The 60,591-nt window shown below is 40.4% G+C and overlaps 4 protein-coding genes, 1 long non-coding RNA gene and 1 pseudogene across 5 annotated transcripts; 3 read left to right on the plus strand and 3 right to left on the minus strand.

The window, feature by feature from the left end:
* Positions 1–12,109: 12,109 nt before the first annotated feature.
* Positions 12,110–12,966, minus strand: LOC134638255 (GTPase IMAP family member 7-like; annotated as a pseudogene).
* LOC134638256 (uncharacterized) lies at positions 12,965–14,559 on the plus strand. The gene is made up of 2 exons (XM_063488776.1): positions 12,965–12,995; positions 13,973–14,559. Exons 1-2 carry the CDS (start codon positions 12,965–12,967, stop codon positions 14,557–14,559), a joined length of 618 nt encoding a protein of 205 aa, XP_063344846.1.
* Positions 14,560–21,790: 7,231 nt separating this feature from the next.
* Positions 21,791–22,714, minus strand: LOC134638257 (GTPase IMAP family member 8-like). The gene is made up of 3 exons (XM_063488777.1): positions 22,702–22,714; positions 22,537–22,587; positions 21,791–22,362 (listed from the first exon to the last, which is right to left on the minus strand). Exons 1-3 carry the CDS (start codon positions 22,712–22,714, stop codon positions 21,791–21,793), a joined length of 636 nt encoding a protein of 211 aa, XP_063344847.1.
* Positions 22,715–26,028: 3,314 nt separating this feature from the next.
* On the plus strand, positions 26,029–27,322 carry LOC134638932 (uncharacterized). Its single transcript, XR_010095301.1, has 3 exons — positions 26,029–26,220; positions 27,042–27,090; positions 27,259–27,322. It is a non-coding gene; the product is annotated as an uncharacterized LOC134638932 (long non-coding RNA).
* Positions 27,323–41,479: 14,157 nt separating this feature from the next.
* LOC134638258 (GTPase IMAP family member 7-like) lies at positions 41,480–42,329 on the minus strand. Its single transcript, XM_063488778.1, has 2 exons — positions 42,311–42,329; positions 41,480–42,177 (listed from the first exon to the last, which is right to left on the minus strand). Exons 1-2 carry the CDS (start codon positions 42,327–42,329, stop codon positions 41,480–41,482), a joined length of 717 nt encoding a protein of 238 aa, XP_063344848.1.
* Positions 42,330–45,539: 3,210 nt separating this feature from the next.
* LOC134638260 (NACHT, LRR and PYD domains-containing protein 1-like) lies at positions 45,540–47,057 on the plus strand. Its single transcript, XM_063488779.1, has one exon. The coding sequence runs from the start codon at positions 45,540–45,542 to the stop codon at positions 47,055–47,057; it is 1,518 nt and encodes a 505-aa protein (XP_063344849.1).
* The last annotated feature ends 13,534 nt before the right edge of the window (positions 47,058–60,591 follow it).

Genomic DNA, 60,591 nt, shown 5'->3' on the forward strand with positions numbered 1-60,591 from the left:
GGAAATTAAGGTTGAAGAAGTTCAATGATATAAAGGGGGGCGTGTCTTGTCTTTGTTTATCTGATTATGTTTAGTTTCCCTTTTAGTTTTGTATATCTGCTCATGTCTAGTTTCTTGATGAGTCATTAAAGGGCTCGCCTTCAGTTAAACCTCCTGCTGCCTCTGTGTCTGCAGTTGTGGGTCCTCCTTCACCACACCCTGGCAGATGCAGTCTATAATGAATGCTCAGTAGTGTTGTCATTTTCAGTTATTGTGTGCTACCTGACAGCACTGATGTTGTTTTGAAGTTTTTTGAAATTCATTTGAAAATTTGGTTTGGTTTGGAAATTTGAGAAAATGATGATGAAGTATTTCAAGAATTCCTGAAAAGAGAAAACTACAGACCAACTTCATGACAAAGGTATTAAAACAAATCTTTCTTGATAGTCTTTAACATTACATGAAAACTACTGACAAAAATAAAAAAGAAAGATATCTGCACATATATTCTGAGGGGTCTTGTTCACGAGTGATGGGAGAAGGGAGCGGGAGATCGACAGACGGATTGGTGCAGCAGCTGCAGTAATGTGGATGCTGTACCGGTCTGTTCTGGTGAAGAGAGAGCTGAGTGTAAAAGCAAAGCTCTCAATTTACCAGTCGATCTACGCCCCTACCCTCACCTATGGTCACGAGCTGTGGGTAGTGACCGAAAGAAAGAGATCGCAAATACAAATGGCGGAAATGGGCTTCCTCTGAAGGGTGGCTGGCCTCTCCCTTAGAGATAGGGTGAAACGTTCGGCCATTCGGGAGGTGCTCAGAGTAGAGCTGCTGCTTCTCCACATCGAAAGGAGCCAGTTGAGGTGGTTCGGGCATCTGACAAGGATGCCCCCTGGCCGCCTTCTGGGCATGTCCCACTGGGAGGAGGCCCCGGGGCAGACCCAGGACACACTGGAGAGATTATATCTCTCGGCTGGCCTGGGAACGCCTTGGTGTTCCACCGGATAAACTGAAGTAGGTGACTGGGGAGAGGGAGGTCTGGGAAGAAAATGATGGATGGATGGATGGATGGATGGATGGAGGGATCAACTTAAAGTGACACAAGATATAGTCCTGTTCAAAAGTTTAAGACCATTTAAAAACTGGGGGAAACTCATATTTTGCACAGTTTTGTAAGGTTACAAGTAGAGCAATAAGAAGAAATGCGAGTGAGACAAAACATTTGAGCGTGCAATTTATTGAAAACAATGCTGAAACTGAAACAGGCTATTTTACATCTGATCAAGTTTAGGACCACATGCCTTTAAAAAGCCAAATCTGTACAAAAATGCAGATTCATCGACATTTTCTGTGAGGTAGCAAAGTCCTTTCACTGAATCAGAGATTCTCCTCACAGGAGTGGGTGAAACATGTTTAAAGTAAATGAAAACCCCACAAAACTGAAACAGTGGCAGTAACACTGAATTCTGGAACAAAGGACAACATGAACATCGGCTGAAATCAAACAATTAGTTTTGCTGATTAAAACATTCACATAAAACTTTGTGCTTTTCTCCATCACAACATTTGACTGACAAAAATATTTCTTCATAACAAACCTTCAGTACATGTGGTTCATTGTTAGCTCATTAACACGAGTGAATGAAAACATTTAAGGTGTAACCCACAGGTGTTACAGGTATTTTCACATCACTGTCCAACTTTCTGTTATATTTGTTTGAGTCTCATGCAGGCATGTTTGTTTCAATCTAAGAAACGTGAAGACTCACGAGATATTTTTATGATGTGGTGATAGGAGAGCAGGGCTGGGTCAAATGTTTAAATATCAGAGCACTTTTGACTAAGCCATTTAGTAACAGGGTTTTTATATTCGCCATCAGTGCCTCATAAGCCTATACTGGTGTTTTTAAAAGTTATGTTTGACTTTATGACTGTCTGTGTCGTTTCTGGGATGCTTAGAACTCAAATTGCACTGCTGGAAATAGTTTGTTTTGATGCACATGCTGTTTTTTTGTTTTTTTTGCAAATTTGCATTGTAATATTTATTTTCATTATTCCTGTAGTATATAAAAATTGGTGTATTTCAAAAATAAAACTATGAAGACACTCAAAATAAATTTCCTGTGGTGGGAAACTATTTTGTGCAACTTTTTTGTATTTACAGTTTTGAGGGATAAGCCCCTTAAATTTCTCTAACTAGAAATATATGTTAAAAAAAAACAAAAAACAATTTTCTATTTTTTTGTAGTTTATTGCACTTTTTTGCAATTTATGTAATTACTATGCACTTAATGCATACATCTTATAAAAATTTGGGCTTTAATGGTTGTATTGATGTATAGCAACTTGAAATGCTCCCAAAAATGGCACTACAGCATGTAAAAATATAATATAAGCTCTGGCGGACTTGGTTCAAAGGTAGGTCTTAAAGGGTTAACAGGATGACACCTCCAGCTGAACGAGCCTCAGTGAGAGGCGGTCATCTGCCACGACTGGCTGGGGTGAATGCAGAAAGGGTATTAACACACAGTCAGTGAAAAATGTGACTGAAAAAGATTGTGGGAGTCCCTCAGCAGACTACACCTATTGCAGAATAACTAGGGGAGGATTCAGGGTCATCTGATCCAGCCGCAACTATATGCTTTAGCAAAAAGGAAAGTTTTAAGCCTAATCTTAAAAGTAGAGATAGTGTCTGTCTACTGAATCCAAACTGGAAGCTGGTTCCATAGAAGAGGGGCCTGCAAACTCAAGGCTCTGCCTCTTATTGTCTGTGAAGGTTCTCAGTCATCCAGGTCATCGTAGTCTAAGGAGCTTGAAAAGAAAAGTGTCTGGAATTCTTTAAGTTACTTGAAGATGTTTCACCTCTCACCCAAGATGCTTCTTCAGGTCTATGGTCAAATGGTGGAGAGTCCCAGAGGGACATGGACCTCCTATTGATCCTCTACCTAATCACATGAGCCAAGGTATGAAAACGACCAGCCAAGGTTTCCGGTGAACCCATTGTGAGACCAAGCCCCACCCTATCATGTGATTTCCTGAGGTCAAAAGGCCCAGGATGTGAGTGGGTGTTAAGGCGTCTGGGAAGGGATCTCAAAACTGGTGTGTGTGACCTTTGGCCTTTAGATGCAGGTGGACAGCCGGGTCTTGTCCCATCGAGGTGGCTCTTCTATGTTGTGCCATGTGTTTATGAAGTGCCTGTTTGGTCTCTCCAATGTAAAGGCCTGAACATTCCTCGATACAATGTACAGCATACACTAGAGTTGTTCAGTTTGTGTTTAGGAGTTTTGTCTTTGGGATGAACCCACTGGGATATCATGCTTGGAGAAGACTCTTCTGAGTTTTTCTGATAAACCGGCTACATAGGGGATGACAATATTGTTGCGTTTGTCTTTCTGATCCTCCCTAGTTGTTGACTGATCTTCTTTTCTGTGACTCTTTGCTGACTTGATGAAAGCCCAGTTAGAATAACCACATGTGTGTGTTCCCTCTTTTTCCCTTTAGGCTTAGAGGGAACATTTAAGCACAGTGAGATATAGAATATGCTAAAGCGTGGCGTCGGTGGCGTGGTGATGAGGTCGTGGGTCTAGAAGGGGGAAAAGGGCTGAACAGGAGCACCTGGAGCATGGCAGACACGTCTGAGGGGTGAACTGAAAAAAGAGGAAAACAGTGTTAGGATGGTGGAGCGGACAGGGGTGCTTGGAGATGGTGAGTGTAACTGGTATTTTGATTACTTAGCTGGAGTAGAGTTTGGCTTTCAGGGACAAGCGGTGAGTATCCAGGTAAGTTAATGGTATGAGCTGGCTGACCTGAGTTCCGCTTTGTCCGAGAGAGTGAGAGATGGCTGGAGGGCAGGCAGGTAAGGATCCGAGAGGTTTCCAGATTGGAGAGATTGTCCGAGAGAAGCTGGAGCTTAAGTTAAGTGACATGGAGAGTCCAGGTGAGTTGAGGTAGTTGAAAAACCGGCAGTGAAGGAGAGTCAATGTGGAGCTTAAATCCTCAACCTGATTACCCAGAATCAGCTACAGGTGTGTTGGACTGCAGGAGAGAAAATGGCCCCAGTGTTGGACCGAGGGCACAGCCAACTCGGCTTCTTTGGCTGGAAACAACAGGGGTTGGTAGCGTAGAGAAATTTCAAACGGAGATAAACCAGTTGAAGCAGAGACATAGTAATTGTGTGAATATTCAACCCATGGTAGGTGTGTAGACCAGGAAGCTGGATTATGATTAATGACACAACGAAGGGTTGTCTCTAATTCTTGATTGATTCTTTTTTTTTTTTTTTTTTTACCTGTCCCGTTTGGTTCTTTTGCCATCAGAATTATTGTCTAAAGGCGAAGAAAGATGCCCAACGGATTTACTTTACCAAATTGACCATCCCAGCCTTGCCGTAATGGTCCATTTGATTCACCTTTTATTGTTTATTTTATTTTCACTTGCTGAATACGGGACAGACTTAACTGGGGGAAAGAAAGGGGAGAAAGAAAGAGGGAAAGAAAAACAGCGGGGAAGAGGGACGGGGAAAAAGGGCAAAAAACCAAAAACCAACAAAATAAGCAGACAAAAAAAAATACATATATCGATCATCTGGATCACCTGTTGAGAAAGAAAGAGAAAGCAAGCAGAAGAAAACGAGAGTAATAAACAACATCACAATGATCTATGGGAATATGACAGTAAATACTAAATGTTAGACATTATTGTGCAGCACGTAAGATCGACAGCGCACAGTGTGCTTTGAGGTAAGAGCCAAAAAGGGTGTAGTTTGTGTGTGATCACCCGTGTGTACACCTGTGAGCATGAACGCGCTTGTTTTTAAAAGGTTCCTTCATGTAATGATCTGCTAGAGGGTGTGGGGGGCCACTGCCCCGTCCTCCAGGGCATGAAGCAGGTATGGAGGAGATCAAAACTCCAGACATCCAGAGGCCCCCAGAACACAAGAGACCAAGGAAGACCAACAGAGGGGCAGCCGCGTCACTATCCCAGAAAGAGCTGAGGAGAGTCCCAGATGAGGGGTCACTCAGCAGCCGCGGAGCAGAAGCCAGGGGGGGCTGCAGTGACGTGCCCGTGAGCTCCGCCGGCAGCCAGCTGTGCCTGAGTGACCGAGCCCCGGGCCGAGAGGCCGAGGGCACCCCGCCTCCGAAGTGGCCCGAGCGAGCCCCAGGCTCCAGGCCCCGATAAGCAGCCGCCAAGGAGTGAGCTGGTGTGTACCTGGGCGCCCACCCCCGGACACAGAGAACCACCAACGCACCGATGTCTGAGGGCGTCCACCACCGGCAGGGGAAGTGGTGGGGGGAGATAGGCCTCCAAACCTTGGAGGGCCTGAGATGTCCCCAGAGAGGTGGCGTCTGATACCCAACCTGACATATAGACACAGACATACAGGCACACACAGATACAAACATCCATTCCCACCCTCATGCTCTCATAGGCAATTATTCCACACTCAACCAACGCGGAGACAGACATAAAGAGACGCTGTACACACAATCACTCTCCCCAAGCGTACTCTAAGAACCGGGTCCGGGTACCCTTGCCCCTGGAGGGGGAAACTGCACCCAGACCCAGGTGGTGTTACCCTTTTCCCTGCGGTGGGGAGAAGCAGACCGCCCCGACTCCGCAGCAGCAGGGAGGCCCCACATTCCAGACCCCAGTCGGACGGCCAACTCCTCCTCCTAGCCCCCCCGCTCCAGCAGGCCGCAGAGAACGGGGGTGTGTGAAGACTCCAAACCTCCCTCCACCCGCTCATATGTAGTGTTGATGTATGTGTGTTCTAAGGTGCATTTAAAACCCAGGAGGGCATGGAGCTACCTGCCAGAGCAGCAGGTAGGCGCATAGCCCCTCCTGCTAGCCCTCAATGTCTACGTGTATTTAAAATTGAGAGGTGGGCAACGACGCCAGGGGTGAGGTGTACACCCTGATGGTAATTTGGGATTCTGTGTGGCGTGCCCACCCCCAAGATCCTATATGTATGTGTAATGAGAGTGTGAGTAATGTGAATGTCTAAGTTGTGGGATAAAATTGAGGCAGAGGCAGCCAGAAGGGGACAGAGGGGGGGGATGCCTCCCCTGCACCCTGGTGACACACCCCTACCCCAAGGCCCTGCATGTGTGGGTGACTGTGGTGGAGCGAGAAGAGGGAGGCAGCTGGAGATGGGGAGGGAAGGAAGGGAGGGGCAAGTGACCCCTCCCTGGGGCCAGCTCCCCCGCTGACCCCAGTAGGCACCTCCATACTCTGCAACCCGCCAGGGAAAGGGGGGCCCAGGCCCATCCGGACCGGGGCCCAGTGCAGCAGCGCCGCCCAGCCCCACAGAGCCCGGGACAGTCCACCCGACCCCACCACAGAGAAAACTACACCCACCCCATCATCCACTCATCTTCCAGACTACACAAGACAATAGACGCCCAGGCTGAGAGCTTCCTCCACCTCTCCTGTATCTCCCGCTCCTGCAGAGAGAGTTCCTGAAGAGAGGAAAGCTCCTGCAAGATGTGACAACCTCCCCCACCAGTTGAAGAGCCCCCCAGGTGGCTCGATGCACCGGCGGCACCCTGCGCCAGGGCCGGGCCCCCATACACCCACCCGCCCACAACCCCGGCAACACACCAACCAGGACCCAGGCCCCTGAGGCCCGGCCAGGGCCCCAGCCCAGAGACGGAACGCCCCCAGAACCTCACGCCCATCCCGGACCCACCCAGGGGCAGCCAGGCTACCAGGTCAGTAACCCACGTCCGTCAGCACAGACCCTCCCCTAACCCCGCTGCACGCAGCCACGAGGAAACCGTCACCCAAGAGCCAACAGAGCCCCTAATTGGCCATGACCGCTACCCCGGGTTGAGCCCCCCAAGGAAGATGCTCCTGGGGAACCCCCCGATGCCCTAAGCCTGTCCCTACCCCCATACCTATCACAACAGTGAAGGCGGGACCAAACTATGACCCCCCACCCCCACTAGGTGATGGAGCTGATCAAAGGAGCCCAGAGCAATTGATCTGATGTGGTGGCAGAGGCTGTATCAAGACTAATGTGATCTAATAGATAATTTCTATATTGGTTAAAATTAAGATTATTTTTATTTTTCCAGTTCATGAGGACTGTTTTCTTGGCTATGCATAGTGCAGTGAAAACCATATGGGCTATATTCTTTTCCGTAGTGACATTATCTAAGCTGCCCAACAAACACACTAAAGGCGAAGTTGGAATGTTACATTTCAGACACTTTGATAAGTCTTCACATATCTCGCGCCAAAACTTCTGAACTGGTGGACAGAACCAAAGAGCGTGGATATAATTGTCCGGTGAATTGGTTTGGCAGTGTGAGCAGTTGTTGGTAGATGTAAAGCCCATCTTGAACATCCGATGACCTGTATAGTGCACTCTATGTAGTATTTTGTATTGAATTAATTGAAGACTGGGATTTCTAATTAGATGAAAGGTTTTAGAGCAAATCTGAGACCAGAAGTTTTGGTCTAAGTTAACTGATAAATCCGCTTCCCATTTTGCAATAGGAAGTGATATTGATTCATCTATTTTAGAAAGCATTCTGTATATTTTGGACAGTAATTTGGGGGTTTTAAGAGTCAGAAATTGAACCACACTTGGTGGTGTTTGTAGTTCATCTTGACCTGGTTTAAATCTCTTTTTTACTATGGATTTAATTTGCTGATATTCTAAAAATCTTTTCTTGCTGATCCCATATTGTGTAACTAGTCTGTCAAATGAAATAAATTCTGTTCCTTCTAGTATATGTTCTAAATATTTGATTCCTTTACCACTCCAATCTGAAAAGTTTATCATATTATTGTTTTGTAATATGTCAGGGTTGTTCCAGATAGGTGTACGTTTGCATGGGATTAATGAAGACTCTGTCAACTTCAGAAACTCCCACCATGCTGTCAGAGAAGAGTTGATGTTGATGCTTTTGAAGCATTCATGTCGTTGGATGTTTGAGCTAATAAATGGTAGATTTGAAATCTCTAGATTATTGCAAAGTGCTTGTTCTACATCTAGCCAAGGTTCATCTAAGAGGGTATGTTTTTGCCATCCTGAGATAAACTGAAGCCTGTTGGCTAAGAAGTAGTGCTGAAAGTTAGGTAGTTCTAATCCTCCTTTATCCTTGGTCTTTTGTAGTGTTTTTAAGCTTATACGTGGGGGCTTATTTTTCCAAAGGAATTTGGACATATATGAATCTAGAGATCTGAACCAATCTTGCGGCGGTTTAGTTGGGATCATTGAGAATAAATAATTTATTTTTGGTAATACCATCATTTTTATAGCGGCAACCCTTCCCATGAGTGATATGGGTAGACATTTCCACCTAGCCAGATCACCTTCTACTTTCTTTAAAAGTGGGATATGGTTTAATTTAGTTAGATCTGCAAGCTTGGGAGAAACATTAATACCTAAATATTTTATATTTCCCGATTGCAGTGGAGTAGAAGAGGAATTATGGAAGGAGCAATTAATCGGAAGGACTGTAGATTTTGACCAGTTAATTGAGTAATCTGATATTCTTGCAAAAGAGTTTATCAGTTCAATCACCCCAGAGATATTGGTTTGTGAATTTTGGAGAAAGAGTAACACATCATCCGCATAAAGGCTGATTTTATGTTCCATGTTCTTGCATTTTATGCCCTTAATTACTGAATTCTGTCTAATTGCTGCTGCTAGTGGTTCGATAAAAATTGCAAACAGTGAAGGGGAGAGTGGGCATCCCTGCCTGGTGCCCCTCAGGAGACAGAAGCTGGAGGATGTCTGGTCATTTGTTCTGACACAAGCTGTTGGGGAATTATATAATATTTTTAACCAGCTGATGAAAGAAGATCCAACACCAAATTTGTTTAAAGTTGTAAATAGAAATTTCCAGTTAACTCTGTCAAACGCTTTTTCTGCATCTAAAGAAAATATTGTAGTTTCAAGGTTTTTACTGTATGAGTAGTCTATCAAATTAAGTAATCTACGTGTATTTGTTGATGAGTGCCTACCTTTTATGAAACCAGTTTGGTCAGGATGAATTAAGAGGGGGGTTATTTTCTCTAGTCTCTTCGAGAGAGCTTTGCAGATAATTTTGAGGTCTACATTTATAAGGGATATTGGACGATAGCTTGAGGGATATACAGGGTCTTTGCCTGGTTTTAGCAGGAGATTAATGTTTGCAGAATTCATATTTGATGGAAGTCTGCCCTTTTCTTTGATTTCCAACAACGTTCTGTAAAAAACTGGTGCTAGAATCGTCCAGAATTCTTTGTAGAATTCTGCAGGAAAGCCGTCTGGACCTGGAGCCTTATTATTGGGCATACTTATCAGGGCTTCCTGGAGTTCACCTAATGTCAGTGGCGAATCCAGTGCAATTACTTGAGAGTCTGATAATTTTGGGAGAGTTACGTTGTCTAAAAACTGATCAATTTCCTTTTTAGATGGGTTTATTTGTGGTGAATACAACGATTTATAGAAATCCCTGAAGATGTTGTTTATTTGTTTCGGGTCATATACTGTGTTCCCAGATGAATCTTGAACAGCACATATAGTTGTTTTTTCTTTATTTATTTTTAGCTGGTTTGCTAGAAATTGACCGGATTTATTACTATGTTCATAATTTTGTAAGCGTAGTCTTTGTACTAAGAATTTGGTTTTTTTATCAATTATCTCATTTAATTCTAGTTTTGTTTTGCGTATTTTGTTCAATGTTTCCTGATCTTGGTGGGACGCGTAGGCTTCTTCTAGTGATTTGATGGTTTTTTCTAATTCCTGAATATTTTTGTTTTCTTTTTTCTTTTTATGTGATGAGAAAGAAATTATTTTACCTCTCATCACAGCTTTCCCTACTTCCCATAAAACAGAAGCTGATGTTCCGGGAATGTCATTAAAGTCTAAATATGAAGTCCACTCTTTTTTAAAATATTTAATAAAGTCTTCATCTTTAAGCAGTGATGTATTAAATCTCCAGTTTTTACTTAGTGTGGTATTATTCTTCTGCATTAGTGTTAAAGATACAGGAGCATGATCATGATTCTTAATTGATTCTTTCTGTTTGACCATTTGTTTGAGGGTCATTACAGGACTAAGATTTACCTGATAGGAGGATAAATGTGCAGCCTACCTGTGGCTGTTGTGTAGCCTGATCAATACCACCTAATTTAACCTGAAGATTTATCAGCACACAGTACTGCTCGCAGGAGACAAAGGAGGCATGAATGGCAGGTGCCACCCTGTAATTAACTTAGCTAGCCATGTAAGAAACAGAGAGAGAGCAGAAAAGAGTGAGGGCAATAGAGAAAGCAAGACAGAAAGGGCAGTGGCGAGTAGCCCATCCGGCTACAGTAGCTAGGCTCAGAAGCAGAACTTTTCAAAAAGTTCAATAGGTTTATTTATTTTCACTAAAACCAAACACAAGACTTAGGGGAATGTACACCTAACAGGAGGGGGCCGGAGGAAATCAAAATCACTTGGGAAACATTTGGATACTCTCTCACACCTAGGATGGAACACCGGGGAAGACCGGCACACAGGGGAAAACAGTAAGTAGCCAGAAACATGAAGGGAATCAAATACCCAAGGGGCTGGGGCTTTACTAACGAGGCAGGTCAACAATCCAGCAAGGAATGACCGACAGCGACTGCCAAGAGGTGGTAGCGATCATTCATTAGTAACAGGTGGGTGATGATCCTTAGGTGTGCTGGGCAGGGAGCTGGAATGAGTCTGGGCCATGATGTAGACACCAAAACAAACAAAGAATGACAGAGAGAGAAAGAGAGAGAGGCACTGAGAGAGTACACAAAGGACTTAGGGATCATTACACTTTGTACCCTGTGTAGATTAGAGATAATCCTAAATAAATTTTAAGTTGTGCATCCAACTCTTAAAGAACTAAAAGGAATGTCTTCCCAGAGTGAGGATTCTTAGAGGGAACACGTGCTCTGTCATGACAGAAAGTTGGATAGTGATGTTGAAATACCTGTAACACCTTAGGTGGGTTTCTACAGAGAATGTTTTCACCTCATTATCGTGATAACCAGAAATATTAAAGATGATTAAAGGTTAAATGTATTAAAACTATTGTGTTTCAGCTGATGTTTTGCATTTTCTTCAAAACATGGTTCAGTAGTTAAGTGTTTGAGTCTGCTATTTTTACTACAGAAGTGTTTAAATATTATTTACATGTTCTTTTAATATGTCTTTAAATATGTTTTCCCAGTCCTGTGAGGACAGACTTTGAAATCCAAAGAAATAGTAATGAAGGAAATCAATTAAATAGCCAAAATAACTTAAAGAAAGTTCACTAAATGTTTGAGAAACTATCAGTAGAACAGTAAAAGAAAAAAGTAATATGAATAATATTAAGCCATTACGATTAATATTAAAAGAAGCTTGATCCTAATGATTGGGAAGCAGTATATTAGAGTGATTTTTATGTACATAGATATACACCTAGAAACCTGCTGATACATGTCATCTAATATTCTCTCATTCAAATAGGCAAAAAAAATAATGCATGAAGAGGTTGAACATTTGGTTCTGACACTGTCAGAAGGATCACAAATAATGGATGAAAGTGGTGTGATTGCTAATTTTTTACCTAAAGCTTTACAAGAAAAATTGTCAAACAATAATGAGCCTAAAGGGAATTTTTTGTTATGTTTTTAATACAAACAGCCAGAGCAGAATAGACCCAAAATAAAGACTTCTCATTAGAAACTGAAGTCCCCATTCTTTAAATCAGAAAACAATTCACAGTTTACATTTGCATAAAATATTTAATTGACTAAATTTATCTTGTGTCTCCCAAATTTACAACTTAATTTAAACACTGTAAACTTCACCATGATGTGATGCTCACATACAAATTAGAATAGATACAACAGAGACAATCAATACTTATAATAGCACCGCTTATATTATGATGATTATTATATAACAATGATGATTATATGATCATTATTTAACTTTCACATACTTTATTCTTCAAATTTAAAAGATAAATTCACTTAATCAATAATATTTTATTTTATTATTTTTTTCATGGGAAATCAACATTAACTATCTACACTGTGTGTGCCATCATGAACAGATTGTATATTTCATGTAGGTAAAAACAAAAGCTGTCCTATTTAGAAAAGAATAATTACAGTTAACCACAATACTTTAATCTTTCCCAAGAATGATGCGAAAAAGTTTGATACGTTTACACAAAGACTCAGTGAACCTATACTGCTGCAGTGTCATTCCCTTTTTGCGTGCTTCCTCCACCTCTTTAAACATGGCGTCTGTGTAGTGCGTGCCCTTATTTACTGACACCATTTTATCGATCTTCTTGACCAGCTCCACCAACTGCTTTCTGTCTCTGCTGGTGTTGTCAAAGACGTGGTACCTGTTTCCACAGCTTTGGATGATGCGCTTTAGCCCTGGCTCAGCGTCACGTACATACTGCTCTATGGTTACGCTTCCAAGATCACCACCTCGGTGAAGAGCACAATCATGTACTTGTTTGCCTCGGGGCCAAACAGCTCCTGCAGGGCTTCCACCGAGTTTTTCTCTTCTCTTGTGAATCGGCCGATTTGGATGACCAACAGGAACACATGAGGACCGGGACAGGAGACTTCAACACATTTGACGATTTCACTTTTGATGAACTCATCTGATTTTGAAGTGTCCAGGATCCCTGGTGTGTCTACAACACTAACTACTCTCTTCCCCCACTGTACCCAAGCTTTTTGACAGAACTCAGTCACTGATACAGATAAAGGACAAGATCTGAAACGCTCATATCCCAGGATGGTGTTCCCAACAGCACTCTTGCCCACACCAGTTTTTCCAATCGTCACAATCCTCAAATCAGGACCTGAAACACAATTCACTACTTTGATTTAACCCATATACACAATTTACAAGAAGTTTTACAAAAACCAAAGTGAAACTGAGAAATTTTGACATTTTTCAAAGGAAAGTAATTAAACAAACAATGATTAATAATAAGTCTTACCTGCTGGAACTAAAGCCATGTTTTCTCTTCACTGTTGTCACTGCACAGGTGAGAGATGAATGCTAAAACTGCTACGCAACAAGTTGCTTTTTATAGCTCAACAGATGACACGCCTCCTCCAGTATTATACAGTCGGAGAACAGCAATCTGCAGACTTTAGACAGTGTCACACAGAGTTATGCTTCAACAGACTGAACAACTTCCACTCACTGTAAGTTGTGCTTGTACATTTATTTGCTTTGTGGCAATGAAAAAACAATTTAAAATCAGTATGTAGAGAAAATTATTCTGATTTTTCTGATTTCAGACAAAAGTTATTTTTACATTTGTGATGATAAATCTCTTAAGAGACCTTTCTTAACAATAGATTTAAGATTTATGTGAATCATCTGAAAACAACTGAGTTGGCATTGACATTTGAACTCACAGGTTATTCGTTCAAATCCTGCATCATGGGAAGCTTTTTCAGCATATTCAGAAGCAACAAGACTAAAGACAGACAACCGGCAGCACTGAGGTAAAGCTAAAAGTCGAGCACTTTTGATTTAGCTTTAGCATGTAAATTAAATTGTGAGCATAGTGTCTTTACATGGGGTACATATATGCTATGAAATAGTTTATAAATGTAGCTTATAGAGATACTCTGAAATGTTTGCATAATATTATAGTAATAATTTTTTATGAAACAACAACCACCTTCCTGATGAAGTTGTATTTATTCTATATAGTTGGGACCGTGGATCACAATGTATAACAAGACCGCACACTAATGAGGCAAAGACAGGTAAACCACAATCGCTTTTAAGTACTATATAAAGCACATATTAGTGGGTTATTCAAGTCATTGTTTAGATGATTTCTGAAACAAAGAGCACTTAATGAAAAACACAGCAATAAAGATTCACTAATGATAACTGCATTATTTTGTATTTTAATAGTACTGTACAAGATTACATTGATTCCTTTTTTTAATTTAGCATAATTAGTTTTTTCACTTACATTATTATTGGTATACATCTATGCAGGACGACACACTGGCACCACAGTGAACCTTGTTCTTTTGGGAATGGCTGGGACTGGAAAGAGTGCCAGTGGGAACACCATCCTTGAACAGAAACACTTCATTTCTAGACCCAGTTCAACGCCGGTCACCACAAATTGCCAGAATGTACAAACCGAGATCAATGGTGTAGACGTAAATGTGATTGATACCCCAGATATGTTTGATGATGACATTGCACCATCAGTTAGAGGCAAACATGTGAAAAGGTGCAAACAACTCTGTCAGTCAGGACCATGTGTGTTTGTACTTGTGATGCATGTGAGCAGATTTACAGATGGTGAGAGAGACATAATGGAAAAGTTAGAAAAAGCTTTTGGGAGGGAAGTTAGAGGACGAACAATCATCCTGTTCACCCGAGGAAACGACTTGCAGCAGGCAGGAATGGGCTTGGAGGATTTTCTTCATTCTTGTCAACCTGATCTGAAGAAAATGGTTGAAAAGTGTGGAAACAGGTGTGTTCTCTTTGAGAACAACAAATCAGGTCCTGATCAGGTTGAAAAACTAATGAAGGTGATAAACACAATACTCAAAGACCAGAATAATGTATAACTTAAAGTGCTTGGAAAAGTTTTTTTTTTACTTAAACTTTTTTCTAAATCCCCCGCCCCCGCCGCCGCCCCAAGCCCTATTTAAAAATAAAAGTAAACTGCAAGAAATTACAGGTTGCAATAAAATAAACTAACTAAATCAACTAAACTGAACTAAACTAAAATAAACCCTTTTTAAATAAAAGAAAAACCAAAACATCTTTTTGGTGTAATTATTTCATGTGTAGTTGTTTTTTTACTGTGTAACAATATTCCACATTGCTATCAATACATTTTTCAAAAAATGCTTCTCTTTCCAAAATGGATTTAACCTCCTAGGACCTGGCGTCCACATATGTGGACATCACATTTTGGGTTACTTTGACCAAAATACTCAGTTTTGCTCTACAGGGGCCTGATATCCACGTACGAGGACATTATTCTGCTACTGTTCTATCGAAATTTTAAAAGAATATCCTCATATTAAAATATCAACATTACCTGATGTTGCTGAAGTGAAGCAGAGCAAAGTTACAGAGGTTTTATTAGAGCAATTTGGCTATTTGGAATAATTAAAAAGTTTAAATTTCCTCAATATTAAACAGCAGAAATGTGGCTTTCTTATCAGAGGTCATTTTTGAAAAAAAAGAAAAAAGAATGTGGCTGACAGCCCAGAACAACATAGACTCATGCTTAATAAGCAAGCGAATAATGCAAAAAACTGATTTTTAGATGGGAAACTGTTCTTAAAGAACTTGTTTGAGTGAGATGGAGAGCTGCAGGAAGTGCGCTTTTTATCATGGTGGAAGCAAAACAGCAAAAGTAAGAGGGAATTAATGACAATGTTTATCAAATGTGAACCATAGTTTTGATCTTCTTTTACTTCTGGTTCAGTGAATTTTGGTTTGAGAGCGACAAAACCTGCAGCATCAGAAGCTGTGAGATATCGTACGGCTCCACTCCATTACATAGTCCATATGTAACGGGGTATGACACCCCCCCCCCCCCCCCCCCCCCCCCCTCTTGGTCATGGTGTGTGAATACTTCTTTAACACACTCCTGCTAGCCCAGCCACACCCCACAGCTTACGCTTAAAACAGCTATGCAAAGGTGATAGTTTGATCGAAACGCATCTCCGAGCGGCCTGAGGGTGGAGAGATAGTCTCTCACTCAGAGAACAGACGGTTACAATATAACCATATGTTTTCTATTATATCGAGACTATCTCTCCAGTCCGTTACATATTCCATATGTACGGGGTAACTCTGTGAGACACCCTGCGAGGAGACAGGACAACAGAACCCAGAGTGAAGGTACCAACTTGTACATATATACACAGACCACCCCGGTCATGGCCTCGCCAGCAACCCGAAGGTCCAGCCCCAGACCCGACCAGGCCACCCTGCACTGCGCTGCAGACAGCGGAGGTGGGTGGCAGCCTAGCCCGACGGAATACCAGAAAGCACGGGGGCGGTCGAAGGGAGGACACGTCCTGAGTGCGGGTGCTGCATCTTCAAAAGGCCTTCAGCTGGGACCCAAGATCCTCAGGGCCCAAATCCGGAATCCCCGGAGCAGAGGAGAAGCGTAGCTCACCGAGCTGCCGATTGGGCACCCCACTGGTCACATAAACCCACAACACACGGGCAAGACTGGAGAACTCTCACTCGTCAGGGGAACACAGGGGGACTGGCGGCCGAGCCCGCTGAAGGCCAAGTGGGACTCAACACGAAGTTCCTCCCCAGGGTCAAGCAGCCACCATGCGCTGTCCACAGACAGCGGAGCAGCAAGAGTGAACTCGAGAACAAGACACTCGTGCACAGCCAGGAACATGGCCCACCGTGATGCTCCAGACAGGAAGCCGGCACTGCAGGCTTGAGAACACTCACTCGCCGACTGACGTATCAGACACAGCAAGGACCGACTGGCGAGTAAACCGGCGAAGCATGGGCTGTACACCAGGGGAACACAACCTGCAGCAGCGTAGCCACTGAAGGTAATGGGCCGAGGTAGGGACGCGACCCAAAGGTCTGTCACCAGGGCCAAGCAGTTACTCTGCACCGCCAGAAAGTTACAGCTCACCGAGTGCACCCCTGCTGGCCGCTTAACCATGCAGCATGCTGGCAAGATGCCAGGGGAACACCCTGCAGCAGCACAGCCACTGAAGTAGAGGGCCAAGACAGGGATGTGAACCCAAGGTCCATCCCCAGCGCCCAGCAGCTGCACCACGCTGTTTGCAGACAGGGGAGCAGCAAGAGTGAACTCGGGAACGAGACAACTGTGGGCAGCCATGGAGTGTCAGCTCACTGAGTGGGCCTCTGCTGGCCACATAAACCCGCAACATGTGGGCAATACGCTAGACAGAGAGCCAGAGCTACAGGCAGGAGAACTCTCTACAGTTATGTGCTGGATTGTCTCAGGGGCATCTTTACACAGCCTGCACCTGGGGTCTTGCCTGGTGTGGTAGACCCCAGCCTCTATGGATCTTTTCCTCAGAGCTCGTTCCTGTGCTGCCATGATTAGTGCCTCTGTGCTGTCTTTCAATCCGGCTTTGTCCAGCCACTGGTAGGATTTCTGGATATCAGCCACCTCTGCTATCCGCTGTAGCAGTCCTCTATGTCTGCATGGTGCCACATTTGTAAAGAAAAGACATTTGTGGGTTGAACAGTTTAAGAATGTGGGTTGTGCCTATGAAAAACTTGTCAAACCTTCTGTGCCAATGCCAAACAGCTTATTCTTCTATTGAATCTCGTTAGGTGTCATTTATTAAATTGGATGATCGAAGTCTGTGTTGGCAGTTTAACAATTTATTCATTTAACAAATAGGGAACTTTGGGGAATGTTCACTAACCATCACCACAACAGCCTGGCACCTTGTCCTCATCCTCACTAGCATAAATGTCCATGTATTTAGTGCTACATTTATATATTGTTGAGTGGTGTTACCTGGAGGAGAGGGAGAAGGAAGGTAACAGTGAATGAAAGAGAGTGGCCAGGTACCTAAGTAATCTGGAAATTTTAAATGAGATTATTCCAGAAGGTTTCCCAAAGTATAAGAACTGTCCCAACCACCTTTTTCCAGTACCTGCAACAAGCGAACTTTTTATATTCTGGTTATAATGAGTGTAAAGTCGGACCCCAACACACGTACACAACAAGTCCACTGTCGTGGTGACAGCACTTTTATGTAATCTCACTATTTACTGTGGTTTCAGCACAACACATGGGAAACAGACACTCGCACTCCGCTGTCACATCCGCTCCTCTCGCCCCGACAGTTACTGTGAACGTAAAAAGAGTCACCAGTCAATCAGTCTTCCCCAGCACACCTGTTCACCCCTCCTCTGCAGCCAGCCAGAGACCACACCCTTTCCACACATCCCCACCACCCGATTGAGGCTGGGGCCTATCCAGCTGAACCTACTCAGCCACGACCATCTGCGCGCCCGGCCTATGGATCACTTTGAACTTATAAGGCAGCAAAGCCAGATACCACTGAGTGATCTGGGCTTTGGCATCCTTCATGCAGAGGGTGAATGGACCTCCCAGGAGGTAGTAGCGAAGGGAGTCGACCGCCCACCGAATTGCCAGGCACTCTTTCTCTACGGTACTGTACTGTGACTCTTGGTCTGTTAGCTTGCGGTTGATATAGTCGACCGGCCGGTCAACTCCCCCTACCTGCTGGGACAAAACGGCCCTCAGCCCTCTGTTCGAAGCATTAGTCTGCAGATAAAAAGGGAGGGAGAAGTAAGGTGTGAACAGCAGCGGCTCTCCACAGAGAGCCCGTTTCACCTACACAAACACTGCCTGGTACTGCTCCGTCCACTGGACCAGATACGGGGCACCCTTCCGGGTGAGTTCGGTTAATAGGCTGGTCAGGTCCGCGAACCCAGGCACGAACCGCCGGTAGTAGCCAGCCAGCCCCAGAAACCGCCTCAACTCCTTTTTTGGCTTAGGGCGCGGGCAGAATGCAATCGCTGCCGTATTCTCCACTTGAGGACGCACCTGCCCGCACCCCAAGTGGTACCACAAATACTGTACCTCCCTCTGTCCAACCACACACTTCTTCGGGTTGGCCGTGAGCCCTTCCTGCCTCAGAGACTCCAGCACTGCAGCCACCCGCCGCACATGCTCCGCCAACATGTCACTATAGATGATTACGTCATCCAGATAGGCGGCAGCATATGCAACATGCGGCCGCAGTACCCTGTCCATGAGACACTGAAAAGTGGCGGGGGCTCCGAACAAGTCGAACGGAAGTGTAAAGAACTGGTAAAAACCGTACGGCATGTAGCAGCACATAAATACATGTGCATCATCCGGTTTGAGCTAATTAGCACAATGTATTTAAGTCTGTCACTTCATCAAGTAATGCAAAAGTCAAATCAGTTAAAATTAGACCACAGTTACCTTTGAGCTTGGCTTTATCGAGAATGATGATGGAAGACCAAAATGTGTTGTGCGTTTTCAAGTGTTAGCAAATGAAGCGATGAAGAATCTCATCACAAAGCACTCGGAGTTTAAAGATAAAACTTTAAAAGATTTTTTGGGGTCAAGATTACCTGCATCAGAAAAAACGAATGGTGAACCTGACAACAACTTCAGAAAGAGCTCAGAGACCTTCGTATCTGGCTCAGCTCGTCACAAAAAGTAAGAAGTCAAAGTTAACTGGACTAGACTTTGTGCTTCCAGCTGCAGTGGACATGTGTGAAGGTCTACTTGGCACAGATGCAACTAATAAGTTGAAAGCTGTACCACTTTCCTTGATGCAATTAGGAGGAGAATAAAAGAATTATCAGTTGACATTCAAGAACAGTAACTGGATAGACTGCATTCGTGTGAGAAATTTTCTATTCAGCTGGACAAATTGACAGACATTTTCAGTGCAGCTCAGTTGATAGCTTTGATGCGCTATCCCTGGAACGGAGACATTTTGGAGGATTTTCTTTTCTACAACGAGGTATCGGGCAGGATAACTGGTGAAGAAATATTAAGACTTGTAGATGCTTTTATGACTGAATCAACACTGAGCTGGGTAAACTGTAACTATTTGTACATATGGCACAGCAGCGATAAAAGGCCGCAGATGTGGCACATGAAACCAGATCATCACTCTGTTTTGAACACAGCTATCACTGCAGTTAATTTGTGACATCCAAAACTCACATTTGTTTGGTCAACTTTGCCGAAATCTGGATGGTGAGCATGACCCACTGCTATATCACTCAGTGGTATAGCAGCGCCACAAGCATGCAGCGGCTGATTGTGCTGCAGCAAAATTCAGTGTTTATATTGTTACTGTTTTAGTTTGGTTTTGTTTCACGACTGGGGTACGATGCGTACCACCTACAATAGACAATTCCTGCTCAGAATGAGGAAAAATAGCACAATTTCCACGACTTATCTGCCAACAGAGAAACTCTGGAGTCTGGGTTTGTTAACCCCCTGATGGGATTTTCAGATTCCCTCCCCGATCCTTTGATTCTGACCTGGTACAAAAAACGACTCGAGACAGAACAATTCAATTCAACAATTCTTTATTTCACCATGTACATGGGAGACATGCACAGCATAACAGCCTAAGCAGATCTGAGGGGCAGTCCCTGGATCCGTTGCATTTATACTTCTTTCAGAGTTCCTCATTCAGCATTTGCCTATCCTGTTTTCTTAGTGCTCTGTGTTGTTGCCCCATTCTTCATGCACAATTTCAATACAAACAGCTCCTTGTATGGTTATCTGCCCCAACTTCTATTTCTATTTCCCTGCACATGCCTTCATTTTCTCTATGTGTGGGTGACTTTTACACGAACTCTCTATGCAACTTAAGCTTCACTACTTAGTTCTACTTTCTAATCTACGCTGATCTATATCTTTGTCTATACTTATCCAGGTGTGTTAGATGTGTTAGACAGCCGTTAGCACTGTTTGTTCTGTACCATTTCCTTTAAATGCTGCTCTCTGTTTGACTACTTTTTCTCCTACAGCTACATAGAAGCCTGTCCTTACACGAAGGCCTGACCCTAAGATAATAATGTCATACTATAATGCAGCAAGACAATACTATTGTTCTATATAACGCAGCAAGCTAACACTACTAATCTATATAATAACTCCATCCCCCCACCCCACCCCCCACCAAGGCAGCGAGGCACAGCTGGCCGAAACGCAAGCACTGCACACCTAAAAAAAAGCGAGTAAAGCGTGCCGGTGCTAGCACTAGGCTAAAGGCTAACCCTTTCCAACCAGCACTCCCATCCATCCTGCTCTCTAACGTTCGATCCCTGGACAGTAAAATAGATTATCTGTGGCTCCAGCACTCGACCCAGAGTGAATTTAAGAATTGTTGTGTTTACATCCTCACGGAAACATGGCTGAATGTGGACATTGCTGACTCAGCTATCCAGCTAACCGGGCTAGCATGCTATCAAGCCGACAGAAAGGCTCCTTATCTGGTAAGAGCCGGGGTGGTGGTTTGTGCATCTACATCAACAAACTATCGTGCATGAACTTAGCTGAGGTGAGTCGCCACTGCTCACCCCAGGTGGATTTTTTAATTGTGGAGTGTCGCCCTTTCTACCTCCGGAGAGAGTTTTCCTTGCTACTTGTAATAGCAGTATATCTTCCACCAAATGCTAATGCTAACTTGGCACTAGCAGAACAGTCTCAAGCTATCAACAAGCTCCAGACTGCGCACCCTGAAGGTTTCTTTGTCGTAGCGACTTCAACCACAAGAATCTCAAGACAGTTCTCCCCAAATTCCATCAGCACGTGAACTTCCCAACAAGAGGAGAGAACTGCCTGGATAAAGCTTACACCAACGTGCACGGGGTGCACGTACTGTTTATAAGGTTGGGAAAACCTGCAGTCGGCTGAGACTGAAGAAGTCACTTGGATGAGTGACGAAACATTTCTCCCACTGAAAACGCTACGTCCAGATGAACAGAATCAACTTTTTCAGATTTCCTTATCTGGATGATTGAGCATGCATCAAGAGGCATTCAACATTAATTTGTCCATTTTTTGTATGAATTTGTTAATTTGTTACATTTTACAGATCCTCACAAAGCGGAAAGCTTTTTTTATTTGACCAATTCAGTAAAACAATTTAAAATGAACATATTTTAACCATACATCTCTGCCTGTATTGTCTACCAGTTGGAGGCCTTAAATATCATTTTATATTCTAACCCATTTGCATTGTTAATGAAAACATCTGCTTTATTGCTCTTATCTGACACCTGAGGTTATATTGCCTGTTATTCTAACAGCCCGATCACCGTGTCAATCAGCTTTTCAACTTCCTGTGAACTTGACCTGCTGTTCTCAAAGAGAACACACCCGTTTCCACACTTTTCAACTATTTCCCTCAGACCAGGTTGGCAGGAATGCAGGAAATCCTTCAAGCTCATTTTTGCCTGCTGCAGGTCGTCTCCCCGTGTGAACAGAATGACTGTTTTTTCTTTAACTTCTCTCCCAAAAGCTTTTTCTAACTTTTCCATGATGTCTCTCTCACAATCTGTAAATCTGCTCACATGCATCACGAGTACATACACGCAGGGTTCTGACTCACAGAGCTGTTTACACTTTTTTACATGTTTGTCCCAAACTGATGCTTCAATGTCATCATCAAATATGTCTGGGCTATCAATCACACGTACACGTAAGTCATTCATCTCAGTTTCTGCCACCTGGAATTCTGTGGTGACCGGCTTTGAACTGGGTTTAGACATGAAGCTCTTCTTTCCGAGGATGGTGTTTCCACTTGCACTCTTTCCAGTTCCAGCCATTCCCAGTAGAACAAGGTTTACTGTGGTACCTGTGTGTTTTCCTGTATTGATGTATAGCAATAATGATTTGAGACAAATCAGTTGTTATGCTATACAATAAATAAATAAATGTGAAGCTGCATTTAATCACAATAACTTGGCTAGCATCAGTAGAATTTTCTTGCAATATTTTGCTTTCTGTAAGTTCAAACACATCAGAAAAGCACTGGTCTTACTTTTTAAACACTTCTTGGGGTCAGTGAAGGGCTCTTTGCCATGACTGCCACCTGAATTAAAAGGTCATATGAAACTTACTACTTCAGTTAAACAATCCACCTTCACTGAACACTTCACCTTTAATATATTAGTAAGATACTGATACTGTGAAAGATGGGGTTTACCTGTTTTTGGCATGTTTGACATAGTTTGTAATCCATGGCCGCTGCTACAATTGAGTAAACAAGTCAGACTCTCCTTATAAAATACATTTCCAAAATATTTCAGGGCAACATTGTAAACAGTTAAAAAGAATGTGCTTTAAATCTGGTTTCCATGAAGTTAACTCTGACAATCAGTCAGTCTCTACTTTCAGTTTTACCTGTTATCTGTTGACTCAGGTCGCCTGTGTTTAGCCAGTTTGTCCAGTTCACTGAAAAGCTGCTGGATGGTGCAGGATTTGAAACAGTAATCTGAGGGTTCATGTGTCAGTGGCAGCACGACTGTGAACTCTTCTCTTGGTTTTCCAGTTTTCTTGCTCAAATCTTCTATTTGCTTTCCCACATTTTCTGGTGAAAACCCATCCTCTACCACCAACAAACACATGTCACTGTGGGAATTCTTAGAAAATAGTTCCTGTATGTCATCACAGAATATGTCAAAGTCAGGTGTACATGTGATCTCATATGTGTAATTCTCATATATCTCAGTGGTTTTCAGAATCTTTCTCGTGGGTAGCACAGACAAATCTTTCCCCAAGATGTTGGTTATTAGAGCTTTCTTCAAAGACTCTGTGTTTCCAAAGATGAAAACTGAAATCTTGGCTGTGAAAATAGTGAATCACAGTTTTATTTTGTTATGCAACACTATACATGAAATGTAAACACTTTATTTGAACAAATATTTCCAAGATAATCCAATAATCTTCCTTTTTGCCAGGACTAAGCTTATATTATGGACACAAATAAAACAAACTATTACAGTATAAACTTACTGTACGACATGCTTCTTTTTGGTGCAGGCAAAGGCTGTGTGGATGTGTGCAGACTGTGTCGCTCTGTCTTTGTAATATATGAACCTGTTGTGCAACTACTGGAGGTGTGTCAGCTATGGTGTTATAAATGCAGTGTGAACTGCACAGGTAAGAGTTTTATCATGTGGATGATGATGACGATAACCTTTTATTTTGGAGATAGAAAACAAACAAACCAGGGTATACATATGAACATAAAGAAAAATACCTGCATGTAAATGTACACATACATGTGCGCAAAAAAGAGACATAAAATAACCACTTTCTTATCAAGTTAGAAATGGTGTAGGAAGAAGTATGTGTCATGGTCCGTGTGCCCAGCTTGGCAACAAATGTTTTTGTTTTGGTTTGTCTCTCTCTCTCTCTTGCTCACTCTTGCTCCTGTCACACTGAGCGAACCTCATGTTGAGCTCCCGCCTTTGGCCCACGCACCTGCAGTTAATCACCTGTGATTCATCACTTTGTTTGCTGGCCTCTTCATAAGGCAAGGGCACTGAGCTACTCGTTGCTGGAATTTTGAGTATCTTACATTAATAAAAGCATGGCTCAACAAATATCTGTTTATCTTTGTGATTGCCTTGAAGTAACATTAGTTTCTGTGTATAGATTCCCCGGACCAGTTTTATATCCTGATCCCTGGACCCCTGAGCGTGTGTATTCACTCTAAAAAATAATTCAGAGGCTTAGTAAATATCACTATGAATATAAGTTAGATGAGCCTGATAAAATCTATGAATATCATTTTAGTAATTATTTGAGTTTGATAAGTTGAAATAAATGTCTAAAATGTTAACGTATGTGTTTTTGTTAAACTAAGGTACATATATCTCAGACAACAAATTCAATTCAATTTCAATTCAATTCAATTCAATTCAATTTTATTTATATAGCGCCAAATCACAACAAAAGTCACCTCAAGGCGCTTCATAGGTACAGAGAAAAACCCAACAATCATATGACCCCCTATGAGCAAGCACTTTGGCGACAGTGGGAAGGAAAAACTCCCTTTTAACAGGAAGAAACCTCCGGCAGAACCAGGCTCAGGGAGGGGTGGGGCCATCTGCTGCGACCGGTTGGGGTGAAAGAAGGAAAACAGGATGAAAGACATGCTGTGGAAGAGAGACAGAGATTAATAACAGATATGATTCGATGCAGAGAGGTCTATTAACACATAGTGAGTGAGAAAGTTGACTGGAAAGGAAAAACCCAATGCATCATGGGAATCCCTGGCAGCCTACGTCTATTGCAGCATAACTAAGGGAGGATTCAGGGTCACCTGGTCCAGCCCTAACTATATGCTTTAGCAAAAAGGAAAGTTTTAAGCCTAATCTTGAAAGTAGAGATAGTGTCTGTCTCCCGAATCCAAACTGGAAGCTGGTTCCACAGAAGAGGGGCCTGAAAACTGAAGGCTCTGCCTCCCATTCTACTTTTAAATACCCTAGGGACAACAAGTAGGCCTGCAGAGCGAGAACGAAGTGCTCTAATAGGGTGATATGGTACTACAAGGTCATTAAGATAAGATGGGGCCTGATTATTTAAGACCTTGTATGTGAGGAGCAGGATTTTGAATTCAATTCTGGATTTAACAGGAAGCCAATGAAGGGAAGCCAAAACAGGAGAAATATGCTCTCTCTTTCTAGTCCCTGTCAGGACTCTTGCTGCAGCATTTTGGATTAACTGAAGACTTTTCAGCGAGTTTTTAGGACATCCTGATAATAATGAATTACAGTAGTCCAGCCTGGAAGTAATAAATGCATGAACTAGTTTTTCAGCGTCACTCTGAGACAGGATATTTCTAATTTTAGAGATGCTGCGCAAATGGAAGAAAGCAGTCTTACATATTTGTTTAATATGTGCGTTGAAGGACATGTCCTGGTCAAAAATGACTCCAAGGTTCCTCACAGTGTTACTGGAGGCCAAGGTAATCCCATCCAGAGGAAGAATCTGGTTAGATACCATATTTCTAAGATTTTCAGGGCCGAGTACAATAACCTCAGTTTGATCTGAATTAAGAAGCAGAAAGTTAGCGGCCATCCAGATGTTTATGTCTTTAAGACAGTCCTGCAGTTTAACTAATTGGTGTGTGTTACCTGGCTTCATGGATAGATAGAGCTGCGTGTCATCTGCATAGCAGTGAAAATTTATGCTATGTCTTCTAATGATGCTGCCTAGGGGAAGCATGTATAATGTAAATAGAATTGGTCCTAGCACTGAACCCTGTGGAACACCATAATTGACCTTAGTGGGTGAAGAGGACTCTCCATTTACTTGAACAAATTGGAGTCTATTAGATAGATATGATACAAACCACTGCAGTGCACACTGTAAAATGTAATATTGTGTTTAATTAAAACTATTAAATAGGCTGAACTCAATTTTTATCAATTTGTTATTAGAACTCAATTTAAATAAGTTACCAGTACTTTTTATGCAAAAATGCTGATAAACTCGATTTATTTGAGTTGTCCTAACTTAGAAAAAATAAGTAAGCTGGAAGTTTTGCTTCTCAGGGCGGAAGGATGAAAGATGTGTTTTGAAAATGCCACGTGACTACCGTCCCCCTCCCTCCCGGATCAGTCCGCATGTTCATGGCACCAGCATTTGTTATGGAATATATTGAGCAAACCTGGAGATATTATTGTTGTCATTGCTGTGGATCTTTACTGACTTGGTGAGTAAATGTTTACTCTTATTCAAACTGATTTTGTGGCTTCTCTTAGTTTAGCACCAGGTTTATAATCTTGCTAGCTAGTTAGTGTTAGCCTAGCGTTGCTGCTGCCGCTGGGCTCATGTTACTTAAAAATTAACACCACAGCCTTAAAAACCTTACACAAAACTATGTCGGTGATTTTTTTTGTTGATTGTTTGAAATAAATAAGTGAGATAAGAGCCCAGACAAAATTCTTTGGGAGGTGCAGCCGTTAGGGGTAGGGTGGGGTGTGGGGGGTGGATAACAGAGCTCTCCGAAAACGTGGAAGCACTTTTGCAAATATGTGATATTTTGATAAATTAAGTAGATATTTGAGCATTACACAGCTACATTCTCGCCTGAAAATATGTTAAAAGGTTATTTTGTGACCCAGAAAGCGTAGTCTGGTGAAAAAGAGGATCGCATTTGTCGGCTGCGGTTGTCGGAGCCTGTGCGCACTTGTAAGCGCGGCAATGGCGGAGGAGCACTGCTGAAAAACGTATTACTTTTTCTGGGTCACAAAATAAACTTTTAAGATATTTTCAGGCGAGAATGTAGCTGTGTGAATTTCAAATATCTGCTCGATCTATCAAGACATCACATATTTGCAAAATGCTCCGACGTTTTCATGCTTTGTGGCAGCTTTAGAACATCTGTGGCATCTATTAATGCCAAATCTAGCCTTTATTTAACATCATAAGCAAACTCTATGTTACAATGATTGCACAGCCATTAAGGATCAAATCAGTTTCTGAAAAATGTTCTGTTTTTTCTCCCTCTGCTTGCTTCTTACTGTCTTTGAGGCTCGGGACCAGCACTCCTGTTGTTGGACAGAAAGACATCAACTCAGTGGTAAGTATTTTGGTTTTCCAATATATTAGCAACTGTCAGTGACATTTATATTAATCAGGCTGAACTTTAATCATACTTTAGATCAGCCTGTTTTACTTATTGTTTTGTTTGTGCTTTGGTTTGGGGAAGTTGTTTCTTTACTGATCTTTTCCTGTCTTCTGTTATTAGACTTGAGATATGACTGCACTATGCTGTTGCTGTGACTCCAGTTAATTCTACAAGACATGCTGTGTAAGTAAACAAACAACAACAGTTTGGTCTGCATTTCTTGAAAGATCACATCCCCCAAACTTAGTTTAGAGGGTCTACACTGTATATAGTGAAGTCTGCAAGTTTTCTAACAACAAAATTTGTTTTGTGCCCAAATCATTTTGCACATCATTAGAATGAAAGTTATTGCCCATGTTTGCATAGACCTTTTTAAAATGATGCTTTCATGACATTATTGTGTGTTGGGTGGTGGTCAGGGCTATCCAGACTGACAATTTGGGACATTGAATGTCACCTCTCCGGCGGGGAGGGAGCCTGAGATTGTCTAAATTGGAGTCTGTTTTATACCAAATGCAGGAAAAAATGTTTAAGAAAGCAATTAAGTTCATGTTCCAAAAAATATGATTGTTTGCTTGCAGGACACCAGGAGAGATGAGTGCCCCGTCACAGATGGTGTGGTCAGTGAAGATGGTCGCCTCCAGGTTCAAGCTCATTGCATCTCCAACCCACATCCACTGCCACTGTACTTAAGGGAAGTTAAAGACTTTCTTCTGCACCTACATTTGAATCACCTCGATCCATGACAGTCATTCAGGCAGTAATGCCTGGACTGGAAACAAGCCATCCTTAAAATATTACAACATTCCAGCTCATGTGTTGGAATGAAAAACAAATGTGTTGTTTAAATTAGAGACTGCACTTGTGACAGAACAATAAATATTTTATTTTGATAATATAAGTAATGTAAGTACAAAACAAACTTGTGGTAGGCCTAAACTTATTTTCAGAATAATTACATCTGAGACTTTGTTTCGTTGTAACAGTGATGGCAATATAATTTTTATTCAGCAGAACAGTGTCCAGTATGTTGGCTGTTGTACTTTGTTGTGTTTGAAAATAAAAGTTGTGCTCATTTTAACATCATTACAAAAATTGTGGTTAATTATTTTTAATCATATTCATGGTACCACAAATTGTTTTTTCATTTAGTTGAACTTGAAATGTTTGTCAGTAGGTAAACAATTAGTATTGTCAGAAAGTCAGAAATATCAAGTTATTCTTAATACTGCAGACTTGCAATGTATAAGTTGTCCTAACAGTCATCCTAAGTAAGCTTTACTTAGTTTTTTTGAGGCAACGAGTTTCCATAATTTTTTTGAGTTCTGGGAACTAACACGGCTGTGTACACTTTGAGTACAGTGTACTCAAAATGAGTAAGTTGCCCTAACTTGGTCATCTTACGTAAACTTGATCCAATTGTTTTGAGTTCTGGGAACAAATGAGCTTGTACAGAGTACTCAAAATAAATACGTTGTCCTAACTTAGTCATTTTTAGCTAAGCTTTACTCAATTTTTTTGAGGCAACGAGTTTCCATAATTTTTTTGAGTTCTGGGAACTAATTAGATTTTACAGTGCAGTACCTGTAATACCTACAGCATGTTCTAATCGCTCTAATGGGATATTTTGGTCAACAGTATCAAACGCTGCACTAAGGTCTAGCAGGACAAGCACAGAGATGAGTCCACTGTCAGAGGCCATAAGAAGATCATTTGTAACCTTCACTAAAGCTGTTTCTGTGCTGTGATGAGCTCTGAAACCTGACTGAAACTCTTCAAATAAGCCATTCCTCTGCAGATGATCTGTTAGCTGTTTGACAACTACTCTTTCAAGGATTTTTGATATGAAAGGAAGGTTGGAGATTGGCCTATAATTAGCTAAGACTGCTGGGTCTAGAGATGCTTTTTGAGTAAAGGTTTAACTACAGCCAGCTTGAAGGCCTGTGGTACATAGCTAATTATTAGAGATAGGTTGATCATATTTAAGATTGAAGCATTAATTAATGGCAGGACTTCTTTGAGCAGTTTTGTAGGAATGGGGTCTAAAAGACACGTTGATGGTTTGGAGGAAGTAATTATTGAAGTTAACTCAGAAAGATCGATGGGAGAAAAAGAGTCTAACTTAACATCAATGGTACTAAAAGTAGCTGTAGATAATATTACATCTGTGGGATGATTATTGGTAATTTTTTCTCTAATGATAAGAATTTTATTTGTGAAGAAGTTCATGAAGTCATTACTAGTTAGCATTAAAGGGATGGTTGGCTCAAAAGAGCTCTGAATTCAGTATGTGGTTCACAGAATACCTTCTTTGCATGTACTTAATATTTTTGTTTAAAATTGAATCAAAATATTTGAGAAATAGGTATCTATACCCATCAGTATCTTGTACTAAAATCATTAATTATTCAAATCAATATTATTTATTGTCAGCAACTACAACTGAAAAGTGTAAGTAAAACATGATAACGTAGAGTAAATGAGTACCATGAGCCTTTTTCATTGTTTTTTTCATTTTGTTTTTTAAATACTCTGAGCTTTTGTGTTTGCTCTCCTGGTTTGCCATTTATCCTTCAAGTATGTAAGGCTTTGAGCTAAAAGGGAAAAAGCTCCTGTCTTTTTAGTGTTTGTTTATTTTGAGTTATTGCCATGTTTATGAAAATTAAATTTTCATTTGGAAAAATGTTTAACATGTGGTCATTTTTCACACATGTATTATGAAACACACAACTGCATATTAGTTTGTTTGGTTTTTTAGACTTAGACTACCAGTTAAATACAATAACATTCATAATTGAATGTTAGGGGGCGATCGTGGCTCAAGAGTTGGCAGTTCGTCTTGTAATCAGAAGGTTGCTGGTTCGAGCCCCAGCACCGACAGTCTCGGTGGCCTACTGGTGATGGTCATATTAGGTAAATGGAAAAAGATTTTGGATTTACTGACCATCTATATTTCAGTTACAATGACCAACCATGTCAGTGTTATTTACTCAATTTCTTCATGTTTGTGTAACAACTACTATTATTCATTTCAACTTTATATGTTTAAGCTTTAGTTATTCAATTGATCAAGTATATTGAACAGATTTGACTGGTTTCCAATCTACTCAATATTTTTAAGTGTAAAAGTGTTGCCTCAAAAATTTTAAGTAAATATCAGTTTTAGTTTTTATATTGTTGGCTGTTTGGCTTGGATGTGTGTGCGAGGAAGGAATTCGCTGTGAGGAGCGAGTGGAGCTGAGCAAGTGAGGAGATCCCGTTTCCCCCTAATCCCATGGTCCCCTGGAATCCTGGAAGTCATTAACATATGCTTCCAAAAGGAGTTTCCAAAATGTTTTTAGACTGAATAATTCCTGAACATTTATGTAGGTTCACTGTAAAACTGTTCAAAAGTTTTACTCCACAAATAAGATAATTTTTTTAACTATTGTTTGTGCATTAACAGTCTTCAGCTTTAACTTTCCCTCTCTATCAAAAACATCCTCTGTACATGTCCTGGTAACATATTATATCTGGCTTTATACATAATTCATGTAGTTTTATATTATAAGAGGTCCATAAACTTCAAGATGTTTTACTTCCCATGTAAAATGTTAGTGTGGTCTCTAAATGAAACTGGATTAATGCTCCTGATTCCTTTTTTCTGAACTGTACTTAATGGTTGAAGCAAAGTTTTCTATGTATTACCACACAGTACTCGATATTGAAAGTGAACACTAAAGTACAAGGAGTGATTTATAATGTAAAAGATGTTTTGCTCTACTTGACTTGACTTGTACTAAGAGGACTTAAAATGAGATTCTTCCTGAATTTTTCTAACAGCACAGCAGCTGCTGTTGGTCCTAACCCCTGTATCTGCTCCCAAACCAACAAAAACAAAAGTCAAATATCGGCAAAAAATCTTTAAATATAAAAAAAAAAAAATCAAAAAGAAAGAACAATATAGTATAGCTCCAAAAAGTTGATTCTGTTCATCTGGACGTAGTGTTTTCAGTGGGAGAAATGTTTAATCACTCATCTAAGTGACTTCTTCAGTCTTAGCCGACTGCTGGTTTCCACAGCCTTATAAACTGTGATTATATTGGCTCAAATGATTAAAAAGAGGTGTCACTCATGCAAATCAGCCAAAAGAAGCCAAAGTTACAGCCCCTCAGAGTTTAAAGCTCCAGAGGCCTTATAAAGGCTCTGTGCGCAGGGCAGAAAGGGCCTGCTGTGGCTAATTCTTATATTCAAAGCTTTTTTAGACATGTTAATGAAATTAAATAATTTCTGCTGTTTAATACCTAAAAAATGCAACTCATATATGGTGCCCAATGTGTGCTGAAATTGTACATGGCTGGACAATGCCTGAATATTTATTTATTAAATGTGCTGGAATTTGACTGTTTGACTTTAGAAACATAAATCTTTGCACAGATGATGTTTATGTGTTGGTTACAGAATTTCCTGATTAAAAGGTGAACTGAAGCATGTTTTTAAAAGGGTTATATGCTAAATGAATAAATAAATAAATATATTAGGCGATGAAAAAAATCTACTTAGTTTTTCTGTGTTCTAGCCTCAGTAACTTTGACACAGTAACATCTGCTGCAATCTTTACACAACTGATGAAATCTTTATTTTGATTTCAGGATTGTTTACACAGAGTTTGTAATTGCAGAGAAACACTCCATTCATTTTGAACATGTCATTTTCAAGCAGGAAGCTCAGAAAGCCATTTGGGGCTTAGCTGGATAAACTAGTTTTTCAGGATGTTTCTAATATTAGAGATATTGTTCAAATAGAGCAACATCTCATATGTGAACTGAAGAACGAACATATTGTGGTCAATAATGACTCCAAGATTCTTCACAGTGTTGCTGGATGTGAATGCCAGCTGTGTGGCAGGCAGAGGTGGACTGAAGAAACAAGAGAGGTAAACTAAAAGCGGTTTTATTTGACTTCTGATTGGAGTTACAAAAATAACTCCAATCAGAAGACAAGGAAAACCAAATCTATGAATCTTCAGGGAGAACACGCTGTTTAGGTTTATTTCTATGTCAGAGAAAATAGTTTTAGACTATAATAACATCAGAATATCACACTTCTTAACCTGGGGCAATAATGACAGCACGGCCTCTCGTCAGAAGAAACTGTTGACTTAAGGAATAAAAAGAAAAATGTCAGCTAAAATGTATCAAGTTCATTCATTTATTTGTCACCTTTAAACCTAAGGTACTGTATAGTGCTGCACTTTCACACTGTTGATTATTATTTATTTATTTTATTTACTTGCAGCAGATGTGTCACTTGCATTCTATATTATGTGTGTTACTGCTGTGTATTTTTCTACATTTTTTCTTTCCCCCTGTAGAAAAAGTCACTCAGGTGTTACAATAATTCAATTCAATTCAATTCAATTCAATTTTATTTATATAGCGCCAAATCACAACAAAAGTCGCCTCAAGGCACTTTATATAATCAGTGTGACTACGACTGTCTGGCTTCCTGGGAGCTGGAGAGCTGTGGTTGCTGTTTTGGAGTGTCTGCATGTCTGCCTCTTGGTGGCAGTGGGGGATTAGGATGGGTGCTTCCTAACAGCCTTTGGATGTGGGGCCTGGGGTGCTTGTGCTGGTGGGAGTGGTGGGGGTGGGTGAAGAGGTGGTGTCCTCCTACACCCTTTTCACGTGGCGATACATTTGTATTTGTGCTCCGTCCTTTTATTATATTTTCTCCTATTTTTCCCCCTTCTCTTTTTTCTATTACATATAATGAAATAACTGAAATAACACAAATAACAATAAATAAATAAACAGAAAAATGAAACAAATAAACAAAAACAACCTATAGTGGATTCATAGAGCTCATCTTGAAAAAGCAGAATGAGTTTGGCACAACAGTGCTTTCACATCATAATTCTGCAAAAGCTGCCAAAGAGGAAAGTTGGAAGTCATTTCATAACAACCATATTAGTGAGTTAAATCTGTGTCTTATTAGGTGGAGGAGCACAATGAGTTTGTAGCACCAATTCCTTAGTTTGAGTTGTATTTCTGTCCACATGGAGGTGGGTAAAAACACATAAACACAGCAATGTAGAACAAACATAACAAACCTGAAAAGAAATAACACAACAAAGGACAACGTGAACATCAACTGAACAGAACTTTTCGCTTTTCTCCATCAAAGCATTTCATTAACAAAAGTGTTTCTTTACAGACCGTCCTAAATATTTGTGGTTCATTGTTAGCCTCTCAACACAAGAGTGAAGGAAAACTTTTTGGGTGGATACCCACAGGTGTTCCAGGTATTTTCACAACACTATCCAACCTTTTGTTATATTTCTTTCAGTCTCATGGCAGCATGAGACGAGATGTTGGTGATAGGAGATCAGGGTTGAGTCAGCTGTAGAAAGATAGGAGCCGACCTGACTGAGATCAAATGCACACAATGAGTTGGTTGTTTGGTAACGTCTTCTGTCCAAACATTAAAATTCTTTTCTAATGAAAAGTGAAAGCTGTGCCCCCCACGTTACTTCCTTTGGGACAGCTATGTTAAGCTCGAAAGACCTAAATTGTCCCTTGCAAACTGTGTTTTGAGTATTCTGATGCAGAGTGTAATAACAGTAATTTAGATTAGAAAAAAAAAACAGCAAAGATTCTTGTATATATGTTTTGAAGGAAGTTTTGAACTGAATTGAATTTGTTGCTTTCAAATATAACAGAAAAAACATGACTTTGATCATATGCGGTTCACAAAAGGTGAGATATTGTCACCTGTTCTGCTTTAATTTATTCATGAATGATCTTTCTCAGTCATTAAACAAGTAGATTACTGGCTATATGATGGACGAGTTGATAATTTGATGTATGCTGACATTTTAGTTATTCAGTCCCGTTATAGTGCTGGCTGACAGCAGCTGTTCAGGGTCTCAAGCTACAGTTTGCAGTAAGATATTGAATTAAAAATAGTGTGACTGCTTTAGCTGAGGATGACTAGAACTTGTTTTTCTTTGTTTTATTTGGTGTTGATTATTTATTGTGTTAATTCATTACTGCAAGTGTTATTGTCCTTGTGCTTCGATTAATTTCACTTTTATATTCGAATATTTATAATATCTATTAAATTCTAATTTCTTAGAATTTAAAAACAACTGTCTTGAACAACCCATTGTGTACTTGGATTAAAGTAATAATTACATAATTGGTTATAAATGTGTTATTATTTTGGAAACATCACATTAAGATGAAGTCCCTTCATTGACTGAGAGATTCTCCTCACAAGAGTGGGTGAGATTTAAAGATCAGACCAGTGGTGGTCATGTCATCCATCAACTACAGAGGTTTCATGGATGGTTCCCCTAAGGTTCTCATGGCTGTGCAGGCAGGCAGGGAAAAGGAGCCAATATGCAGACTCGTGGAGGCAGAACTTTAACTTCAAGATCAAAACTAGGAGGGCTGGAAACTGAACTGGAAACAAAACACACCGGCCAGAATGAGAGTACGCTTAACAGAAGAAAACAAAGACAATAGGGACCGCGACAGAGGTAGTCTGATTAAAGTACTAAATAATTAAATATTAGCTATAGTTTTGTTATCTTTCAAAATAGGGGAAACATCAAACTGATATGTTAGTAAAGTCCCTTCACTGAATCAGAGATTTTGCGCACAAGAGTGGGTGAAACATATTCTAAGTTAAAAAAAACAAACAAACAAAACTTCCACAGCCAACTCTGAAGTGAAACAGTGGCAGTAACACATGTGCATCAGCTGAAATCAAACAATTAGTTTTGCTGATTAAAACATTCACACAGAACTTTGTGCTTTTCTCCATCACAACATTGGTTTGACTGAACATTTGACTGACAAAAATATTTCTTGACAGCAGTACTTGTGGTTCATTGTTAGCTCATTAACACGAGTGAATGAAAACATTTTGGGTGTAACCCACAGGTGTTACAGGTATTTTCACATCACTGTCCAACTTTCTGTTATATTTGTTTCAATCTCATGCCAGCATGTTTGTTTCTCTCTAAGAAGACTCTCACGAGATAATTTTCTCATATGGTGATAGGAGAGCAGGGTGGGTCAACTGTTAAAATAACAGAGCCGATCTGAATAGTAACAGGCTTATTATGTCCAACAAAAACAAAGAAATGCTTTTCTAATGAAAAGTGAAAGTTGTTGTCCCAGGTTACTTCTGTCACAGCCTGGCTGAGGCAGACTGTATGTGTTGCAAAAAAGGACTCGAATGCAGACCAAAAAGAGAATGTGAAACGTGACGTGGATTAACAGAAAACGAGCAGTTTATTAAGGCTGGCAAAATAAATACAAACAAAGGGCATGAGTGAAACTAAACAATAACCTAAACTGGGTGAACTAAACCTTAAACATGGCGAACTGACACAGATACCTGAAGACACGATGTGGAGCAGACAACCAGACAAGGAATGACTGAAAACACACGGACTAAATACACACAGGAGGATAATGAGGGAAGTGGGAACACACGGGGAAATAGCTGATACACATGAACATAATGACATCACAAGGGGAGTCTAAGGCCGTTTCTCAATTCTCAAGTACGCGAGTACGTACTCGCGTTCTTGGCGAGTACGTACTGGCCAAGAACGCACGGGAGTACGGACTCGCCGAGAACGCGAGCACGGACTCGCGATTTGTACAATTGGAACACCAGCGTACGTGATGATGTCACAGGTCCGGAGTTTTTACTGCCGTCCCCTCTTAATTTAACTGTGAGTAACATGTTATGAAGCTTAACTTTAATCACAGCCAAACCGGTTTACTCAGGAACAAATAAAACACTGAAATAAACCAAACATTAACATTTAGAAGTGATCTAAGTGACTTATATATCATTTTTAACCTCAGTAGTGAAACCTCTATTAATAAAAATAGTGTACATGTACATACGTGTACATACCTTAATAAAAACAAGCAGGTGAGATGTTAGAACGCTTTTATTTTTATTGTAGTGGACACTCAAAACTATAGACAGCTGCTGGGGTTTCTTTAACCTGAGTAGTGAGAAGACCGCGGGCGGGGGGGGGTTGAAAACGATGTGCCGGGAGTCCGCTGTTCTCGCCGGCTCTAATAATCCTCAACCTCGCTGTCTGCTATGGAGCTGGCGGGTCACAGACATCTCCGAAAGCGTCGGAGGGCGTTTGGAAATATATGATATCTTCATAAATCGAGCAGATATTTGAAGTTTACACAGCTACATTCCCGCTTGAAAATAACTTAAAAGTTTATTTTGTGACCCAGAAAGAGTAATATTTAAAAGTTTTTAGCCCCGCTCGTCCGCTATTGCCGCGTTTGAGTTTTGGACGAAATGCATTCTGGGATATTTAGCTGTACCAAGTCCACACAAGTCACCACCGATGCATGCTCGATAAAACGGGCGGAGCGAGAACACATCCGGGACTTTTTCGCGTTCTCGGCTTGATGCGTACTTCGAATTGGAACAGTACTTGGTCTCCGACTGATGACGTATCACGAGTACACGAGAACGCAAGTACGCACAAGTACGCATATTGAGAAACGCCCTAAGGCTAAACACAGGAACACAGGACCTCTTCAAAGTAAAACAGGAAACACACTGACTGAACTCAAGACATGTAAACTTAACAGACTGGGGAGACAAAACATAGGGCCCTGAAACATGGGACAGAAAGACACAGTAAACACAACATGGAACATAAGGAAGCATCTCACAAAACATAAGAACTAAACCCTTGACAACCATAACTGAAACCTTGGGAAATGACAATAATCAAAATAGTAAAACCAAGGACTTAGAACATAAACCATAATATAAAAATACAAGAACTCAAAATGCTGGGTCCAAAAGACCCAGAACCGTGACAACTTCCTTTATAGTCATCTAACCGTAGTAGAGTTTTTCTGAATGTCTACAACTTTAACTCACATCATCTGAACCAAATGCAGAGTAAACCAAATCATGAAACAATACTTCCTATGAAATGCACAATACATATAGAAACATTAAGTAGCAGACTGTTGTTGAAATACGGCCATACAAATAATATTAAGTTGAGTTAAACTTGAGAAAAATATGGTTGCTTTCTGGCTTCCTGTTTTGTCATCATCTGAATTTTGAACAACATGACAAAAACACATAGGAGATCAAATATTTTTATTTGAGCAATCCAAATGCTTCAACATTATTTAGATATAAAAAAGACAAACATAACATATATAACGAAAAGAACATATTGTGAAGTTTTCTGTCTTTTCTTTGAGAAAAGAAAAACAGATGTTATATAAGATAAGTCATAAACTTCTTGCCATGCTTATATTATCGAAGTAATGTACACATCATGTTAAAATGGTGAGCTTAACAGTTAAGGTACGGTCCCCCATACAGTCCATTCACACTTTGTCATAGTTGTAAGAAGACTGGAAAAAAGGTGCAATAATAAATAAAACCATAAATGTTAATTGAGTCATTTTATTTTTTCTAAATTCAAAAATTGCTTTCTGTCCACCGTGTGTGACTAACAGTCTCAATACCAGCTGACTGTTGTTGTAATTTGGTGATATATAGATAAAAGTGAATTGAAACTTCTGCTGTACAGTTTACTAAGCTGCGCTGTGATGGGCAGTGTGCAATCACACAAAAGAACAACTTATATTTTACCACAACCAATACTGGAGACAGTTTGGAATTCTAATTGACATTACAACTGGTGCACATTGCTCTAAAATCAGTGCTGTGAGATTGACTTTAAGATCACAACCTGATTTAAAAACTGTATCTAACATTCTTCCCCCTGGAAATAGCTCTAAGATATTAAGAGAATATGGCAAATGAGACCACAAGATGGACAAAAATGTACTTTAAAAAGAGATCTTCTTGTTTCATTGGAACAGTAAAGTACCGTAGCAAAGAATAAGTGCACCTATGTAAGAACAAGTGAGTTTTACATTATTATTGAACTTTGATTTTGCCATTGTTTATCCTTTCTACTCTTTTGGTTTCTTAGAATTCTGTCTTCTGGTTTCTGTCTCTTTGGTTATTCCGTCTCCACTGTCAGCTCTATCCCCTTGTCAAGTCCGCATCTCTGTGTTATGTTTCCTGTTTTACTTTGAAATTCTGTGTCTCATGTTAATGTATCTGGATTTGCTTCCCTTGTCTTGTTAGCCCTGATTTGTGCCAGATATGTTTCCCTCCTGTCTCCCATTCCCTGATTACTCCCTCTGTATATTTAATTTCCTGTGTTTTCCTTTGTCTGTGCTGTGATCTACCCTCATGTTTGCGCTCATCCCACACTGTGTGTTCTGTTTGCCAGCCTGCCTGTTTAGTTTATTGATATTTTCACTTAGTTATTTTATGTTCAGCAATAAAGCTATTTTGAGTTCACGTTTTGCCTCCGAGTGTCTGCACTTTGGTTCCTCCATTCCTGCCTGCACATAACACATGACAGAAGGTCACGACCAGAAGATAGACTCTGCAGACTGCTCCGCTTCGGAGTTTGATGCTGAGATGGAGAGGTTGGTTAAATTGCTGGACGGCATCCCCCAGTCTGATAGCTTGCAGGTTATGTCTGAGGGACTGAGCGCGGTGGAAGCAATGGTGAAAACCAACCCCCAGCTTCAGCAATTTGACACAAACACCATTCTGTTCAGGACCATAGCTGCGTGGGGGGAGCACGTCAGGGCAATTTTACTTGGTTTCTCTCTCTCTCTCTCCACGCCGACGCAACAGAAGCAGCTTAATCAGCGGTCGCTACAACAGGACAGAGTCTCTGTGCCGGTGTCACGAAATTCCTCTCCCTCCACACACCCGCTGGGACCTCGTTCACCTGCCCATTCGCCGGCCTCCTTCCTGACGGCTATGTGATCAGAGGATGAGAAGCAGGTCTCCATTTTTCCACCATTTCCAATTCCTTCATCCAGGAGGAAACGGCACCCTCGCCGCCACCACTCCTCTTCACAGCCCGTTCCCAAGATTACAGAGCAGCACACAGTGGTGAATCACGAGAGCACTTTTCCTGTTCAAATGCTGAGACTGTTGCTCATGCTGTCCAGTCAGCTAACTCCGGGAGAGAATATTATGTTTTGGCACCTCCTGAGTTTGCTGGATTTCCGGTCCTAATGAATGCTGAGTTTAGTAAGCTGCTCCCAAAGACTCATGAGACTTTGTGCACAGAGACTGTTAAGGTTTCTGTGGAGTCTCAATCCCAGACTGTTATCATTTCTGAGCCTATTATTTCCAGCTCTCCAGATTTTAAAGACTGTTTTTCACCTGCTCAGTCATCGAACATTGACGACTGAGCAGCACCATCGAACCTGTTCATTGACCTCAAAGTTTGATCTCAAAAAAGCATCGACCCACTTCAGGAGTTGGCACGGGCCTCTCTCAGTGCAGGATGGTCAGGGTTCTGCTGGTAGCTGTTGAGGTGAAATGTTGGCATTAGATGGAGTTAGAGATTGCTTGAGCATACCTGCAATTTTTAGAACCATGGAGTCCTGTTTGCCAGAGAAGAGGCAGAATAATTGTTCGTGCCTGCTGAGCTGCGCCTCCTGGGTGGAGAGGCATACAGGGTCAGAGCCTGAGTCCTTGATGTGTGGCTGGGTTGTTCTGTCACATCCAATGCAAGCTAGCAAGATTCGGAAGCGGGACATTTCCAAAAGTTCAACAGGTTTATTTAAATTTCCTAACACCAAACACAAGACTTAGGGTAATGTACACCTAACAGGAGGGGGCCTGATTAGGAAATCAGGCCCCCTCCTGGTCCACACATCCACATCACAATATAAACCTGTGGACACACTTTCACCAAACACCTAGGATGGAACACCGGAGAACACCATCACACAGGGAAACATGGTAAGCAGTAAATACCCGAGGGGCTGGGGCTTAACTAACGAGGTAGGTCAACGATCCAGTGAGGAGTGACCGCGAAGAAGTGGTAGCGATCACTCAAGGGAATGATTTGTAGGGAGCTGGAATTAGCCCTGCCTATGAAGTAGACACCAAAACAAACAAAGAACGACAGAGAGAGGGAGAGAGGCGCTGACAGAGCACAGGGCGGACTGGGGAACCCTCACACTTTGAATCCTGTGCAGATTAGAAATAATCCTAAATAAATGTAACCTTGTCCGTCCAACTCTTAAACTCTGGCAGAGCCAGGATTCTCAGAGGAAACACCTCTGCTGTCATGACAGGAAGTTGCATAGTGATGTTGAAATACCGGTAATACCTGTTCCTATAGAGAATATTTTCACCTGCTTGTGCTGATAACCAGAAATATTAAAGATGGTTGAATGTATTAAAGGTATTAAAGCTGTTGTTGTTCAGCTGATGCGTCTGTCTTTCTGCAAAACATGGCTCAGTATTTAAGTGTTTGAGTCTGCTGTTTCACAACAGAAGTGTTTAAATATTATTTACATGTTCTTTTAATATGTCTTTAAACATGTTTTCCCAATCTTGTAAGGATAGACTTGGAAATCTGAAGTCAAACCTGAAGTAATAAAGCAAATCAACTAAATAGTCAAAATAATTTAAAGGAAATTAACTAAATATGTCAGTAGAACAGTAAAAGAAAAAGGTAATATATATAATTGTAAGTCACTATGATTAATATCAAACCAGTTAAATCATAATAAGTGAGAACCAATAATCTCTATGTAAATAGATGTACACCTAGAAACCTGTTGATACATGTCATCTAATTTTCTCTCATTCACACAGGCAAAAAATAGTAATAAATGAAGTGGTGGAACATTTGGCTCTGATGTTGTCATCTTAGAATGACAAATAACTGATGAAAGTGGTGTGATTATTAGCTTTTATTAGGCTAGAAGCTTTACACGAATAATTGTCAAACAATAATGAGCCTAAAGGGAAATTTTCATAATGTGTTTTAATACAAACAGCCAGAGCAGAACAGACCCAACATAAAAACTCCTTATAAACTGAAGTCCACATTCTTTAAAAGACAAAACAATCCACAATTCCCATTTATATAAAATATTTACTTGACTAAATTTAACTATTGTCCCCTAAATTGTTCAAAAGATTAAAACAATGTACAATTAAACGCAGACATAACCACCATAATTTCGTGCACATATACAAATCAGAATAGATGCAACAGAGGAAATAAATGCTTTAATAGACAGCTTACATGATCATTATTTCACTTATAAATACTTTCTTCTTTAACATCAAAAGATAAACTCACATAATGAATAATATTTTATTGTGTTATTTCTTTATGGGAAATCAACGTATATTGATCTTACACAGCTATCTACACTCTGTCTGCCATCATGACAAGATTGTATATTTCATGTGGGTAAACAAAAGTTACAACAGTTTAATCTTTCCCAAGAATGATGCGAAAAAGTTTGATACGTTTACATAAAGACTCAGTGAACCTATACTGCTGCAGTGTTACTCCCTTTTTGCGTGCTTCCTCTACCTCTTTATACATGGCGTCTGTGTAGTGCGTGTTTCTATTTACTTCCATCATTTTGTCGATCTTCTTGATGAGCTCCACCACCTGCTTTCTGTCGCTGCTGGTGTTGTCAAAGACGTGGTACCTGTTTCCACAGCTTTGGATGATGCGCTTTAGCCCTGGCTCAGCGTCACGTACATACTGCTCTATGGATATGCCTCCAAGATCACCACCTCGGGTGAAGAGCACAATCATGTACTTGTTTGCCTCGGGGCCAAACAGCTCCTGCAGGGCTTCCACTGAGTTTTTCTCTTCTCTCGTGAATCGGCCGATTTGGATGACCAACAGGAACACATGAGGACCAGGAGAGGAGATTTCAACACATTTCACAATTTCTCTTTTGATGAACTCATCTGATTTTGAAGTGTCCAGGATCCCTGGTGTGTCTACAACACTAACTAATCTCTTCCCCCACTGTGTCCAAGCTTTTTGACAGAACTCAGTCACTGATGCAGATAAAGGACAAGATCTGAAATGCTCACATCCCAGGATGGTGTTCCCAACAGCACTCTTGCCCACACCAGTTTTTCCAATCATCACAATCCTCAAATCAGGACCTGAAACACATTTCAGTCATTTGATTTAACACATGTACACAAGGGGGTAACAAGAACCGAAGTGAAACTGAGAAGTTTTTACACTTTAGGAAAATAAGTTAAAAAAAAAACAATTATTAATAATAAGTCTTACCTGCTGGAATTAAAGCCATTTTTTTCACTGTTGTCACTGCACAGGTGAGAGATGAATGTTAAAACTGCTCTGCAACAAGTTGCTTTTTATAGCTCAACAGATGACACGCCTCCTCCAGTATTATACAGTCAGAGAACAGCAGTCTGCATACTTTAGACAGTGTCACACAGAGTTAAGCTTCAACAGACTGAACAACTTCCACTCACTGTAAGTTGTGCTTGTACATTTATTTGCTTTGTAGCAATAAAAAAAAATCTAAATAATTAGAAAAAAGGTCTCTGATTTCTCAAAGAGTGTCAAAGAAAGGTTATTCTTACGTTTGTCACAATAAATCTCTTAAGAGACCTTTGTTAACTTTAGATTTAAGATTTATGTGAATCATCTGAAAACAACTGAGATATACTAAATTGTTAAATGAGTTACTTAAACAAAAAAGGAAGAGTTCAGAGTTGTGCTGGCATTGACATTTGGACCCACAGGTTATTCGTTCAAATCCTGCATCATGGGAAGCTTTTTCAGCATATTCAGAAGCAACGAGACTAAAGACAGACAACCGGCGGCACTGAGGTAAAGCTAAAGTCGAGCACTTTTGATTTAGCTTTAGCATGTAAATTACATTATGAACATAGTGTCCTCGTTTCTCCAGAAGTGCTCATTGGCATCGCTGACACTGACAATACAACAGGAAGTTATTGACAGCTTCCTGTTTTAATGACAATGTTTTAATGACAATATGGAAGTTACGGACACTTTCCGTATGCAAGACGATACTGATGACAGACAGGAGTTTATAACGAAGAGAAAAAGTATCAGTGCAGACTTTAGGAAGTAATCTGCATTATCCATATTGTGGTCAATCAAACTTAGTAATTCACTTTAAAAACATAATAAGTTGAAGTCTGAACGTCAGCAGAGAGATCGCACTGGACAAGGAAATAATTGAGCTTCGCATATTTTTGTTATTACTGAAGTTTTATTTTCAGTCTAGTTTCAGTTGGTGAGTTTATTTTCATTTATTATTCGTTTAATATTTATTAGTTTCAGCATTTCTGATTATTTTAATGTGGGTGGTATTTATTGGGACAGATTAAGGAGGCTAAGAAACAACTCATAGTTGATGGAGGCGTCTCAGTTTTGGGTAACATCCCTCCAAAGCGTTTGCATTGTGCTGTGGTGCCTTGACTTATGAGTTTAATTCGTTCCGTGACGGAGCTCATAACTCAAATTATTCGTATGTCAAATTAATTTTCCCAACTGGAGATAATTGAAATGCCACTAATCCGTTCCCTAATAAGCAGCATTTTTGTTCCATGTAGATACGTGCAGAAGTGCTATCCTCATATTCATTGCCAGGTCGACTACAAGCACACTTTCGTCACGTTATTTATTTCTTAAATTCATTGCACATAATCCACTACTTCTTCTCAGCGCTCACTTTCTTTGATGTTTTGCAAAACAACTGCGACCACAACAGCGCGCTCTTACTGCGAGCTGCCCGCTGAAAGAGAACAAGTGAGGCAAGATATGCTGGTCGGATGTTGCGGCCATCGCTGCGGTGTTTGCTGCAACAGCTGGCTCAAAGGTTTGAGAGCAGTCAAGCTTTGGGTTTGGGCTGTAATACTTCTCTGAGTCATCACCCTGAATGTCCAAGTGTTACAAAACTTAATGCTCACTTTTAGAAATACCTGCAGAAAAACAGAAACGTGTAGATTTATGCATGTGGCCTAAAAACACCAAAAAGTAATTTTATTAATATATGAATGATACTGGATTCATATATTGAGTATAAAGTATAAAATTGAGAAGAAAGAGGACAAAAGTAAGTTCTAACCTATAACCCACATGTAACTGAAATTAGAAATAACTACAAGACAACCAAAAATCAAAGCAGAAAGAAAACCTAAGTTAGGCCGTAGAAAGAGGAGGGAGAGATCGACTCAGGGAGCTGAGGTTAATTAAGGAACTAACAAGTGAAGAGAGTGTGTTGAGAAGACAGAAAGAAATCTGAGAAGCAGATAAATGAAGAAAATGAGAATGAGAGGAATAAGAATGAAGAGGATTGTTAAGGGGCAGCACTATCCAGAAACATGATGGCTTTAACATCTGGATTTGCATGGAGAAGGAAAAATAAAAATCAAACAAATCAAAAATGGAATTAAAGTTTACAGTTTTATGTCCTTTATTCTATGCATGATAAAAAAATCTTTGAGTTACTTGGACCTTTTAAACCATAAAGTATAGCTTTTTTTGAAAGTCCATGGAAAAGACAGAAGCATCATCACAGTCAAAAGAACTGTGCAATAAAATTATTACATTTAAAAAAGCACAAAACGTCTTCAAAGTAAAATTTGAAAACAGTGTCTTTTAAAAATGTAAACCTTGTGTTATATCAAGCGATGATGCATCTACTGATCACTGATTACAGTTGTTTCTTGATTTCCAGTCTCAGCTGATGGAGGCCACTGAAGTGCAAATCAAGCAATGAAGGAGACGCATTAAACAACTTCTAACAGTATTACAGTAAAAGATGAAACACGGAAACAAGACAAGAAATGCATTCAAAGAACGCTCAGACTCACCAAAGGACAGAGATGGTTCAGCTGATCTAAAAAGCCAAAAGGAAACAGAAAAGGAGAGAAATGAGACCTTTGACACATCTGCTACTAGAGAGCTCCAGCTTTTCACCACTATCTCTACCTTTTACAGACAGTTTCTCAAGCCAAATATACAAACCATAATCAATTCATTCATAATCAATTCAGTCCATAATCCAAACTTTTGTATGTCAAGGCAGCACAATGCACCGTTTTTATCATCACGTAAAACTGAACAAACTCCAGCTTCCACCTTCATTAACTCTTCACTCTGTACTCGTCCAAAGTTTGATCATTTCCCCCCACAGTCAACCTCAGCAAAACCCAGCAGCACAACTGTGGAACGAGACAGGAAACCTTTACCCTTGTTGTGCCACCGTCTCTGCACCTCACAGGATTCTGCTTGTTCCACGAATGACAGAATTGTTCTAGATCAGCTACAGTTAGCAGAGCTAAAGACTCCAGACTCCACCTCCACTACTTTTTCATCTGTTTCTCCTGTTAGGCATCTTTACACACACTTGTTTTTTTCTTCTGCATCAGTTAAAGACGAACAAACGTCAGACTCCACCTCCGCTACTTTTTCGTCCCCTGATTTTCGTTGCCTTAAAAGGATTTCCTCACAATCCGCCTGGATGAAACCAGGCAGCATAAAGATGCAGCAATACAGTGCTACTTTACTGCTGTATCACAGCCTCTCCAGCTTACAGGACTCTGCTTTGTCCACTAGTGGCAGTAAAAGATATGATTTTTCCACATGTCCTTCTTGCTCCCAGTCCAATATCCCAACTGTTGCTGGTTCAGCTGAATGCAGCCAAGAAGAAATACTAGAAGAAGATACAAGCAGAGTTTCCCTTTCATGGACAGAAGACAAACCAGGAAAAGCAGATCCACCTGTCATAACTGAAGACATCCTACGTACCACAACTCTGCCATATAATTCTGATCTCCAGCTCTCCTCCACAGAGTCCTACAGCGTTCCTTCACTGAACAAAATACCAAAGAACAACTCAACACAAGCAGCAAGCTCAACTGACATGAAGTTAAAGGAGTTTACACCTGCCATCGCTGCTGATGAGTGTGATGATGAAACCTACCTGTTCCAGTGCTCCTGTGCAGGCCTGTACCAGTGCAGTGTGACCGGCCTGGTGTTTGTCATGAAGGGAGAAGGAGACGTGGTTTACAGGACTGTCCCTTGGAACAGGAAGCTGCTGGCACAACACCACAAGAAGCCTGCAGGACCCCTGTTTGACATCAAATGTCAGCAGCAGTCTGTGTGTCAGCTTCATCTCCCACACTGTGAGCTCATCTCCACAGGTGGAGGTCAGTTCTTGCAGGTCGCTCATGTGAAGGATGAGGGCATCGAGTTTATTAGCCCTCACCAGATAACAGAAACTCATGTTGTTATAAACATCACAGGGTTTTCTGGTTACGGTAATGTCAGGGATGAAAACTCTCCCTGTGACCCAGTCCGAGCGTTGGTTCTGCTCTTCTACAAACTCCCAGTTGATCCTGATCTCACATCCTTCCTCAGTGTCCTGTTGTTGCCTAAGAATGTTGCTCTGCGGGATGTGCTGCACACCAGGAAGAAACTAGTTGGAGATGAGAGGTACATAGAGACATCTCCTCACTGTAAACTGCATCCAAAGCAGGTTTACACTCTGTCTGTAGTTCCTGAAGATGACTCTGTTCTAGTTCAGCCAATAGAGGCTGAATTTGATGAAGAGTCCTATGACAACTACTTCCCATCCTTCCAGGTGATTTTGGAAAGAAACATGAACAATATTCAGTTATTTATTAGAGACAGCATCAGCTCCCACAGCATGTGGCAAAGACAAGTTTATCTTTTGCCTTCTAGAGTAAAATCGTTCTGTGGGCAAACACCTCCCAATGAGAGGCTGTTAAATGTACGGAGCTGTTTCATCGATGGGATATCAGCACCTGTTCTTAACAGCCTGCTGGACAAACTGCTGGAGAAAAAGGTGATAACTGATGCTGAGAGGGAGGAAGCAGACGTCATGCAAAACAGAAGCAGCAGAGCTCGTTTTGTTGTCGACACTGTGAGGAAGAAAGGTGAAGCTGCCAGTTCACAGATGATTGAGTTTCTCAGTGAGCTTGACCTCTCACTCTGTGAACATCTTGGGTTGGTCTGAAGCTTCCATGTAAATGTTGCTGCATTTGAGCAGACAGTAAATCACACTTTACTTCAAATTTCATCTGGTTTTCATAGATTTAACGAATGATGGAAACCAATTTAACATAATGAGTTGTTTCAACCCGTCTTCCCATTGTGTGTTGTACTTTACCTGGTTCATGCATTTGTGGATTTTTTGCGAGGTGAAGATGAACGTAACATGTGTAAGTTTAGCTGTTCATAGAGTAAAGTATAATTAGTATATAATTATCTCTTTTAGCTTTACATTTTTACACATATTATATTTTGTAGGTGTCCTCTAGAGTGCAGGCATGTATAATTCAATACAGTTTTATAGCTCCAAATCACAACAGTTGTCTTTGAATTGTAAGGTAAATTCCCTAAAATAATAGAGAAACCTCAATAATTAGATGAGTCCTGTGAGTTAGTACTTGTTAGGAAATAGGAAGGAAAATTCAATTTTATCAGGGAGAAACCAACAGCTGAACCACTCTCTGGGAGGGGCAGCAACCTGCCACGATTAGCTAAAGGTGCAGGAAGCAAAACAAGACAAGGAGGAAGGAAAACCTCACATTTAAAATAATTCAGAGTAAGCCTGATGCTTCTGAAGATATTTATAATTTCCTTAACACTTCAGCCATGTTCAGCGGGACTTTTTGGTGGTAACACAGTAAATACAAACTGTTTATTATTCTGACATAATATGAAATGATTAGATTGTTAAATGTCTATTTTGTGCTGTAGTTATGTTGGTTTGTTGTCAAGTGCCGTGTTTGTTAAGGGTAACTGTCAGAGGGTTGAAGGAAGACAACATGGTGATAAAGTCAATCTTCCAAACAATAGAAAAAGTATTAGATTTGGTCCTATTAGAAAGTTCCAATAAATTTCATGCATTTTCCAGTGACATGTTTAAGTGACCAGAACTGTGAGCACAGTACGTTTGTATAGTGCAACATATGATAGTATTCTGTGGTTGCATTAATCTGGTGCTTTTGAAATAAAGGCATCATTGTGGACCTGGATTTTCCCTCTATTTCTGCTCATCATTATCATTATCATCACAGTGTTGAATTATAATTCGGAGAAAGCTTTGGACTTCCATTATTTGACGGGTAGCTTGCAGCTTCTTCAGACTTTCAATTTTCCCCATGGATTATAAATTTAAGAAAGTGTGGGCTCTATCAAGGAAGCCTGATTACTTCCATTAACACAGAGGTGGAACACATGTTCAGTGCTATAAGCATATATGTCACCAGCCAACCCGTTCGCTCTCTCCCCCAAATATAAGAACAAAATCTGCATTAGGTTAGAGTGGGTTAATTAAATAAGTAGAATGGATGTTATTTGATTGTTCTTATTTTTCCTTTTTGCTTTGTTCCTGCCAAACTGCTTTAACAAGATCTGAAAATAAAGTGTAAACTGTGACATTCACTTGTTAACCCTTTGTGAAACATAAGAGAAATAAATCTGAGTATTAATCTTTATTCCTTCAAATAGCTCTGATTGGTTTCTCTAGCCTTTTTAAAGCAATTTCTTCCCTTGGAGTCTGCAGTCCAGGCTTCTTAAACAAGTGTTAACAAGCGACACAATCAAGAGGGGAGCTGAAATGACAAGTGTGACTGATTAGATTTGACCTGCGAGATTACTCAGGTTTGTTCACACCAAAGCAGCCAGGCTGGGCATTCAGAATCAGAATGACAAGACTTTATTAATCCGTGGGGAAACCTATATGGGTCAAAATTGCTCCAGTACAGTAACATTAACAAAAACAGATTACACTATTTAGCAATACAACATGTTAAGATATAAGGAATAGGACAATATTTACAAATCACCAAATAATAAAGGTACCCAAAGATGTGACAGATGTGATTATAAATAAATATCAAGAAAATAGACAGGAACATTACAGAGTAGAAAAGAGCGTGTGTAAAAATGGTCTAACTATTGCAGTGTTTACAGTGTGTTAGATGGAGGAGCTGTACAGGGAGATGGACACAGGAATGATTTCATGTGTCGTTCAGTGGTGCTTTTTGGTAATCTCAGTCTCTCAGTGAACGCGCTCCTATGGCTAGCGAGCACATCGTGGAGTGGGTGGGAGGTATCATCCATGATTGTCTCCAAGCCAAATCGGCAGTATTTTACATGTCGGGAGTGAGAACGGGTTGTCCTTTTCGTGGAGATAATTTCTCCTGCATTAAGGAAAATCCCTTCACGTGGAACAGAAGAGACTGGAGAGCAGAGAAACTGGTAGAGATGCAGTTATAAAGTCTACCTGGGCCCCACAAACTATCAGCTAAAGAGAATAAATACATTAAATTGCTGCACATTTAGCAGAGTAACATTTTAAGATTATTTAAATAAATAAAATATATATTTTTATAACATTAAATGTAAAGAGTCAAATGGAAGTCTTTCTAAAGTTATTTAATGATATTTATATTATGAATATCAGATTTTTGACATTTTAAGCTTTTTACGTTTTCAGATAAAATAAACACGCACAAAACAAAAACAAAGAACAAGAACACAATGCTGGCAAACCCAACTAAAATTGACCAAAATCTTCTCAAAATACTCCCACACAACAGAACCTCCTCTCTTCCTTGCTGGCACCATATCAGTGGTTGATGATCAGTGATGTGTCCTGTGTGTCGAAGCTTCGATACCTGGCCATTTCTCAATATGCGTACTTGTGCGTACTTGCGTTCTCGTGTACTCGTGATACGTCATCAGTCAGAGACCAAGTACTGTTCCAATTCGAAGTACGCATCACGCCGAGAACGCGAAAAAGTCCCGGATGTGTTCAAAACTCAACAGCGGACTCCCGGCACATCGTCCCCCCCCGCTCGCGGTCCTCTCACTACTCAGGTTAAAGAAACCCCAGCAGCTGTCTATAGTATTGACTGTCCACTAAAATAAAAATAAAAGCGTTCTAACATCTCACCTGCTTGTTTTTATTAAGGTATGTACACGTATGTACATGTACACTATTTTTATTAATAGAGGTTTCACTACTGAGGTTAAAAATGATATATAAGTCACTTAGATCACTTCTAAATGTTAATGTTTGGTTTATTTCAGTGTTTTATTTGTTCCTGAGTAAACCGGTTTGGCTGTGATTAAAGTTAAGCTTCATAACATGTTACTCACAGTTAAATTAAGAGGGGACGGCAGTAAAAACTCCGGACCTGTGACATCATCACGTACGCTGGTGCTCCGACTGTACAAATCACGAGTCCGTGCTCGCGTACTTGAGAATTGAGAAACGGCCCACGAGTCCGTGCTCGCGTTCTCGGCGGGTACGTACTCCCGTGCGGGAGTCCGCTGTTGAGTTTTGGACGAAATGCATTCTGGGATATATAGCTGTCCCAAGTCTGCACCGATGCATGCTCGATAAAATGGGCGGATCGAGAACACATCCGGGACTTTTTCGCGTTCTCGGCGTGATGCGTACTTCGAATTGGAACAGTACTTGGTCTCCGACTGATGACGTATCACGAGTACACGAGAACGCAAGTACGCACAAGTACGCATATTGATAAACGCCCTATCTGTCACCATCAAAACACTCCACAGATCCTGCGAATGATTCACTTCCTTATAAACCATTGGCCGTTTATCAATGCCCAAGTACGCGAGTACGTACTCGCGTGCTCGGTGAGTACGTACTCGCCGAGAACGCACGGGAGTACGTACCCGCCGAGAACGCGAGCACGGACTCGTGATTTGTACAGTCGGAACACCAGCGTGCGTGATGATGTCACAGGTCCGGAGTTTTTACTGCCGTCCCCTCTTAATTTAACTGTGAGTAACATGTTATGAAGCTTAACTTTAATCACAGCCAAACCGGTTTACTCAGGAACAAATAAAACACTGAAATAAACCAAACATTAACATTTAGAAGTGATCTAAGTGACTTATATATCACTTATAACCTCAGTAGTGAAACCTCTATTAATAAAAATAGTGTACATGTACATACGTGTACATACCTTAATAAAAACAAGCAGGTGAGATGTTAGAACGCTTTTATTTCTATTCTAGTGGACACTCAATACTATAGACAGCTGCTGGGGTTTCTTTAACCTGAATAGAGAGAAGTCCGCGAGCGGGGGGGGGACGATGTGCCGGGAGTCCGCTGTTGAGTTTTGGACGAAATGCATTCTGGGATATATAGCTGTCCCAAGTCTACACCGATGCATGCTCGATAAAATGGGCGGATCGAGAACACATCCGGGACTTTTTCGCGTTCTCGGTGTGATGCGTACTTCGAATTGGAACAGTACTTGGTCTCCGACTGATGACGTATCACGAGTACACGAGAACGCAAGTACGCACAAGTACGCATATTGAGAAACGCCTGTCACTACCCGATCCGTACCGGAAACCCGATCGGTACCCCGCATGCGCGAAAGGTATCTACTTCCGGTCAAAGCGTTTTACGATAGTTAGGGTCAGAGTGAGGGGGCGTGCCAAGATGGCGGAGTGAGTAGACGCTCTCTACCGAGTTCTGCACAGAAAGTTCGTGAACAACAGTAAAACCTCAACTTTATGCTGCCAACACTAACAATTAACTAAACAAGAGAAGATACAGCAATCATAGGACAAGAAGCAGCAGAATGCCGAATCAGAAAGGAGCGAAAAGGGGACTGGAAAGTTCCAAGTCTAAGCTAGCCCCTGAGAATGCTAACGAGGAGAGGGCTACACCCAGCAACGTGCTAATGGATAGCTTCCATAACTACGCAGCTACTGCGGTGGCACTCACGTTAGCCGAAGAAGAAATGGATGAGTTCCCACCTCTCCCTGTTACACCTCTTAAATCGCCAGCTCCGAAGAAGGTGATGTATGAACGCAGCAGCTCTGACCCAGATGATGTAAATCAGATAATTTCTCGTCTGTCGGCATTAATAAACACCAGGTCTGATAACATTGAGAGCATGGTGAGAGAGAACTCGAACATGGTGAAAGAGAATACGCTCCAGATTGAGGGTCTCAAAAAGACGATTGATTTTGTGTGCGCAGAAATGAAAGATATGAAGGGAAAAGTTTGCGACCTGGAAAAAAAAGTAACTAAAGAGGAAGGTAGAGTGGACAACTGCCAACAGAGAATATCTGAGTTGGAAAGATATTCCAGGAGGTGGAATCTCAGACTACATGGAGTCAAGGAGGCTGAGAAAGAAGACGTAAGGGGAAAGGTGATTGAGATATGCCAGTCTGTTCTGCCGGAGCAAAATCATAGGCTGCCTGACGTCATCGACACCGTACACCGACTCGGAGCCAAGCGACAAGGTAGCACCAGACCTAGAGGCATCATCGTGCTGTTCACCTCCCGAATCTACAGAGATGCTGTATGGAAAACCGCCAAAACATCCTCCTACCTGCAGGACAATCATTTGAGGTTCGCTGAAGATCTGTCCAGGGAGGACAGAGAACGTCGTGACAAACTGTGGCCGATGATTGACAAAGCCCGTAAGGAGGGTAAACCGGCTTATTTCGTGGGAGGCCGAGGATTCATCAGTGGATCAGAAGTTTTCCCTCCTTCATAGAGATTCAGTCTCCGACATGACATTTCTGTAAGCTTGTTTACATGTTGAACTTTATATTTTCACCCTCAGGTTAAAGTTTTATTTTGTGTTGAAGAGTGTGTTTATCTATAAAAAGCTATATTTAAAACATAGCAGGAAGTTAAATATTATATTTTTATAAGCTTAGTTACTCAGGGTTTTTACTGTTCTATTACCTAAATTGTGCAGCACCCGGTCCCCTTATTCTGTAGATCTATTCTTAGCTGTAGAAGTTTAGAACTTACTTTTTCTCTTTCTTTTTTCTAATAACTTTGTCTTTTTCATTTGTTTCTCTTAATACCAGGGGGTTAAGACAAACATGTAAACGCAAAGCTTTGTTTTTGTTTGCCAAACAATTTAAAACAGATTTTTGCTTTTTCCAAGAGAGTCATTCCACACCTGCTGATACTAATTTTTGGAAATCACAATGGGGTAATGAAGTCTGGTTGTCCCATGGCTCTGAGCGTTCTGCAGGAGTTGCCACGCTTAAAAATTCTTTTTCTGGGGATGTGTTACATTCTGACTGTGACAGCTTAGGACACTACCTCTGCTCAATAATCAGACACAATAACAGTACTCTCATTGCAGTAAATATATATGGTTACAATAATAATAATGAAAATGATAAATTACTTGACTCCTTAGAAGAAAGAATTACTTTCTGGCTCTCCAAATACCCAAATTCAGTCCTCTTAATTGGTGGAGACTTTAACGTCGCTTTAGACAATACGGTTGACAGGTGGCCTCCAGGGCAGCAGTCTACATACAGTGCAAACTTAAAAAATTTTATGGGAAAATTTAATGTTGTGGATATTTGGAGAGAGAAATTTCCAGATGATAGACTCTTTACTTGGAGCAATAAGACAGGATCCAGGCAATCACGTATTGACTTTTGGCTTGTTTCTGACTGCATTGATAAAGAGAATATTACCGTTAATATACTTGCCACCCCCCTCACTGATCATAGAGCAATTCACATTGACGTCCAAATGTTTACACAGGACAATATACCTCATAAATTCTGTTATTGGAAGTTAAATAATTCTTTACTAAAACTTAAAGTGGTTAACATGCAGATTAATAAATTAATTGGTTATTATTGGAATAAAGCTAACAGAGAGAAGTCCTTTTGTACCAATTGGGAACTTTTTAAATTTGAAGCATGCAAATTCTTGAGAAGATATGGGAGTCAAATTACTAAATTAAGGAAAGCTGAAGAACAAGAGGTGATAAGCAAAATTGCCTCTTATTACCAGAAGTCCCCAGAAGAAATCTCAGAGGAAGATAAATTAAGTTTACTAGAACTTCAAAATAAACTGGACGGTTTATATCGACGCAAGGCTGAAGGTGCTTTTATAAGATCCAGGAAGAGGTGGCTGGAGGAGGGCGAACAAAATTCTGCTTATTTTTTCAGGCTTGAAAAATACAGATCAAAAATGAACTCTATTCATCAACTAAATATTAATGGCATTGTCTCTGACAATCCTAGAGAAATTTCGCATTTCTGTGCCGAATTCTATGCTAAACTATACAATTCACAATATAATGATGTTATCTCAACGCAATTTTTCAATAATGTTAAAAACCTTAAATCTATTGTTGTGGAAGATAGAAGTTATTGTGACAGCCCTCTGACTGTGGAGGAAGTTTGTACTTCCATTTCTGCACTTAAGGCCAATAAATCTCCCGGCACAGATGGTTTGACTGCAGAGTTTTATAAATCATTTTCTGATCTCCTGGCTCCGTTTTTACTGCAGGTTTTTACAGAAAGTATAGACAATAACACCCTCCCTCCTACTCTTACTCAAGGTCTCATAACCCTTATTCCAAAACCAAACAAAGACTTACTTTTTATTGATAATTGGAGACCCATCTGTCTGCTCAATAATGACTATAAGATTATGGCTTTAATACTTGCTAACAGAATTAAAGAGGTCTTGGACACAATTATCGATGAGACACAATCAGGCTTTATGAGAAACAGACACATTTCTAATAACATTAGACTGGTTTTGGATTTACTTGATTACTCTGATTTGGTACCTGACAATAGCTTCATTCTCTTCCTGGATTTTTATAAGGCTTTTGATACAATTGAACATCAATTTATTTTCCGCTCTTTGGAAAAATTTGGCTTTGGAGAATTTTTCTGTAAAGCTATCAAAACCTTATACACAAATGGCAATAGTTCTATTAAAATGATTAATGGCTCCACCCCGAGATTTGACTTGAAACGTGGTATTCGCCAAGGATGTCCTATTTCACCATATTTATTTTTACTCTGTACACAAATTCTTGCAACTAATATTTCAAACAGTGTTGTACAAGGAATCACCATAGCTGATAAGGAGCTCATCATCAGCCAGTTAGCCGATGATACCACACTCTTCTTGAAGAATGCAAACCAAATCCCTCTAGCCCTTAGTGTGATTAGTGATTTCTCTGAGGCCTCTGGTTTATGCCTAAATCTAAAAAAAGTGTGATTTACTACCAATTAAAGACTGCCCTGCAAATACTATCTGTAATATTTCTGTTAAACAGGAAGTCACATACTTGGGACTGTTAATATCCAAAGATCAAAAATCAAGATGCTCTTCAAACTTCACTCCAATTATACAGAAAACCCTAAAGAAGTTCAACCAGTGGCTGCAAAGGGACTTGTCGTTGAAAGGTAGAGTGTTGATTACTAAAGCTGAAGGGATATCCCGTTTAACATATGCTGCTCTGTCTTTACATCTGGATAAGAAAATTAGTAAAGACATTGACCGTATGCTCTTTAATTTTATATGGAAGAACCGTACGCATTATATTAGAAAAACTGTTGTGATGAATAAGTACGAATCAGGTGGGCTTAACGTCTTAGACTTTTCTACTTTGAATAACACTTTCAAAATTAATTGGGCTAAACATTTTCTTAAAAATCCTACCTCTATCTGGAACTTTATACCATATCATGTTTTCTCTCGTTTTGGTGGCTTTAATTTTATTTTAAATTGTAATTACAGTGTTGAGAAACTCCCTGTAAAACTTTCATCCTTCCATAAGCAAGTCCTCTTAGCGTGGACCCTCATTTATAAACACAACTTTTCACCTCACAAATACCTTATCTGGAACAACAGAGACATTTTATTTAAAAATAAATCACTTTTCCTGGAAACCTGGGTCCAAAATGGGATCCTATTGGTGGCTCAGCTGGTTAATAAAGAGGGACAACTACTTACTTACAATGATTTTATTGCACTCTATAATTTTCCTATCAGTGTTCAGGAATTCTCAATGGTGCTTGGTGCCATACCCTCAGGGACTTTAATGTTATATAAAAACACTGATAGCTCAATATCTACCTCAGTCACTCTCCCTGATCCAGCTGAGTCACCAATAGGAAAAATCTGCTTTTCACAAGAACTTGGTAATAGCAATAAGAGAATACGTAGTTTATTCCAAGAAGATATCGTCTCTCTCCCGTATATAATATCTTACTGGAACCGATATGTTCCAGATATCAAGCGGAAGACAGTCTGGATGATCCCTCATAAATACTTGATTGTAAATAAGGTGAAGGAAGTCTCATTTAAAATTCTACATAAATGTTATCCAGCCAGCCACTACATGGTAAAATTTAAAAGAGACATAAATACTAATTGCACTTTCTGTGGGGATCATCCAGAAACTGTGACACATCTTTTGTGGTACTGCTCTTTTACACAGAGATTCTGGAAGGAATTCAGCAGGTTTGTTATTGTCCATATTTTAAGGGAGTTTTCTTTACGATGGGAAAATGTTTTATTCTGTTTCTTTAAGTTCCCCAAGAAGAATGATAAATGCTTTTTTATAATTAATTTGTTAGTACTTTTAGCTAAATTTTTTATCCATAAATGTAAGTTTACTAACAAAACACCATATTTCTGTCATTTTGTTAAGGATGTGGAAATGTACATAAAATCAATATCAGACTCCACCAACAAAAAGGCTCTCAAAACAATATATATCTGTGAATTTTTGCGTGTATTCATATAATTATTACCTTTTTCTTTTACCCCTGGTTTTGTATGTTCATGTTCTGTTCTTTTGTATACTTCATCTGTTTGTATGTTGTATACTCTTTGTTTGTTAAATAAAGTTCTGTTAAAAAAAAAAAAAAAAAAAAAGACAACGCCCATTGAATCGGAGATCACTGATCACGTGACTCTGGCCAAACGAATCAATCTTCGACACAGTGCTTCTGAAGCAGTGGGCGTTTATCAATATGCGTACTTGTGCGTACTTGCGTTCTCGTGTACTCGTGATACGTCATCAGTCGGAGACCAAGTACTGTTCCAATTCGAAGTACGCATCACACCGAGAACGCGAAAAAGTCCCGGATGTGTTCTCGATCCGCCCATTTTATCGAGCATGCATCGGTGTAGACTTGGGACAGCTATATATCCCAGAATGCATTTCGTCCAAAACTCAACAGCGGACTCCCGGCACATCGTCCCCCCCCCGCTCGCGGACTTCTCACTACTCAGGTTAAAGAAACCCCAGCAGCTGTCTATAGTATTGACTGTCCACTAGAATAGAAATAAAAGCGTTCTAACATCTCACCTGCTTGTTTTTATTAAGGTATGTACACGTATGTACATGTACACTATTTTTATTAATAGAGGTTTCACTACTGAGGTTAAAAATGATATATAAGTCACTTAGATCACTTCTAAGTGTTAATGTTTGGTTTATTTCAGTGTTTTATTTGTTCCTGAGTAAACCGGTTTGGCTGTGATTAAAGTTAAGCTTCATAACATGTTACTCACAGTTAAATTAGGAGGGGACGGCAGTAAAAACTCCGGACCTGTGACATCATCACGTACGCTGGTACAAATCACGAGTCCGTGCTCGCGTTCTCGGCGGGTACGTACTCACCGAGAACGCGAGTACGTACTCGCGTACTTGGGCATCGATAAACGGCCAGTGTGTTGATTTTTTTGACACACGTCAGCTTCAAACGAGCCACCATTTTATTTTCTTAAGTGTAAATAAGTGAAAGTTATCAGGTCATTTTTAAGCAGAATCTTTTGTTTGAGAGGATTTAATTTTTTATTTTTTGTCATTTCGGTCTACACTCCACACCAGTTGGTGGCGGTAATGCACCTTTCAGTTGTTTGCCAACCGCCAATACAAATGTAAGAAAGAAGAAGAAGAAAAAAAATCGGCGGGAGTTTCTAAATAACTTGGAAGTATTACAAACGTTTGCGTCTTGTTCTGAGTATTATCGATACAGTAATTGCGACTTTTTAAATGTATTTATTAAATTATTTGAGTCGAAGGAGGAATTGCCTGATTGGGTTGGAAATGGGAGCTTCAGCAGCAGGTACGGAAATAAGAGAGCAGCATCTCTAACCAATTTACTTGTTAACGTTACACTTTTAAATTGTTTTGAAGGAAGGGTCTAACTGGGGTTTGTTTACACGGATTACCTGTATACCTGATTATTTGAAACTTCGGCCTTGATTAATTCTAACATTAAGATCTGAGTGAGAGACAGAAAACACGGAATTGTAAAGCAGATGTCTGTACAATGTAGTACCATTAATGGCTTATCAAGCTGTGTCGAGCTGAAAGTCAGAGTTCCCGACTTGGTCCCGGTGTTCCAGATCTACTGGCGTTTAGATTAACTGGCGTTGGTCGAACAGATGTGTGGCAGTCTTGCGTTTCAGGAGCTGCTACCGACAAACCAGCAAAAACACGCCAAATGTGTCATATTTGACACTTGTGAGGTTATCTCAAACTAGAGTTGGATGTCTCGAGACCACTTTTATGTGGTCTTGGTCTCATCTTGGACTCGTCTGACTTTGGTCTCGGTCTTGCGTTCTCAAATCGACATAGTGTTCGGGAGATTTGGAGTCAACCATCAGTGGAGCGGGGGGATGGCTTACTGGGCGTAAGCCCGGGTCGTTTTTTCAGAAGCATGGGGTCTTTTGGAGTGTAGCGTGCTAGCTAGATGCCTGACTGACAACTGTATAAAACAAAAACAACACACGAAGCACAGAGCGCACCGTCGTAAATTCCCCCTAATTTTGGTATGATCCAAGCTCAGGCACTAGGCGACTGAGCACAGCACGCATGTGAGCGAGGGGGGAGAAGCTGCTGCCTGCGAGTTTGCTGCAGACAGAGGAGAGCTTAAGTTTGACCAGGTACCAAAGCAAATCATTCGTACTGAACTAATAATGTAAATATGACGGTGTATCACAAAAGACTGATATCAAACTGATCAGTTGGTTGCGTTACTTGCACTTCGAGTGAATCAACAAATGGATCGATAAAAAGCCGAACAACAATGCTGATTTTTTAGAAAGTCTTAGCTTACATTTCATATTTTCAGTTGTTACCCTCCACGGCTAAACAAAGTCTCTAAATCGGTTTCAATTGTGTACTGATGAACACAACAATGGACATAAGAAGCTTCTTTCAAAGAAAAAACTGTAGATGTTATTTTATATATTATGCTTTGTATGTTGTTCAGTATATTTCTATGCGAAACGAGAAATTTCAATACACAGCAGTATATTTACAGTTGAAACCAGATATTTACATACACTTTAGGGAGAAAACATAAAAACCTTTTTTATTTTACTGTTAAACATCAATTTAGAGTAAACTTGTTTTGTTTTAGATAAATAAATGTTGGAATATCTTTTGAATTAGTTAAATGTCAGAATAAAAAGAGGCAGCTGTCTATTTTAATTACTTTCATCAAATTTAGGAGTACATATACACTAAGTTTATTGTTAACTAGAAAGTGCATTTTCTGAAGAAACTGCAGTGTGAATGCTTGAATCTGAATGTATGCACTGAAATGAATTAATTGCTGAATTTAAGTTAAAAATGTTGAATGAGAGAAAAAAAAAAACTGAATTTTTAACCTGAAAACAAAAGTGCTAAACTGCTAAAAGCTGAAGTGCACATAGAAGAAGTTGGAAAATAGCTGAAAATCTTTTAAATGTAAATTTGAAAAACCTAAGTAATGAGAAAAAAAAATTTAGCGTCAGAAAACATCTGAATAAATATAAAAAGTTCATATTCTTTGATTAACTGAATGACTAAAATGTGATCCCTCCACTTGGATCCACAGAGTTTAAAAAGTTTAAATGTCTGAGCTTTGAAAGACACGGTGTTGGAAAGAGAAGAACGATGGCGACGTTTTGAGGGTAAAATGATGGCTGTAGAGCAAACACTGTGGACACAGCAGCAGTTGAAAGAGAAGTGTTTAAGATGAATCTTGGCACAGTGAGTGACAGAGCTTGTTAGGCAGGCAGGTGTGAGCCTGGTTGCTATAGTGACTGCACCCAATGGCTCCATACACACGGACACAGACATGCACCTCACTTTTGCTGCTTAAAATGAACAGAAAAGTCAAGCCGAAACAAATCGCTCCCAAATGAAAAGTACATATCGTATTGACAAAATTCTTTCACCGTGAGCGCCAACAATGTCTAGTCTACTGAATTCTCAGTTTTCATGCCTGTGGAGTTTATTATATGGACGTGGTGACAGTGGAAAGACACCATGCTCTTCCGATTTTCAAACAAACCTTCTGAGCCATTTTAACATTGGAGTCTATGGAGCAGTTGGAGGGAGTAGGCTGTGCATTGGTGACAATTATGAAAGAACCATAACACCTAGTACAATAGTAAACACATTGGATGAAAGAGGACAGCGATGGCTACGTTTTGAGGGTAAAATCATACCTGTAGAGCAAACGCTGCGGACACAGCAGCAGTTTTAAAAAACATTTTAAGATTAATCTTTTTGCTTCTCTCACTGTAGCAGTTGAGCTGTCTCACTCTAGCGGCAACATTCCGTCCCATACACACCCATTATAAACTCTGAAACGGTCGAAAAAACATCATGAAACTTAAACTGGAACTGAAGAAAAAGTATAATAGATATTGAAAAGATAAATACAAGTTGAATAGTTGAATGTCTTGT

Source organism: Pelmatolapia mariae, linkage group LG12 (assembly GCF_036321145.2).
Source record: "Pelmatolapia mariae isolate MD_Pm_ZW linkage group LG12, Pm_UMD_F_2, whole genome shotgun sequence".
NCBI classification, from domain to species: Eukaryota; Metazoa; Chordata; class Actinopteri; order Cichliformes; family Cichlidae; genus Pelmatolapia; species Pelmatolapia mariae.

Excerpts from the sequence above, each read along its gene's own strand:
- LOC134638260 (XM_063488779.1), top strand. The coding sequence starts at position 45,540 with ATGAAACCAGGCAGCATAAAGATGCAGCAATACAGTGCTACTTTACTG.
- LOC134638256 (XM_063488776.1), top strand. The coding sequence starts at position 12,965 with ATGTTTTCTCTTCACTGTTGTCACTGCACAG. Across the intron at positions 12,996-13,972 it reads TCACTGTTGTCACTGCACAG|GACGACACACTGGCACCACA; the intron begins GTGAGAGATGAA and ends ACATCTATGCAG.
- LOC134638257 (XM_063488777.1), bottom strand. Across the intron at positions 22,363-22,536 it reads CCCCAAGAAGTGTTTAAAAA|GAAAACACACAGGTACCACA; the intron begins GTAAGACCAGTG and ends ACATCAATACAG.